Source organism: Doryrhamphus excisus, linkage group LG6, assembly GCF_037039965.1.
Source record: "Doryrhamphus excisus strain RoL-2023G ecotype Guam linkage group LG6, RoL_Dexc_Guam_v1.1, whole genome shotgun sequence".
Taxonomy (NCBI): Eukaryota; Metazoa; Chordata; class Actinopteri; order Syngnathiformes; family Syngnathidae; genus Doryrhamphus; species Doryrhamphus excisus.
In genome coordinates this window covers 23168853-23240468 of record NC_136362.1, presented here as the reverse complement: position 1 = coordinate 23240468, position 71616 = coordinate 23168853, and the positions used below count along the sequence as shown (strand labels likewise).

At 40.9% G+C, this 71616-nt stretch overlaps 4 protein-coding genes and 1 pseudogene across 8 annotated transcripts in view; 2 read left to right on the top strand and 3 right to left on the bottom strand.

Moving 5' to 3' along the window:
• The window catches only part of LOC131138883 (neuroplastin-like), a 15563-nt gene extending 9047 nt beyond the window's left edge, over window positions 1-6516 (bottom strand). The window contains exons 1-5 of one of the 3 annotated variants that reach the window (XM_078791684.1): window positions 6267-6516; window positions 3472-3819; window positions 1188-1362; window positions 982-1076; window positions 150-283 (exon numbers count right to left, since the gene is read on the bottom strand). In XM_078791684.1, the coding sequence (XP_078647810.1) occupies window positions 150-283; window positions 982-1076; window positions 1188-1362; window positions 3472-3819; window positions 6267-6498 (984 nt within the window). In that variant the 5' untranslated portion in view covers window positions 6499-6516. The remainder of the gene's footprint in view (window positions 1-149; window positions 284-981; window positions 1077-1187; window positions 1363-3471; window positions 3820-6266) is intronic. The other 2 variants (XM_058088222.2, XM_058088223.2) reach the window with 2 other exon arrangements.
• Window positions 6517-11786: 5270 nt separating this feature from the next.
• Window positions 11787-14959, bottom strand: LOC131138386 (UDP-glucuronosyltransferase 2A1 pseudogene; annotated as a pseudogene). Its single transcript, XR_013627577.1, has 2 exons — window positions 14904-14959; window positions 11787-13446 (listed from the first exon to the last, which is right to left on the bottom strand). The product of XR_013627577.1 is annotated as a UDP-glucuronosyltransferase 2A1 pseudogene (transcript).
• Window positions 14960-18318: 3359 nt separating this feature from the next.
• On the top strand, window positions 18319-33836 carry LOC131138387 (ubiquitin-conjugating enzyme E2 Q2-like). Of its 2 annotated transcripts, none has more exons than XM_058087252.2 (13): window positions 18319-18696; window positions 25300-25404; window positions 25504-25626; window positions 25711-25767; window positions 25856-26005; window positions 29349-29433; window positions 30317-30377; window positions 30471-30561; window positions 30642-30700; window positions 30781-30829; window positions 30919-31014; window positions 32278-32344; window positions 32439-33836. In XM_058087252.2, the coding sequence occupies exons 1-13, from the start codon at window positions 18538-18540 to the stop codon at window positions 32468-32470; spliced, it is 1134 nt and encodes a 377-aa protein (XP_057943235.2). In that variant the 5' UTR covers window positions 18319-18537; the 3' UTR covers window positions 32471-33836. The 2 variants fall into 2 exon arrangements, with proteins under 2 accessions (XP_057943235.2, XP_057943234.2); XM_058087251.2 differs by having other exon boundaries at window positions 18321-18696; window positions 25853-26005.
• A 5627-nt stretch (window positions 33837-39463) lies between these two features.
• scamp5a (secretory carrier membrane protein 5a) lies at window positions 39464-48228 on the bottom strand. The gene is made up of 7 exons (XM_058087808.2): window positions 48064-48228; window positions 47361-47428; window positions 47157-47276; window positions 45162-45318; window positions 44984-45085; window positions 41071-41188; window positions 39464-41004 (listed from the first exon to the last, which is right to left on the bottom strand). Exons 2-7 carry the CDS (start codon window positions 47365-47367, stop codon window positions 40816-40818), a joined length of 693 nt encoding a protein of 230 aa, XP_057943791.2. The 5' UTR covers window positions 47368-47428; window positions 48064-48228; the 3' UTR covers window positions 39464-40815.
• Window positions 48229-49433: 1205 nt separating this feature from the next.
• On the top strand, window positions 49434-62724 carry parp16 (poly (ADP-ribose) polymerase family, member 16). Its single transcript, XM_058087896.2, has 7 exons — window positions 49434-49808; window positions 51074-51270; window positions 55666-55803; window positions 55887-56093; window positions 59364-59535; window positions 59610-59754; window positions 60491-62724. The coding sequence occupies exons 2-7, from the start codon at window positions 51082-51084 to the stop codon at window positions 60624-60626; spliced, it is 987 nt and encodes a 328-aa protein (XP_057943879.2). The 5' UTR covers window positions 49434-49808; window positions 51074-51081; the 3' UTR covers window positions 60627-62724.
• The last annotated feature ends 8892 nt before the right edge of the window (window positions 62725-71616 follow it).

Genomic DNA, 71616 nt, shown 5'->3' with positions numbered 1-71616 from the left:
CAACGGCAGCGTTGAGGCAGCAATGATCAACCTGCCAACCTTCTGGTTTCTGGACGACCGGTTCTACCTCCTGGGCGACTGCCACCATACCATGCCATAATATCAAAAGATATCTTATGAAAACACACACACACACACACGCATCATACCCTATAAATGCCGTTGTCAAGTTTGCGCCAGGTCCAAGTGGGATGAGGGTAGCCCACCGATTTACAATAAAGCAGAGCACGCTGACCCTCGTTCCTGTTCTCACTCCGTTTGTGGCCTGTAATCTCAGGGGCGGCTAAAAGAAAAAAAAAACAATCACAGATGGTGAAAAAGAGAAATGGTTGAAATAATACTACTAATCATGAGAATTACGTTCACCAAGAGGCTGCGTTTATGAGCCCAGATTGTCAGTTTGTTAATGACTAAGATTTGATTAAACATACCAAATCCATTTCAACTAAACTTCAGCAAAAGTGAAAAAAAATTGTGAAGAAATAAGGTGCACAACGGTGATTACTGAGCTCAGAACTGAATTTGGAAAAGCAGGATGAAGGTTTAAGATCTGCTGCAGACATCAAACATAAAAAACTGGGGCTGTGGCTGAATAGAAGCAGCAAGATAGAGTCTTGCACCGACAAGATATACAGTACATATTGTGTTTTGTAAACATTTTTAATTGTATTCTAAGTGTCTTTGAAATGTGCACATTTCCCTCCATAGCAACTTGTGTGCAACCAGATTCTGTGGTTGAGACATAATCCCTGTGCATCACACAAACAAGACACCATCTGCTGCCACTGAGCTGGCCACTGGTTGGACGGGAGGTGTCAAGGGCGGCGGCTGTCCATGAGCTGCCAAGACGACAAAAAAATGCCCTTTGCATGACAGGCCGACATGTTCTTGAGGCTCACAGTTTTACTGGCAATAAATGCAATGTCGCCTCGAAAAAGGACATACGGAGGGAGGACTGACGCCTCACAAATCAACACCGACCTTTGACTTCAATGGTTGTGTTGGCGGCAGGGGATATCCCAAAGGTGAAGACGCACATGTACACCCCGGCATCATCTCCTCTTGGTTTGCTCAGCCTGCAGACCAGAAGCACACCTTAAGCGTGAAGCCACACTAAACCTCTTTTTAAGCGGATGCAAGTGCACAGACACGCCGTTCCTTTCCAAGGAGCGAGCGACTGGTCTTACTTGTACTCGGTATTCCTATTTAGGCTGCGAGTTTCTGGGATCTCCTCCCCGTTTTTCATCCAGTAGCTCTCCAGGAGGGGATTGTCACTGCTGGTCAGGTTGCATTGAAGAGCAAAAGGGGCGCTGTGGCCTTCCACGGGAAGGGAAGTGTGTTCAGAGGCAGCGATTGATGGCTCTGGAAGAAAGACATTGATTAGCCCAGGCAGATGTCATGCTGACTCGGAATGTGTTATGAAATATGTGACCGAGGCTTCAGATGAGCATACAAGCCGACCGCAAAGTGCAGTCATTTTGTGCCGTAACAACGGGAGACCAGGGATGACAAAAACATATCCGACTGCTGTTTGATCTGAGAGAACATAGTATCATACTGACAGAAACAAATGTGGGTAGAACGTTGGAAAGAAGGAGTAGTCACTACGACCAATAGGCCTGTCACGATAAACTAAAAATTGTAATTATTGCTGTTAGTCTTTTTTTTTTCTTAATGTAATGATAATAAATAATGGAATAAAACTGTTTAATAAACCTTAGTTTCTCAAGCATATTTAACTCGTTCAATCCCAGACATTTTTCCTATTGTTTAGTATTCAGCAGAAGAACATAGATACATTTCAGGGAAATATCAGTTCCTAACATGAAATGGGAGAAAAACAGCTGAGAAACAACAAAAACAATGGAACGTGCATTTTAGTCATTCATAGCTGTTTTTCATTTTTCTTCGTCATAAATCTTTCATGTCACAAAATGGTGACAAAATCAGACACCAGCAAAATGATCCAGTTCCTTTTTATTCATTGTGTAGTTCATTGATTTGATTATCGTGACAGGCCTAACTGCACATCAAGCCTAAAGTGACAAATAGGTAGTTAAATGAAAACAAATCAAATGTACAATCTGTAATGTGGAAGTTAGAGCTGTAATAAAGTGGCTTCAAGCGTAGCTTAGCGATAAAATCCACAATGCTGCTTAAGACTGCTTAATGCTGAAAACCGTGCAAAATCCTGATTTGAGCGTTTGTATCCTGCTTAATCCTGATTATCTTGTTTGTACATGTAGACAACGGAGAATGTCAATACTCACATAATTGTATTGTCTACGCACATACTTGGAAGATTCAAAACGACCCAAATGCTGTTCTGCCATTACGGTCAGTATCAATGCAATGCTTTACTTCAGCTATGATGATCATGGGAAATAAAATATTAGACCACTTCGTTTCTTCAGTTTCTTGGTCATTTTAATGCCTGGTACAACTAAACTACAAAAATGTTTAGGAAATACAATGTTAAAGTTATTCATGTAAGAATATAAGTGATTTTGGAAGAATCAAGAAAACCATGGAAGTTGCTAGATAGCATCTCTTCAAAATTTAACTCTTATGAGCGATTGTTATCATCATTATAGCTGTTCAAAGAAATGTACCTTTAGTTGCATCAGCCATGAAAGTGAAGAAACAAGGGTGGTCTAATCATTTTTCCCATGAGTATGTAGGGCCCTTTGATTTCCACAAAAGGAATTGCAGGATTGGCCAAAAAAACCTAAATTACTGTTAGAGACGGGTCCATGTATACGTGGCTAGTGTGAGGCGAAAGAAGGTTTTGTGGGAAACTATTTCCCCAACAGACCGCAAATACTAATCCCACCCGAACTAAATATGTCAAAACAGCTTGTCTTATTGTGTAAACAAAATGGTGCCATAAAAAATATCTTACATTAATAACACAATTGAATTGCATTGGTGACTACATCTTCCTCAACCACAGCACTGCCATTACAGTATGTTGAAGATTTTGTAGCAATTTTGTCCAAAAATGAGCCAAGCTACATCCATTGTCAATCATTCTTGCGAGTGGCGGGATAGAGTGGAAACCAGGTTTGAGGTGCATTACCGCACCTACCATATTAGAATGCGGCCCAGAGTTACGAACGTGATATGGCAACCTACTTTTCATGTTTTTTGCTCACTTTTGGTCTCCGACAGCATCTATAAAATTTAATGCACATAATTATGTTAAATTAGTTGTGCAAATTACACTAAAATTACTTGTTTTCATTATTATAAAAACAAGTAAACAGGAGGGATGACAAAGGGATAGAAAGGTGGTTTGGGCTCTACGGGGGTACTACACGCCAACACGCACAACACAACTGATCTCCGTTTGGGACCTACGGAGGGATCTAAAGGTACTCTGAAGAGGTTGGAGCAGAGGCTGCATCACAGGATTTACTAGATGTGGTTTCTACCACGAGGGAGGACACTTCTACTACACTGACCACTCACTCTGCAGCACCGTAACTGTAGCCTGCGCTCGGATCCAGGTGATGGCGGGATTAAGGTGCAGGTGGTTACGTCGTGGGTCATTGCTGGCTCTGCACTCATATGTCCCGATATCATCCAGCGTTAGATACGAGACTCCCAGCACGCTAACCGCATTGACACCGTAGACCGTGCTGATGGACACCCTCCGCTTACGGGCGCCGTCCCACAGCTGCCTGAAGGAATCAGCTCGGTTGATCTCAGAGTACCACCACTGGATTTCGGGGGTGGGGCTACCGACGACATCGCAGTACAGCTCAAAGGTGTCTCCGGTGAGCTTCGTTTCAGAGAGGGGGGACTTCACAAAGCCGGCTAGCGGTGGCGGTTTAGAAGGGGTAGCATGCACAGGGATGAGCCCACAAAAAGAAACGGAATGATAATCAAATCAAAACAAAGCAACACAATGAAATGCATTTGCAACAAGGTGAACTCAACATCAGTCACCAAAGGGAGGAGGGAAATCAAAGTCAACCTCAGAACAAGTGGAACCATTCTGACTACAGTATGTGCACTATTCCTGGGAAGCTTTAAATCAATTTGGAAGGGATGACCCTGCAAGCCGGCGCTCATTTGGCCGTGTTGAATGAATGGCATCATGCATCGAAATTGATGTCACGATTCAAATGCAAAAGTCCTGTAAATGACCTTGTCATATTTCCTCAGTCCTCCCTGGTGAAAATATTAGCACCGGAGTAAATTGGGTAAAGTGTGCCATTAATGAAACATCTCAGTAACATGCTGGAAAAGTGATTGGGTCCACGCACACACACACATATATGACGAGCATACATGAGATTGAAAGAAGATTTATAAAAATACTCCGGAGCAAGCATGATGATGGACAGCCAACCAGGCCATAAAGCTCATCCCAGACAGAATTGTTTGTACTAGTGATGGTCACAAGGTCTCAACCGGGACTCATTTGCTTACTGATAGGTTAATGTACATTGAAGTGCTCATTTATTTTAGGTTTGTACATGTGAGCGTCCTACCGGCCTTCTGCTGAGTGTGAAGCTGCTTAGACCAGACACTTGCCCTGCTGCCGCCAGGTCAATAGTAAAAAGGAAAGTTGGTAACATGGCATTAATTGTGTAACTCTTACTCTAACGGCAACTCTTCTCACTTATTTTGAAGTGACATTGCTGGAAATGTAAATTTCTCTTGGATATGAATAAAGTATCGATCCCTCCATCTATCAACGGCCGAAAAAATTTCTTCAAGGCTGAACAAGACAATAAGGACTCTGCTAATAAAATCGTCAAAGATTTTGCCCATAGTAGACCATTGGTCTAATGGTGATCCTACAAATAAACAGATCTCATTTGTGACTTTTTTCCAAAAAGGCCAAAACCTTCAAATAAATAAATAAACATGGTAGCACCTTTTATTTGGTGACGAAGAAAGCAGTGCACATACTAGATGCACGGCCTGCTTTTGGTCTGTGTGGCGGTCGGGCTAGCTCAATAGCATCATCTGCTACTCTGCTGTTACGTCATGTCTCTATGAACATTATGACACTGTCCATTTTCATGTATAAAAATGTCTATTTAGAACAAAAACAAAGACATATTTATGCTAGTTCTGTCAACCACAGCAGCAACATGTTTTTAGCATGAACAAAAAAATGTAATGCATGCAAATTATACAAATTTGATGATAGCACCACCTGATGACGTCACCTCCTTCCACCCCCTCCTCCACAAATAGATTGCGGTCCAGTGCACATGAAAGCCATTCATTCACATGGCAGTGTTTCATGTAGCGTTTTTTCCAATAAATTATTGTCAACAAACATTTAGTGGCAGGACACGTGGATCGCATCTTGTAGCCTTGCTGTAAAAAAACACAAACAACCCCCGCTGCACACATTCATATGACAAACCCCCATCTTACGGGACCGTACACAGCAGAAAAAAGCCACTGTGCCAGGACCAAGCACTGAAAACACGATAGAACATTTTAGCATCCTGCGCAAGAGTGCAGACTGGAGAAGAAAAAAAAGGGGGGGGGGCATGGTTGCTGAATACAAGATGGGCAGTGCATACCAACACAGTGTCATTCCAAGAAACACACTACTCATTTTTAGTATGGCTTTGCAACCTTGCAACCTTGCGCTGAGGCTGTGTTGCACACCCCTGATCTGACTTGTTGGGCAGATTTATGCGCATCTTGGACAAGGAGGGGGTGAAGTGAGAATGGAATGTGCTTGTGCAGTGCATATCTACAAAGAGTTAACAGATTCATTGTAGGAAGAGGACATGAAAGGCATGGATCCCAGTGCAGCATCTCCACGCTAAAAATAGAAGCATGCAGCAAAATGGATTGATGCTATTTACAGAGCTGCACTTCTTCAGGCCAACAACTATACATCTACTTATCTGCTCATGTGTGTGTGCAACTTCAATGTTCAAACATGACCTGCATCTCCATCTCATCCAATAAGGTACTGACAACAACTTGTCCTTGACACTTGTTTCTGTATTCGGTATTCAGTGCCACACTTTAAGAAAAGGGACATCACACAGGCCATTGTGTGGCCTCCACAGCTTATTCATCTTTTATCGATACTCGGAAAGCCTCCATTTTTGGATGAACAGCCACTGATCTTTGTGAAGCCTGAGGGAATTACCTTGGGGCTCGGCAGGTGGAGGCAAATTTGTCATGGACGGCGTGCCTAAATGACTATGGCGGTTCATCACAAGAAGGCGACGTCGCCCAAGAAAACCGCAATAATTAAAAGACGGCAGCTCATTTCCTACCGTTTTGCGTCGAGACGGTGTGCAGCATCAGGGTTCCAAATATCACCACAGGCAGAGACATGACTGCGCCTCGACGGTTCCCAGATATCATCGCGGTGTGTGAGAGTGAGGATGATATTATGATTACGCCGTGGGGAATCACGGATGCTCCACACACTCGAGTGTGGGACGAGTGGGGCTGCAGCTGAGCCTGACTACCGCTTGTCTTCCTCCCGCTGCTTTGCAACTGCATCAAGGAACGCTGACCCCACCCCCACCATTTAGCGACGCTTCTTATCTCAAGTCTCGCGAGAGCTCAAAGGAGCGGCATTCCATGTAACTTCGCTAGCCAGAAGTAGCTAATAGCAGTGATGAGTGATACCGGACTTTGATTACTACCGATTACATTTCTGACATTTTTTTCGATAACAATACAGATTATAATGTAATGGTTTGTTTTTTCACCCCAATAAAACACGACAACTTTTTATTTTTCATAACACTTCAGTCATAACAAATTGCAATACTTGATTTTTACATAGCTCAACCTCCCTTTGCTACTATAAACAATTTTGTTTACTGCAATGGTTAAGTCCATGCAATTCAAAAACCTACGGTTATAAAAATATACAGTGGAACCTTGTTTAGCATCATTTATTTGATCCGGAAGGTCCAACCTTAATGTGTTTTATGAGAGTCAACCGCTGACGGCATCATAAAGGGGCATAGCTGACTTCCGGTTGCCATTTTGTTAGCAAGCTAAGGATGTAAACAACAACATTTGTAAAAATACATGAAAGGAAGTTGGACTCACACAGTGTAGTAATAACACAACAAGGTGTGTGCTTTATTGCACACAAACTGAAGCAAAATGTCACTTTAGGGTTAATCTAAATCCTACTAATGGGTGTATCATTTCTTTTTTTCCTCTTATGTAGCTAAATAAGGCAACCAAAACAACAGAACCATCTGTCAGTATGAATTATAGAATTATACACTACACAGACTGCATTCAGTGCTCTTAGACGCTGTTAAACATTTGTATCAGATCTCATTAGGTGTATATTAGGTTACGCAGGTGTATCTAATAAAGAGCTACCAGAGTCTAGTATGTTCAGTGCCAGTGCTTAAGATGTCTCTTGCCGGAGTAATTATTGTGCTTTAAGGCGACATCTCAGGCTAACTAAGCCCCTGCCAAGTCTCAACAGCACCAGTATCTTAAGTAGAGGTTTAATCCTATTTCCTATAGTTACCAGTGAACTGGACTGTATACATGGAGCACATGAAAAAATAAGGTCAATACGGATTACTCATAATTATTTTTATGGGCAGTAGAGGGAGGTGCAAGAGTCCAAAGTCATATGCGCTTGCATATTAGCAAAGTACATATAAAAACATAGCATGTTGCTGTAAAATATTTACCGTATTTTCTGGACTATAAGTCGCTCCGGAGTATAAGTTGTACAAAGCCAAAAATGCATAATTAGGGAGAAAAAAACATACATAAGTCACATATTTTTTGTGGGTAATTTATTTTATGACCAAAACAGACATTACGCCCTTTTGGAAGGCAAATTATAACAATAAAAGAATAGAGAACAGGCTGAATCGGTGTAAGATATGCTAACATAAAGGTACAGCTACACAAAAAATAAACAGAAACAGAAACCTATACGTAACTACGGGGCCCGGGCGTGCACAGCCCGGAGAGGTTGTATGGGTCCCACCTCCAATGAGCTCACTCATAGGAGGGGCCAAAAGGGTCCGGTGCATAGTGATGTGGGTGGCGACCTTGGCAGTCCAACCCTCGGCTACAGAGGCTAGTTCTCAGAACAAGGAATGTCACCTCGCTGGTAGGGAAGGAACCTGAGTTGGTGCGTGAGGTTGAGAAGTTCCGGCTATAGTCGGACTCACCTCGACGGATAGCAAGCAGTCCTCTCGAGAGGGAATGGACTTTGTGAGAGGCGACGGACAGGGGTGGACTTTCTTGTTGCGCCCCGGCTCATGGCCTGTATGTTGGAGGGTAGTTTCCCTCCGCCTTAGGGTGGGGGGACGGGTCCTGACTGTTGTTTGCTCTTATGCGTCAAACAGCAGTTCACAATACCCACCCTTAGAGTCCCTTGAGGGGGTACTGAAGAGTGCTCCCTCTGGGGATTCCCTTGTTCTACTGGGGGGCTTCAACGCCCATGTTGGCAGCAGCAGTGAGACTTGGAGAGGCGTGACGGGGAGGAACGGCCCCCCCTGATCTGAACCAGAGCGGTGTTATGTTGTCTATATGTCCCGATTTTTAATGCGTCCACACAGTCAATCGCTGTCACGCTGTCAATCAAACAGCCCGGCGCACATGCAGGGAAGTCAATGCAGTTTCAAGAAAAAAGCAAGCCTTTTAGCGACGCATTACATTGAAAAAAAAATTGAGATGAATAAATGAAAATGGAGGAAAGTCAGAAGCCTGAAGAAAAGGAAATGCAGTCACAACAAGGTTACCTGGAGATATGATGAGACTAAATGCAGCCTGTATTGTGAGCTCCCATTGTTAATTCATGTCTACAAGGTTGACCTCTTTACTAGCACTTTGTGTTGTGTTTTTGGAAATGCAGATCATTTGAACTGCAATTCTGTGTTATAGTTGTTATTCTGTTACAGTCGTATATATTATATGTTACTGAACAGTTGGCAAGCTTTGCCATATGCATTTTTGGTGTCCGCCGTCCCACATATGGTGTATTCTTAATGGTGTCCATGTTTGTTGGGTAGATTACTTTTTCTCCTCAATTTTGCATCGGATTTCCACTGAGCGCAGGACACCAAGAGTCAAATGACGGCTTTGAATGTTAAATTCAACTTTCAGACTCATAGATTGGAGCTTCTGGACAAGATCAAATGCATGCAGTATATACAGTGCATCCGGAAAGTATTCTCAGCGCTTCACTTTTTCTACATTTTGTCATGTTACAGCCTCATTTCAAACTGTATTAAATTAATCTCTTACCTCAAAATTCTACACAAAATACTCCATTATGACAATGTGAAAAAAGTTTTTTTTGACATGTTTTGAATTTATTAAAAATAGAAAACAAAAAAATCACATTTACATAAGTATTCACAGCCTTTGCCATGAAGCTCAAAATTGAGCTCAGGTGCATCTTTTTTCCACTGATCATCCTTGAGATCTTTCTACAGCTTAATTGGAGTCCACCTACAGCAAATTCAGTTGATTGGACATGATTTGGAAATATAATAACTGTCTATATAAGGTCCCACAGTTGACTGTGCATGTCAGAGCACAAACACCAAGCATGAAGTCAAAAGAACTGTCTGTAGACCTGCGAGACAGGATTGTCTTGAGGCACAAATCTGGGGAAGGATACAGAAACATTTCTGCTGCTTTGAAGGTCCCAATGAGCACAGTGGCCTCCATTATTCGTAAATGGAAGACGTTTGGAACCACCAGGACTCTTCCTAGAGCTGGCCGGCCTTCTAAACTGAGCGTTCGGGGAAGAAGGGCCTTAGTCAGGAAGGTGACCAAGGCCCCGATGGTCACTCTGTCAGAGCTCCAGCGTTCCTCTGTGGAGAGAGGAGAGCCTTCCAGAAGGACAACCATCTCTGCAGCAATCCACCAATCAGGCCTGTATGGTAGAGTGGCCAGACGAAAGCCACTCCTTAGTAAAAGGAACATGGCAGCCCGTCTGGAATTTGCCAAAAAGCACCTGAATGACTCTCAGACCATGAGAAACAAAATTCACTGGTCTGATGAGACAAAGATTGAACTCTTTGGTGTGAATGCCAGGCGCCATGTTTGGAGGAAACCAGGCACTGCTCATCACCAGGCCAATACCATCCCTACAGTGAAGCATGGTGGTGGCAGCATCATGCTGTAGGGATGTTTTTCAGCAGCAGGAACTCGCAGACTAGTCAGGATAGAAGGAAAAATGAATGCAGCAATATAGAGAAATATCCTGGATGAAAACCTGCTCCAGAGCGCTCTTGACCTCAGTAGACTGGTCATGTACCTTGACCATATAGACAGTAGACATTAGCACACAGCCAAGATCTCAAAAGATTGGCTTCAGAACCACTCCGTGAATGTCCTGGAGTGGCCCAGCGAGAGTCCAGACTTGAATCCGATCGAACATCTCTGGAGAGATCTGAAAATGGCTGTGCACAGACGTCTCCCATCCAACCTGATGGAGCTTGAGACTTATTGCAAAGAAGAATGGGCAAAACTGCCTAAAGATAGGTGTGCTAAACTTGTGGGATCATATTCAAAAAGACTTGACGCTGTAATTGCTGCCAAAGGTGGATCAACAAAGTATTAAGCAAAGGCTGTGAATACTTATGTAAATGTGATTTTTTTGTTTTCTATTTTTAATAAATTCAAAACATGTCAAATAAAACTTTTTCACATTGTCATAAGAGTATTTTGTGTAGAATTTTGAGGTAAGAGATTAATTTAATACAGTTTGGAATGAGGCTGTAACATGACAAAATGTAGAAAAAGTGAAGCACTGTGAATACTTTCCGGATGCACTGTACATTTACTTTAATTGTGTGAATGCTGAAAGCATTAAAGAGGACCTTTATTGTGCTTTTTCAACTTTTGTTGGAATTTTCTATTCTCATGTTAAACAATGCCAAAGTTTCTTGAGTACATTTCAAATGAGTAGATTTTGTCACTATTTGTATCTGAAAGGAGAGGAGCCGACCGGTGCCTCTTTGGTACATGGCCATGGTACAAATGGCAAGTTAAAAATGGCTTGTGTTGTGTTGGTCAGACTGCCTCCACATTATTAGGTTTTCTTCAGCTCGCCTCTATTTCGGTTTGTATCTAAAGTTACTCGGTAAGTTGTAAAGTTGTCTCGTAACGTACGCAGTGCATTTGTCAAGACAACACTGTGCAGGCTCGTATTACTGATGCATCAGGGTAGCTTGACCACTTTTTTCCTTGAAATGTATTGTTATTCCACGAAGTCATCATAAAACAGCCGTGCTACTCACAATATAAGAATTTTGTTCATTTTCAGTTGGTAGTACAAAGACAGCGGTAACAGTAGCCAATCGACTGGCCGCAGCATTAGGTACACCTGCACAGTAGCTGCACCAAACACTCTGGTCGCTATGGTCAAGGTCTTAGAAACCCTTAGGGGTACGCTTAGAAATCCACGTACGGACGGGGAGAACTCCAATGCATAAATGCATGAAATAATGATTTTCTCTTATGATGTCTACTATATTGGGCAATCCCCAGTGTAAATGTGACTGTGTAATGGTGACGAGAGGGCTTGTTAAATGTTAAAAACTGTATTAAGAAAGTTGTAAACAGGTTTTCCATCATTTTAAATATATCTAAATAAAAAAATTAATACCTCTCGCACGAAGACAGCTGGGATAGGCTCCAGCACCCCCGCGACCCTTGTGAGGAAAAAGCGGTAGAAAATGAATGAATGAATGAAGGAATGAATAATACAAATATAAACAAAATAGAAAATAAAAATAAATATTTAGTTAAATATTTTGCAGAAATTGTCTTATCACCTCATCTACAAGACATAAAACTGTGATCACAGCAGCAGTTAATATATTTTATTCTTCTTTAGCCTTATTTTTTTTTGCCTTTTTCCCACCGCACAACACCTTCCATACGAATTTCAAAAGAAAAAAGCATATTAATATTCCAAGCAAAACAGCCAATAGCAAGGCTGCAATGACGTCAATTGAGTGGTAAACAAGCCAGGACATTTGGATGGATTTTGCCTTCAGATGGGCCGCTCCTTTATGTCTTATGACATATTCTATCCAAAAGACGGCTTGGTCCATCGGTTTGATAGGCTGATCCCGGTGCAGCCTCGAGAGCTTCTGCATGGTATCCCGGTAAGATGAATTGTGAAGAACTGTCATCAGAGCTTCTCCAAAGATGCGCCTATCCAGCGTGGCGATATCCACATTCACCGCCCCCCCTTTTGCTTGAATTCTGTTGAGATTGTCAGGTTGATCAAAAAATAATGGAAGTCCAACAATCGGAACGCCGTGATAAATTGCTTCTTGCACACCGTTGGTGCCTCCGTGAGTGACAAAGACTCTTGTTTTTGGATGTCCCAAGAGGTCGTTCTGTGGTAGCCAGTTGACCAGTAAGGTGTTGTTGCCCAGGTTGGCGGGCTTTTCTCCCAAATACCGCCATATCACCTTCTGAGGCAGCTGGGAAAATGCTGCGGCAATTTCTTCCACAAGAACTCGAGGAAGTCTGCCAACTAAAGTTCCTAAAGTCATCATCACGATCCCGTGATCGCCAGAGCTCTGAACGAAGTCCTCCAGGTCGGCGGGGAGCTGTTTTGGTGGCTTGCACTGAAACCCTCCCATGTAGATCACGTTTGGCATTGTGGGTCGGGGAAATTCAAAGACAAAGTCATTTCTCATAAGCCATATGTCAGCATCCAAAAAAAAGGAAGAGTAATCTGTTTCGGCACCAAAGTATCGCTTGACGACTGATTTGTAGTAAGGCTCTGTTATGTACGACATTGTGAAAGAACCCAAGACATAAGCCACAACGTTATGGACTCTCTGAGGAAAGGTCATCTTATCGGTTAGCAGTGTCGCAACAAAAGGAGTGTACGCCAAAGGGGACGGTGCGATAAGGGAATGAGCTTCGCCTTGAATGTGCCACCTGACGTTATAAATAAGCGGAACTTGGAGACGACGTGCCAGCATCGTGCCTCCACCAATGCCGGGATCGGTCACCACCACGTCGTATTTGGCATCGTGAAAGTACTGCATCAATGTTTCATTTTCAAACATCTGAACTATTGTGTCGCAATGCTTGGCGTGGAAAACACGAAACTGATTCATCACCCTCAGCTCCTGCTGAATATTGTCCCAAATGCGGAGAAGAGACTTGGAATTTCTCTGAACTTTAATTTGGAGGTTTTGAGCAACAAAGAGTTCAAAGTGATACTTAAACTCGTCTTGACCAGGAAGGTTGACGGACGTGTAGAAAGGAGACTTTTCCGTGATGTACCAGCTGTCAGGGGTCCTCGCTACGGTGATCTGGTGGCCTCTGGCATGAAGAACCTCTATGATTCCTTTCATGTTTACCCAGTGGCTTCCGTCCAAAGGGAAAACCAGGATCTTGCCCCCAAATACGCACAACACTTGAGTAAACAGCAGAGTGGAGGTGATCAGAGCAGGCTTGGTCATCGTGATGCCACTGAAAAAGTAAGCAACAAAGCAACAAAGTAAGCAACAAAGTACTGTTTGTTCACTTTGCACGTTCTGGAAGTCATGGTTAAAATCATAAAATGATGTGAAATTCATTTTCAAACACTTCGGAATGGTCAGATTTTCAGATTTTTAACTATAGAATCTATAGAAAGCCAAATGAAATGGAAGAATTAAAGACTTAAAGTAACCACATACAGTGAAACCGATAACAAATTTTGCCAGTCGATAACATTATGTTTTCATTTATTATATGGCATAATATAACCTGATTGAATGGTTGCATTTCTTTTGCAATTTAGCTAGCAACACTGTCTGTGAGCACGCACCATTTTGCACGTTGCCAACTGAACACCTCCGTATTAGCATTGACTGTCCAGACGAAGGCTCCGTTACACTTCCAGTGGCACTTTCTTTTTCCCGTTTGGGAAAACTGATGGTTGTGCTCGTGTTCCCCTTCTTCCTCCTCACTACTTTCAAACAATTGCGACATATCGGTTCGTCCGTTCATGTGCTAACCTTGTCATTCGCCCTAGAAACCATCACTTCTGCGTCTTCGTTCATGGTCGCCTATTCTTTCTCACAAGGCTAATTTGTTGCTAACTTGCTGTTAGCCCTCTGTATCCACTCAGTAGTAGCCCCGGGTTCAATCTCTGTTCATTACACCAGGAAACAAATGCACACAGATGCATGCAGAGTGAACACTCTTGTCATCCAGCCTGTGTGGCACAGAGAAACGAGCAGAAGAAACACACATGCATGCATGCAAAGGGAAATTTCTCAGGGTGTCATAATCATCAACAAATTTTTTTTATTGTTCAATGAATGGATTTATCAATTAATAATAATCGATTCAGTTCAGAGGAGTCTGATTCAACTATCAACCTGGCAATTGAATCGTGTGCAAATGTACACACATACACACACACATGTTAGTTTGATGTTATGACCATGACAGGACACGCCCCAACAACCATTTCAAGTTCATTCATTCATTTTCTACCGCTTTTTCCTCACGAGGATCGCGGGGGTGCTGGAGCCTATCCCTGCTGTCTTCGGGCGTTAGGCAGGGTACACTCTGGACTGGTGGCCAGCCAATCACAGGGCACATATAGACAAACAACCATTCACACTCACATTCATACCTATGGACAATTTGGAGTGGCCAATTAAGCTAGCATGTTTTTGGAATGTGGGAGGAAACTGGAGTACCCGGAGAAAACCCACGCATGCACGAGGAGAACATGCAAACTCCACACAGAGATGGCCGAGGGTGGGAATTGAACCCTGGTCTCCTAGCTGTGAGGTCTGCGTGCTAACCACTAGACCGCCATGCCGCCCCCATTTCAAGTTAACACCGTCAAATGTTGAGAAAAATTATAGTTATACAAGTTGTGAGTTTTATATACATATACTGTATTCTTCATTTCAAATATTGACACTTACCAAATTCTGAAGGATCTGTATTTAATCCAATGAACTGTTCCTTAAAGGACCATTTGGTGCACTAGCTGAGGCGCACATGCAGGTTAACCTGAACTGCGTATGTACTGGAAAAAAACAGCTCTGTTGTAAGAGAAGGCATGACCTCTTAAAGATAATGTGGTAGTAAAACATTTATTTTTGGTGGCCTGGAGGACTCATAAGCACTCAATAACCACTCGATAAGACCTGAAATGATGCATCTGGGCCATCTAGTGGCAAGCCCCTACAGCATGACTTAAATTATTTACAGTATCACAGCCAAATTAGCCAAATCAGCTCAGATTTCAAGAATAAATATGAATTTGCTGTGTTGTTCTCATAAATTTACAAGAAAAAAATACAATATAAAAAAAAAAGTTGTAATACTACCTTTGACCAAGTCCCCCCTTTTTGTAGCTGTCAGAGGAGGTGCCTGTTACAACCGAGTATTAAAATAATCGGAGATTTGGAAAATAAAGTAAAAATATTACAACTTCTTTATTGTCATAAATTTACAAAAATAAACTTGTAACATTACCAGCGTAAAGTCATAAATTTACAAGAATAAAATTGTACATTTACAAGAAAAAATGTCATAATGTTAGGAGAATAAAGTTGTAAATGTAGTAAAATGAGTAAAAAAATAGTCATAATATTACCTTTGACCAAGGGCAAAGGTCACGTAATTACCTCCTTTCCATAGCTGTCTCAGTCAGTGGCTGTAACGACAATGTCAAAATAATCAGAAATTTCAAGAAACAAGTTTGAATTTTACAACTTTTCGATAAAATTATCGAGAAAATTCAAGAAAAAAATCGAGAAAAAACTATTGCGAGTCATAAATTTACAAGAATAAAATCGGAGAAAAAAAAAGTCATAATACCATGAAAATAAAGTCGTAAATTTACAAGAAAAAAACACATTACAAGAATTAAGTTGTACATTTAGAAGAAAAAAAATTTTAATTACTACGTTTGACCCAGGCCAAAGGTCAAGTAAGTACCCCCTTTCCATAGGTGGGAACAGAATGCCTGTTATGACAGACTATTTAAATAATCTGAGATTTCAAGAAAAACATTCAAATGATATAACTTATAACTTATAAGTCTTTATTTTCCTTATTTTACAAGGAAAAAAGCCACAAGAATAAAGTCCTAAATCTAAGAGGAAAAAAAAGTAAGCATCACCTACACCCCCCCCTTTTCATAGCTGTCTCAGGCAATGCCTGCTACAATCGAGCGTTAAAATAATCTGAGATTTCGACAATAAAATTAAAGTTTTATGGATTCACGATGAAGTCATTATTGTCATAAATTTATGAGAAAAAAACAAGTAATTTACGAGAATAAACTGTTGGGACATTATTCAAATAATCTGAGATTTTGTCAAAGTTAAAATTTGATGACTTGATGAAGTCTTTATTGTAATTAATGAGAAAAAAATAAAAGTTGCATATTTACAAGAGAAGAAAGTTGCAAATTTACGAGGAAAAGGTCACTAGGAAAAACAAAGTCATAATATTAGCTCTGACCAGGGCCAAAGGTCAACTAAATCCCATCCTTTTCATGGCCGAGTATTCAAATAATCTATTTCAATAATTTTAAGAATAAAATTTGAAAAAGTCATAATACTGTATGACTTTACAATAAAGTCTTTATTGTTGTATATTTATTTTTTAAAAAGTCATTATATTGCGAGAATAAAGTATAAAGTGTATGAGAAAAAAAAAGTTGTACATTTAGGAGAACACAGTCGTAAAATCCCGAGAAAAAATAAGACGTGAATTTCAGATTGGAAATTCAGGAATGTACTAAATAAAAAACTTGATTTATGTGAAAAAAGGTTGTAATATTACTAGAATAAAGTTGTAAAAAGTGGTAACTTTCCTTTTGTTTCAGGCAAGCTTTTACTTATAACCCATTAGTGACCCCTTATAGCTGTCTCAGGCAATGCCTGTAATATGAAGGTACTATTAAAGTTACTACATTCATAAATGTACAATTTTATTCTTGTGATATTACATTTTATTCTTTTCTTTTTCTTTTTTACTTTATTCTCAAAATCTCAGCTTATTTTAATACTATGTTACTACAATGTTATTTGGGTACGGAATCTTATTTGATTGTGTACCTAAATGTTGTGAGCCATTAGTTTTGCTGGACTTGGCTTTGTTATGTGGTGCATATTAAAATAAAAGTGCGCACTTTCTACCAAGAAACAACATCCATGGTGGTTAAGCTAAAGGTTGAAGGTTTGACTTCTCAAACCGCTCTCCAGCGCTGGTGGTATGCGGGCGCCATCTAGTGGTGAAACATCCACATTTGATTTCCATCCACCCATTCAAGCATTTTCATTTGGGTTGCATATGAGCTGGAGCCAATCCTTCTTTGCTGTCTGGTGTTTGCAAGTTAAACTCCCATGGAAATTAGTGATAATAGTTACTTGCCCCCACTCATCTTTGCAGGATTGTTGTCATTCAGTCACATTTGGGGGCTTTTTCAGCATGAAGCACCTTTTGAAGGTCATGCCACAGCATCTCACTAGGATTTAGGTCAGGACACTGACTAGGCAACTCCATAGTCTTCATTTTGTTTCCCCCCGCCCTTAAGGGGGTGGTCAGAGGTGGCCTTGCTGGTGTGTTTGGTATCATTGTCCTGCTGCAGAACCCCAAGATGGTTTTAGCCTGAGGTCACCAACAGATGGCCGGACGGCAAGAATTTATCACAGCAAGTCTTCCAGGACCTGAAGCAGCAAAGCAGCCCCAGATCATCACACTACCACCACCATATTTTACTGTTCATATGACACTTTTTCTGTTGTTACTTTTATGGCAGATGTAATGGGACCCATATCTTCCAAAAAGTAATAATGGCACTGTGGGTTGCTGGAGGCAAAACTTTTTGCTAATTAATGGTTTGCTTTAAACAAATTGAACAATGCAGAACATAATTAAAATAAAATATATAATATATTTAAGCAAAAGTTGATAAATCATGTTAGGGGCCCTTTAACCTGGATTGTGTCAATGACAATCTGGGGTCCTGGAGCCGAATCCAATCAATAATTTCCTGTAATTTCAATTTTGTCACTTTTATGCAAATATCCAAAATTGGAGGAGAGCCAGAAAGAGGGTTTGGAGGGTGGAGAACTAAATATGTTTCAAAAATATACATTTTTACAGTTTTACACGACTCACTGGCCCTGGGGACAACCCCTATTAAACCTACAGTCCATAAAATTATGTATTTAAGATGTTCAACACAGAGCACATTTCAATTCTTAATTAATTTTGGCAACTTTGATGCATACATGCGTATTTTTATTCATCAATATTTCTTCCAAGTACCTGCCTCAACTTGTCTTTGTAATATATGAACTAACAAACGCTCTTTGAACGGGTTCCAGTTGTCGATTTGAGAAGAATGCGTTGACTTTATGATGCACGGCGTTTGCATTATTGAGAACGTTGTCATCTTTTATCTTTCCTTCTCGACGTTACCCCGCAGCTCTTTTGTTGTTCTCACGCTAACATGCGAGATCCGCAGAGCCGCCTCGACTGCATTCCGCCCCGACTTCCCCTCCGCTAGCGGCCTGCTCGCTTTGAGATGAGCACAAGATGTCGGTGTCGGGGCTGAAGGCCGAATTGAAGTTTCTAGAGTCGATCTTTGACCCAAACCACGAAAGATTCCGAATCATAGACTGGAAACCCGACGAACTGAGTTGCCAGTTCAACGTAACAGGAGAGAAGCTGCTGATCATCCACTGCAACATCACGGTGGGTCCGGGCCAGCTCCCTGCGTACCAGCTAGCTAAACACTTCACTTTGCCCCCGCTTGGGTCTTTTCGAAGCAGCCTGCTGGACTCTGGTCTCGCCGCAATTTATGCGCACACATAGACGTGCTCGACGGTGTAAATGTTAAGGCGAGAAAGGTGTAAAGAAAGACGACTTAGAAAGAGAACAGTCGAATAGGAACGACGCTGCAGTGGCTTCTGTTAGCTGCTACTGACTGAAAGTAAGGCTAGCTATTCGTGTTAGCATAAATATTAGCAGCACTTTAGAACGCTTAGTCGATAACTTTGTTTTTCTTAATATCAACATCGTGTAATGTAATGTCTTACTCAACATCATATGTTTCGTGTTTTGTCACTATCGTGGCAAATTCGAACCGTCAACGCATTGTAAATGAAATGTTACCGATAAAGGACAAAAAACGTTTTGTGGAGGATTTCCTGGATTTTTGGTAAATATGACTAATTTAAAATGTTTGACTACATTTCTATCTCAGTAAAGTGTGTCATGTGTTAAGGAATGGCTAGTTTGGGAATGTGTAAATCACTAAACAATATCTTATCGATATCCGATATTGTCCGGTACTTCATTACCGATACTGATATAGACAGCAGCTCTGCCCTCAAACGGATGCCACATAATGAGCGTTTAATGCAGCGTTTATTGTGATGCCGCTGGATGCATTCAACAAATACACACTGTGGGGAAATTAGGCAAATAGCAAAAAACGGCAAATGTCTACATATGACTTCTCCAGGGGTGTCATGTATTGATAGTAAGTATCGATACCCAGTACTTAATGTCATGGTCTGCATGGCTGGTTGGACTTTAGTTTTGGTGTTCTTTAGTTTTCATGTTGTTTCCTGTTTTGCGCTCTTATTTTGGTTTTCTGTTTGGCGCAATGTGTAACATATTGTATCATAGACATATGTAATCATAGAAATAGATGGTGCACCGAGTGGGTTTGTCCACCGCCATATTGGATGTGTCAAGGCTGCGTAAATGCACTTACTTTGATGAAGCACCTTCTTGGCGGCAATGTTGACGTGTGGCTCCGTGCTCAGCACGCAGTTTATCTGCGTCTATGGTAACAATTGCAAATGAAATATTTACAATCATAAGGCAAAACTTTTCCGAGCTCGTTGGTTTGTTGCTCGTGGAGCGTGTCATCACTTATGCACTAATATCATCATGGGCACAAAAAAACTATACCAATATAGATTAGATTTGATAGATTAGATATAGATTTGATATCTTTTTGTTTTTATGCACGCTGGTCGCTCAATATTATTGGACATTTCTAGTACAATGGAACCTAGATTAGCATCTGCTCCGGTGAAGGTCCTCTGATTAGGTACATTACAGCATATTCATACATAATTCCTCATGTATTTATCATATGTCCATTTTTATGTCCTTGTTAGCACCCTTAGTTTGCTAACAAAATGGCAACACAACCAAAGTCAGCTTTGTAGCCTTTCTATTTAGACGCTGCAAAATGGAAACTACATTTTTATTCAGTAGTTTTAATGCATTGATCAATTCTAAAGGGATCTACATAGCAAATGAAATTGATAAATAAACATGGGTGGTCATATTGGCAACATTACAGATACAACAAAGTAGTGTTGGGTATTGTTGACATAGTATTAAGTGCCAAATCTGTAATTTTGAAACGGTGCTAACTTCCTGGGTGCACTGATTTCATGTAGCAACATTGAAAGAAAGGCTACAGCTAGCGTCAAAAACACAACAGCAGTGGCGTCAGCTCCAATGTGTAGCGTTACCTTTGCTAGTGGCCTCAGGCATCATGAGTGAGTGTGTGGTGAAGCTTGTCGCTAGCCAGTGTGGTGTGGTGAGGTGTCACGACACCAGTAATGTAGTTCTGTGGCGTAACAATATTAGTAACAATAATAACAACAATATCGCTGTAGCTTGGTTAATCGGCACACCACATTAAATGGAAATGGAGCCATGTTGGCGCCTTTTTGGAGTTTTTTTTTTCAGAAGGCTTTCTTGGCGAATAGGTGTGTTCCATCATGTGCATTCTTAGCTGCTAACTAGTAGTAGAACATGCACTGTGTACTACGGATGCAATGTAATCTGGTTGAAATGCTATCGAATCAATGAACAGAAGTATGAATGAATCATATAATGATCTTTATTGCCATATGGAGCTGAAGTGTAAATGATTCAAAACTTTTTGACAGTATTAAAAGCGACCTATTATGCTCATTTTTCGTCCCTTTGTATTGAGTTGTGGACTCCTATAGAGCAGCTACACACCATAATCAGCAAAGAAAGCACTGTAGTTCTTCCAGAATCTGCACCTATTCAACTGTCTTTCTATGGAGTTTGTGGTCTGTTTTAATGTATTCCACCCACAGCCCGCCTCCAGGCTCGCCCACTCTGCTGTGATTGGGCACACTGCAGAGTGCATAGAAACACTTCCGGTTTGTGCCGCTAACTGGCGCAACCAACTGTGGGCTAGTCCAGCTGCATAGTGGCCCCAAAATGCATTTTTTTTCTGGTTGGGAATCAGGAACTCCAACCACTTGTGCCTGACGGTGGCGTCTTTAGGAATTGTAAACAAATGTGGCGTTCCCTTTTGAGGCATTGCTAGCAGGTAAACAGCGCTTGGGGGGATGGCAGAGAGTTTATATAAAAGCAGGTCCATCCCTCTGGGACGTCACAAAGTAACGCTTTTACCACGGCTTTTCAAATCAAATGTTTTGAGCCATCCAAACGTCTTTTAGGGCTCTTTTTTGTTGCATTTCCCCCTTTTCCAAAACATCTATAATATACCATTTCCATACCATAATCTTTGTTTGCCTGCTTCAGTCACACCAGTTAGTAGTAGTATAGTAGTATATATAGTCTTAAAAGTAACCACCAGCTACACGATGCACAATGTCTATTTAAGTAATGAAATGCTTGATTATCTAAAAAAAATCAATTGGTCATTCATTATTCAGTGAAATGTTTTAGTTTTTCCTGTAAATGTATCATTGCTCTTCAACCACTGTCCACTATTAAACACTAAAACCGCTGCACATGATACGGAGCTGCCATAACTACAGTGCATCCGGAAAGTATTCACAGCGCTTCACTTTTTCTACATTTTGTCATGTTACAGCCTCATTCCAAACTGAATTAAATTAATCTCTTACCTCAAAATTCTACACAAAATACTCCATTATGACATTGTGAAAAAAGGTTTTTTTGACATGTTTTGAATTTATTAAAAATAGAAAACAAAAAAAATCACATTTACATAAGTATTCACAGCTTTTGCCATGAAGCTCAAAATTGAGCTCAGGTGCATTTTTTTTCCACTGATGATCAGTGGAAAAAAAATGCTTGTTTTTGATATTGTGCTTAAAAGAAATATCACTAATTAAAAAAATATTGATGTATTGCCCAGCCCTATAATTAAACAGGAAAACCTCAAAAAGCAAGAAGTCAAAATATTAGGAGAAAAAAGTGGTTGTAATTTTACAAGAATTTTTGTAAGAAAAAATGTACATATTAAAGATGTAGTTTTTTTGTGTTGGAATATTATGAGACATGAAACAATAAATAAAGTTCAGGAAAAAGTTATGTTACATGCATAAAGTAAAACTATCATAGTTATGAGAAGAAAATGTATCATAAGAATTCAAAGCATAGAATCATTGACGGCCGGGTCTGGCACCAATTGTTTGGAGGAATTATTGTATTGTCATCTCAATCATCTCATTTTCCAGTACGTGGCACTCGGTAGAAAAAAGTTTGGACACCCCTGCTCTAAATCATCCATAATTGGGTGGAGTCAATCAGCCTGTGGCACTTTTGAGGCGTTACGCAGGTCACCTCACACTGGACTTAAGGCAGCTTTTGTCCTGTTCCTCTCCAGTCAAAAAGGATTTGAATAGTTCACTACATGCATAGTGAACTTAGAATATAGGAAGGTTTCAAAATTTGAATATTACGGAAGTTTTAGATAATATATGACCGTATACCCTGTGGTTGACTGGCCATGTGTAGTCAAGGTTAGCAGGAATAGGTTCCAGATCACCCAAGGCCCTGATAGGCAGCAGAGGCCCGCAATCTATCTATGGCAGGGGATGGCAGCTGATGTAATTGTCTAATTAGCATAATTGGCCATGTCACATGAGTGACAGTGACATCACAGTGAGCTGGTGAAAATAGTAAATGATGGTCCCTAGTATAAACCACCAGTGGTTCCTTAGTATAAACCACCAGTGGTTACAGAGGCACTTTTCTCAAAGCACCATGAAACAGCGGAACTACTGCTGGAGGTACGCTGCCTAATATCAAACGTACAAAGTGAAACTAACTTCACCGTGGTGGGAGTCGAGTGGCAACCAGCTTTGGTGCCTATTGGCATACTAACATGATACAGCAACCGAAACCAATAGAAAAATACAGCAAATTGCTTCCGATCCTGACGATCGTATCGGGATATCCTTGTTATCCAGTAAAGTGATACATTGGGAACAACGACTCGTGTTTAAAATCAAACTGAGGAACAAAAGAATCCTTCTCGTCAGCCAACTAGAGAAGAAAGATCTACTCGTCGCAGATGTGACCCACTGTACAACGTATCGCGACATGCTAGTTTAGCCGGTATACAGCTAGCCAGTTACTGTGGGTTTCATTTCAACAGTTACACTACAATGTAATAAAAATGAGATAAGATAGTAATAGTAATACATTGTTTTTCATTAGGTACCCATTGGATTATAAACACAATTGACCCCATGTGGGTCCCAGGGACTCACTACATGGAAAACCTAACAACACAACTGGTGAACAGGCAGCGCCATATCAAACATAGATATACAGTGAAGAAAATAAGTATTTGAACACCCTGCTATTTTGCTATTTCTCCCACTTAGAAATCATGGAGGGGTCTGAAATTTTCATCGTAGGTGCATGTCCACTGTGAGAGAGATAAACTAAAAAGAAAAATCCAGAAATCACAATGCATGATTTTTTAACAATTTATTTGTGTGATACAGCTGCAAATAAGTATTTGAACACCTGTGTATCATCTAGAATTCTGACCCTGAAAGACCTGTTAGTCTGCCCATTAGAAGTCCACCTGCACTCCATGTATCATCCTGAATCAGATGCACCTGTTTGAGGTCGTTAGCTGCATAAAGACACCTGTCCACCCCATACAATCAGTAAGACTTTAACTTGTAACATGGCGAAGACCAAAGAGCTGTCCAAAGACACCAGAGACAAAATTGTACACCTCCACAAGGCTGGAAAGGGCTACGGAGCAATTACCAAGCAGCTTGGTGAAAAAAGGTCCACTGTTGGAGCTATCATTAGAAAATGGAAGAAGCTAAACATGACGGTCAATCTCAATCGGAGTGGAGCCCCATGCAAGATATCACCTCGTGGGGTCTCAATGATTCTAAGAAAGGTGAGGAATCAGCCCAGAACTACACGACAGGACTTGGTCAATGACCTGAAAAGAGCTGGGACCACCGTTTCCAAGGTTACTGTAGGTAATACACTAAGACGTCATGATGTGAAATCATGCATGGCACGAAAGGTTCCCCTGCTTAAACCAGCACATGTCAAGGCCCGTCTTAAGTTTGCATATGACCATTTGGATGATACAGAGGAGTCATGGGAGAAAGTTTTATGGTCAGATGAGACCAAAATAGAACTTTTTGGTCATAATTCCAATAAGCGTGTTTGGAGGAAGAAGAATGAAGAGTACAATCCGAAGAACACCATCCCTACTGTGAAGCATGGGGGTGGTAGCATCATGCTTTGGGGGTGTTTTTCTGCACATGGGACAGGACGAGTGCACTGCATTAAAGAGAGGATGACTGGGGCCGTGTATTGTGAGATTTTGGGGAACAACCTCCTTCCCTCTGTCAGAGCATTGAAGATGGGTCGTGGCTGGGTCTTCCAACACGACAACGACCCGAAGCACACAGCCAGGAAAACCAAGGAGTGGCTCCGTAAGAAGCATATCAAGGTTCTAGCATGGCCCAGCCAGTCTCCAGACCTGAACCCAATCGAAAATCTTTGGAGGGAGCTCAAACTCCGTGTTTCTCAGCGACAGCCCAGAAACCTGACTGATCTAGAGAAGATCTGTGTGGAGGAGTGGGCCAAGATCCCTCCTGCAGTGTGTGCAAACCTGGTGAAAAACTACAGGAAACGTTTGACCTCTGTAATAGCAAACAAAGGCTACTGTACCAAATGTTAACATTCATTTTCTCAGGTGTTCAAATACTTATTAGCAGCTGTATCACACAAATAAATTGTTAAAAAATCATGCATTGTGATTTCTGGATTTTTCTTTTTAGTTTATCTCTCTCACAGTGGACATGCACCTACGATGAAAATTTCAGACCCCTCCATGATTTCTAAGTGGGAGAAATAGCAAAATAGCAGGGTGTTCAAATACTTATTTTCTTCACTGTATATATATTTTTAATGCACAGAGTAGTGCCAGATTATTTGTCACCGTCTGAATGTATTTGTGATTGGCTGACACAAATTAATAAATGTATGAGAAACACAATACTCACTTTGAAAACGTTTGCCCTTTTACTGCAGGAGTCTTACCCGTCAACGCCCCCGATATGGTTCGTAGACTCTGATGATCCAAGTCTTGCAGAAGTGTTGGAGCGCTTAGAGGATGTCCGAAAAGGCAGCACTTTGGTAAGTTTGCTCACATGCATCCAGCACAACACACTAGGTAAAAAAGAAAGGAACTCTACTCATTGTTGAAACTAAATTGTTCACTTTTTTTGCATGCAGCTTCTTCAGCAGTTGAAGCGCCTCATTTGTGACCTCTGTCGCCTTTACAACCTGCCACAGCATCCAGATGTAGAGATGCTGGACCAGCCTCTACCTGCTGGCCCCATAATCCAAGAGCGAAAGGTAGGTGCTCAGTGCAAGAGCACTTGGTTTGCTCATGTTGGAAGAAATGTGGATGTTTACCTTTGACCTTTGACCACACTTCAGCATGGGCCATCAGATGAGGTGACGTCTGAGGAGGAAGAAGAGGAAGAAATGGCAGAGGTAGCAAAGTATTGTCAATTGTTTTTGACATATTATTCACATTTTTTATGACCTGTATCTAAATACCATGGATTGATTGTGGCAGCAGGACATTGACCTGGACCAAGACTTGGACCATTACGATATGAAAGAAGAAGAGCCCGTAGAAGGCAAAAAGTCAGAAGATGACGGGATTGAAAAGGAAAACCTGGCAATCTTGGAGAAGATCCGCAAAAACCAGAGACAGGACCACTTGAATGTAAGTTTTTTGTTTTAAATCGAAATAACAGTGTATTAAAGGTCTAATAGTAAAAAAAGTTGAAATATGTCCCACAAAACAGTATTAGAAGTGTGTTGTTCGAAAACTAGCCTTGATGCGGGAAGATACACAGCTTAAAAGTTTGTCTCTTGACATTATCCACGTTTTTCTGAATGACTTTTCTGAAAACAATGGTATACATGGAAAGGAATATTCCAATCTCTGGTCTACATGCTCTGCTATAATAAAACAGAATAGTCAATGGGGCATGCCCAGTAAAACGTAATTAGAGGTTATCACATTGTTTGTCTGGTATCAGCCCCGTATCATGCCCCCAAGTGTCAGTATCAGTATAGCTGATTCTAGCACGCGGGGGGCATGATACTGGGCCTGATACCAGACAAACCATGTGATGATCTTATTATCACATACTATTTAATCATGAGCTTATTATCACGTACTTTCGTTTTTCCATCATGTAACGTGCCAGAGAGTTGAATTTTGATTTGAGAGATTCACTGTTCCGCGTGACTGTGAATGCACCAGGGGTGGGGGCGTGTCGTGTTGAGGAAGCACTGTTGCGTTGCTGGCGGTGGTTGCAACGGCGTGGTTACGGCCGACAGTAGCCAGTATTGTTGTGTAATAAAAGCTTGTTAGCGATCACAGTCGTGTCCTTTCCATAGCGTTGGCAACAACGTTGCAATAAACATAGACACGTATTTGTCTAACTCAGGCGGGGGAATACTTTCTACCAGTCTTCGTTCGTTCTTGCAGTTGCAGTCGCCTTTGGTTTTCCGACTTGTATTTGCATTTTTAGTTTTTTCGATCATTTCAAGAGTGTCCTCCTCATTAATGGTGATAAAACGTTCCATTTCTAATATTCTGTTTGCTATTTTACCTATTTGTCTCTCGCCGGGAGTGTCAACCGCTGACACAGAGCACAGACGGCAGCAAAACAAACCCTCGTGCACTGTTCTTTGATTGGTTGTTTCACAGGCACGATACCAGAGCAGCGCGCTCTGATTGGACAGCTACGGGGGCTGATACTGACATGGTTAAACTCTATAGTTTATCAGTATCACTGCCCTGGGCATTGACACAGTATCATTTCGGCCTTTTCCCGTATCATTCATGGGCACTTTCTAGGGTACAGGGCCAATTAACACTGTAGTATGTGATAAACATCAATATCACGTGATACCGACTTCTCAGAGTTTTTCTTTTGCTTGTTGGAATAATTCTGTGTTGCCAGTTTTTTGTCCGTTCAGTCTTGAAATTATGTTCAGTTCTTCCAAAGTTTGGATCAAAAATAAAACTTTCCGCAGTCCAGTGCTGATTGCTCACCTCCATTTTAAAAACTAGGTGCGTGTTGCGTCATATCTCAGCATGCGCTGAAAGAAGGTACCCGGGATCAATTTAAACAGGAAAAGATCAAATTCAATCTTGCTAATATTTTATAATTAAATTTGGGACATGTTTTATATATATATATTCTTTTTTAAGAAAAAAACGGACTTATGAATCGATGATAGGAGGGTTTAGATTGTGTTCCACACTCCTGTTCAGAAGGTGGTGGTAATGCACACCGAAAGCTGCTTGCCAACCACCAATAAACAACAGAAGAAGAAGAACGCACTCAATCGGATTGGGGAAAGGAATATTCCACCCCTGTGAAACTGATTATATGTTCATTGGGATTGGCACTTTTCCTTCGGAATGAGGTGTATACAAAGGTAGATTCTTTCCGTTTGAGCAAATAAACCGAATGTAATTGGAATATTTGGGTCCATGTATACGTGGCCAGTGTGTGCGACTCCACTTTTGACACGTACAGTCGTCCCTCCTTTATCGCGATTAGAAGTGAATTTTTGCTAAGTAGAATTCAATATTAACAAATGCAATATCTTTTGTCTTTTATCGCCTTTATTTTGTACTTTTTGACACAAACCTGAATTTAATTTGATGCATGTTTTGGAATAAACAGTTGAATAATTATTTTTAGCTCAAGATGACTAAATGAAGTGAATATAATATTAGAAATAAATATGTGAAGTAAATACAAATGTGTAGTGCTTAAGAGAATAAATAGTGGCCAGGCTGCATCACTATTAGAGGTGTCAACTATTTATTTTACTTATGACGGGTACACTACTTCATATACCAAGCACATATTCATTCAAACAGTGCGTATTTTGTGCTCATTTGTCATCATATAAAGACAAAGTTTGAATTCTACATTTATTATAAAAAAAAACTGCTAAGGCTTTATGTTCATTGAAGAAACACACATATAGTGTTTGGAGGACAAGACATCACTATGATATACAGGGCTCTACATTAAAAACCAAAATGACTTGCCCATAGAGAATCCTTAAGGTGAGAACTACTTGCCCGAACTTGCCCCATGTAAAATGAAAAGACTGCCATAATGATATCATGTAATTTTTTGTGGCATCACATGAGAATCTCAAATAAATAAAATAAATAATACCTTACACATCGTAGTCGTAGTAAGCAGTGATATTTATAAGTTGTGCACCACAATGAAACATTATTGAATAGACACATTTGTGTACTAGTAATGTGTTTTTAATTCAGAAAAAAAAGCTCAATGGTCAAACAATAATTTGTGAAGCAAGGGTGAGAAAAATCCACAGAGAAATGGAAGCGCTAGATTTTGTAGCTTGTGCAAAATCAGCACTTGGTATTGGATCTAATCGGTGGTGTTTCATTGTGACCCCTTCAAATTGTCACAGCAATGTGATTCACTCACCTGTGCCATCCTTTGATTTGCTGCCGCTAATAAAATACTTGTTTAGGAGGCACTGGTTCATCACTTTTTGGTGTTTCCTTCAGAATTAGACGATGTTGGCAGCGACGCCACGATGGATGTTTTCGTAGTCAAACGATCGCTGATTGGTTGATCGCGAACAACGGGTGTGGGTAAAACGCGGACTGTGGATTACGGACCGCGGTCTAAATAAACGATTCTGATTGGTCCATTTCAAGATTTGCAAGGATTGGTTTGCAAATTACCACCGGAATTACGCAGTCCGTGTTTTACCAACACCCAACAAGAACCGCTTTAAAAAAAACTCTTGGCAGGATGGCATGCTAAAGTGCACTTGCCCGACGGGAATATCACTGATTAGATTTACTTGCCCCAATTTTGTTTTAACTTGCCCCGGGCCATTGGTACATCGTTATTGTCGAGCCCTGATATATATCACTATCACACATGACAACAAGAGAGCTAAACTGTTCAGCCAGTGACAGCCAGGCGAAACGCGTAAAAGATGAGACCTGCAAAACTCTGATTTTCTTACTTGTGTATTTTGTTTAGGGGGCAGTCTCTGGGTCTGTGCAGGCCTCGGACCGCCTCATGAAGGAACTCAGGGAGATCTACAGGTCACAGAGTTACAAGACAGGTGACTATCAAAAGTAGCACCACAACAATCATGACGAAAGATCTACATTTCATACGTCTTTGACGAGCATCTGCGATTACACGAGACCATTCTTTCCACTTTCATTTTCATGACAGCAGTGCTTTTGAGCAGGGTGGCCAAGGTGTTTGACTCGCGGGCTTCATTGAGTTAACAAAATTGACCAGTGGGCCAGCCTATATATTTGATACACCCATGTTAGTTTAAGATTATAATGATTATAATTCAAACAGTCCACCTGGAATTGTGTGTCAGACCATTTCCAATCACAGAATAACTTTTTGGTTTGTACTGAATAACGAGAACGAGTTGTGGACTCCTATAGTGTAGCCAGCTACACTCCACCCACACAGAAAGCTTTCTAGATCTTCCAGACTCTTCCTGCCAACGGTCTTTGTAATTTCACTCCACACTCCTCCTGCCCGGAGCTCACGCCGCTGTGACTCCAAAGTGCTCCCAAGGACTTCTGGAAATGTAGGTGCGCATTTACTGAGCGCAGGCACTTGACGGCCCATACAAGGAAGTCGGTGTTGCATTGACGTCAGTAGAACTCCGTGTTAAAGCACAGCATGCAGAGCCATCCAAAACTGCTCTCTGCGCCACACTCTGGTTCTCCTGATGTAGAGATGTGCTCATCGCAATGTCGTGATATTCCATTAGGACAACTCAACAAACAGTCGGTGCTACTTTCAGTTTGTCAACAGCTCCATCCTGTCTTGAGATTGGTCCGTGCATGAATGTTTGCTTTCACAACATTTAAGCTGCACCTTATGCTGGCCTGCCCGCCTTTATAATGATGTCATGTGTGTACTTTTCATGTATAGCTTACTTAACTGTGTGTGTGTGTGTGTGTGTCATCTGACAGGTATTTATTCAGTGGAACTAGTCAACGACAGCCTTTACGACTGGCACGTCAAGTTAAGGACGTAAGTGGTGAAAACTAGTTTGCTTTCAGATTGTCCAGCCTGTGATGAGTTTGTGTCATTTCTGGTCCATTATTGTGTTGTCTTCCTTTGTAGGGTAGACCCGGATAGTCCGCTGCATAGTGATTTACAGGTCTTAAAAGAAAAGGAAGGAGTAGACTACATTTTGCTCAATTTCTCTTATAAAGTGAGTTGTATTATTCATTGTCAAATTCCATTTTTGCACTGAAGGCTCTTAAGACTAAGACTAAATCTTTGTGTTGGCAGGATAATTTCCCTTTTGACCCACCTTTTGTGCGGGTTGTCTCTCCTGTGCTGTCTGGAGGGTGAGTGTGCGCTCATCTCTTCCTGCCCATTTTGAACACACATGGATTTCTACACACTCATTCCCATATTTTTATTCCAGTTATGTTCTAGGAGGAGGAGCCTTGTGTATGGAACTTCTCACAAAACAGGTGAGTTAACAAGGTTAGCTCACTGCACCACTATCATTTCCGGAAGATGTATTCATACTTTGGGGTTATTATTTTTGTGTGTTTTGCAGGGCTGGAGCAGTGCCTATTCCATAGAATCTGTCATTATGCAGATAAATGCAACTCTAGTCAAAGGAAAGGCCAGAGTTCAGTTTGGGGCCAATAAGGTGACGCATGTATTCATCAATAATGTATTCATCAAGTGCTGCCACTTGTGCAAATTTCCCCGCCGAGGGTCGAATAAAGGCCTATCTTATGTTCACATCGACATTCTCACAAGGCTTAAGGTCACGTGAGCAAGTAGTAGTGTTGTTCTCCCAAATCGACAATAAGTCGAAAAAAAAGTCTGCACGATTTTAAGAACTGATAAACTGTTCTTGACCACGCTGTCAAGACTCAAATACTGATATCACATTTTTATGCTGATATCAGATATACGGAATTTGAAACGTTTGATCAGATTACTTTGGTGCTTCCAGAATATATTTTTTGCCTCACTCCCATTTCTTGTGTTTGCATTTTGAAGCTCTACTCAGAACCGACTTCAAGGGTCACTGGCATGATTGCACAGCTTGGCTTAAACTTGGTGTTTAAGCCAACTGATGATGTTAGTCTTTTCAAAGTGAACAGTAAATTTGTGGTGTGGTGGGGAGCCATGAGCGGGCGATTCCCAAGTGACGTCAGCAAAGGCACAGCTCTCCGCTAAGAATGCTATGAAGGAACCCTTTACGATCATTTAAAACAATAATTGAAGAATAAGTAACAGCAAGGTCATTGTTACTTACCATTCTGTGTTTTGAAGCGAGCTCTGAGTCTTCATCATTACCGTCAGACATCTCAGCGTCTGACATGCCGCTGTCGCAGTCGGGTTTCGGAACGATACGGTTCGATTCAATAAGACTTCATTCCCCACTCTGCCAGTTCTCTATCTATTTCAACTCCAGACTGTAAACATCCTCGTCTGGTCCGCCGCCATGTTGATATGTTGGTTAAAATGTTCTCATTGTTTTCTGATTCTTCTTAGTCCCGTTTATTTCTTTGTTTACATAAATAATCCTTATCTGTGTTATGTTTACTGTATATGAAGTACGTGAATCCACCTTCTCCGGGGAAGGAAAAGTTCTGCTAATTTGAAAAAAACGCTGGCTTTTCCTCGCCGGCCGCGTCGGCTCACACACGCCTGCCTCCTTTCAAGATGCATGCCGACTGCAAGCGCTTCCAGTCCAGCATTTCTACGTATTTTACTCGCTGATTAGCTAGCTAATGTTGCTCTTACACTTGCTAACGCTCACCGTGACTTCAGCAAATGTGCAAATAAATATTTTTCATCCTAAAAGTGAGGCTCCGACTCGCCGGCCTTATGCTAGCGTTCAAATGTTTGATGAATGAAATGAAATATCAACATGTAATTGAACGTTTTTGTCCCACAGAACCAGTACAATCTCGCCAGGGCGCAACAGTCTTACAAATCCCTTGTGCAGATCCATGAAAAGAATGGTACGTAAGGCTCGTCACTGATGTGGACCATTGCACACCCGCCCAGGTATAGCAGTGTACTAATATTCTTATGTATACACCCCTCCCCTTGTAGGCTGGTACACACCCCCTAAGGAGGATGGCTAAGGACCTCCAACCACTATGCACTGGGAACATGGGTCAAAGTGTCTCATTTTCTTTGGAGTATTTCCCCCATCTGACTTGCTGGGAGTGTACCACGTTTCTTGCAGACCCGTCTGCTTGGTTCATCTGACAAGTATTCCTTCATATGATGTGAGGGCGTTACCCGCCCTGTTCATTTGCTCCCAAAGTGGAGGAAAAAGCTGCTTGGACAAAGTGGACTTCAAACGGGAATTGTCAAAGTCATACCCAAGCGCTCGGCGTGGAACGTCACTCACATGTTTTTCATGTTTTTTTTTTTTAATTAACAGGTACACATATTTTTTTGAACTATCTAACAAATGTTTTTTATTATTATATGAGCATCCTGGACAATAATTGAGCCGGTTGTCATAGATTGGATGGTTATCTTGGATAATGGAATTGACCCGACACTCTTGTCTTTTAAAAAAAGCGTGTGGAGTCTTTGGGTCCGGAGAACCAAACCGAGCTGGGTTGTCCTCTGAGAACTGGTCAAAAATTAGACGGTGAGATTTGATCAAGTTGAGGATGAGGTTTAAGCCCAATCCCTGTCAAAATGTCACCCCTGCAATGATGGCTTTCTATTGGCTACTAACTAGCAGCGTTGATGCGGTTTATGCTAGTAGCGCAAACCTCACTTGTGGCTGAAAAGATCCTGTAAAGAGTAGAATTGCGCTGAATTGACTTGGCAGGGTCATTTTAACCAAGGTTTAGTGCTTTAGTGCTGCAGGTTGTTAGTCCAGACGTACCTTGATTGTAGTGGTTTGCAACTTCCAACAGTCCTGCTAGATGACAAAATGACCTGTTTTCTGTGTTGCTTTTGGTCTGACAAATGGAAGGATTGCTTCTCGTGTGAGAATGCTGCCTTTGTCTTACGTTGGCCACCATCACTGCTGTCTTTCCCACGTGTGACGGCAGATGTGCTGAATACAAATGGTGTGAAAATGCAAACATTGGAAACACTCAGGAGGAAACCTCCCTGATATGCCCTTGCCTTCTGAGCACATAGACCCAAACTGGCATAGACCTAAAAGCAAGGCGAAAGGATCATTGGATGCCAACTGGAGGGCGTCTTCCTCGGAAGCACTGGAATGTGGCAGAGGTGTACACAACCCGGAAAACCACAATCCAGTCCACCGCAGATGCCAAAACTCTACCTTGAGTGGTGAAAACGGGAGCTGGAAAGACGTTGCGCACTTGTTGAAACTGGACTCTGGTTGTTGGAAACCATTGGACAGATTTGCTTGCTTTGGTTTTACGTTTTTTTTTTCTTTTTCATTTGACGACATTTGACCGTGTACAGCAATTTGTAAACTTGCATCAAGTTTATGAATAAAGAATTTTAAGACGATTGCTGTCAAACGGATGCTTTTTTTGTACTGTAACGTAGCCTTATGTAACACAGTAAATGGTTGGTTTTTTTTTCTCAGAAAATACGACATTTGCACATCGTTCACAATATGATCTCAGGGAAGAAGTACATTTGAAACACTTCTATGCTAGGACTACGTTATGCTAGCCATAGCATTTCAGTATGTGGAATCAAACTATGGAATGGATTGAGTAAGGAAATCAAACAATGCACAACGATGAGCCAATTCAAGAAACAATACAAGCAGTTGATGTTTGCTAAATACAAGGATGAAGAGTCTTGAACCAGTCATGATGTGCTATATATATCACTATATTGATACTTACTCTGGTACACATTATGGCATTGGATGCTCATATCACAGAGTACTTCAATATGTGAGAAAAAAATAAATACAAAATTTTAATGAAAAAAAACATTTTTAATTTAAAAATAAAAAAAACTTAAACTATATTAGGAAAGCAGGAAGTGAACAAATGTTACAGTTACTGATTGTGAAACTGCTGTATATCGTTATATTGACAGTTACTATGGTACCCATTATGTCACTGGATGCTCATATCAACTCCTACTTCAATATGTGAGAAAAAATAAATAAAAATTGTAAAGAAAAAAAAAACATTTTTTATTTCAAAATAAATTAAACTATATTAGGAAAGCAGGAAGTGAACAAATGTAACAGTGATTGTAAAAGTACCAGATGGAGGGGTAGGATTTAATAAGATTTGCTTTCCTACTCCTTTTGGACATGTGGAACTGGGAACTGATTATGGGATGCACTCAATTGGAATCTGATGCATGTTCAAATGAAATAAAACCATTACCATTACAATATGTAGGGTTGGGGAATTCCGCTTCCGATTGAAGGGTTAAAAAAAAGGACACATTTTTGCAAGATCTCACAAAACGTATAAAACTGTGCTCATCATTAATATTACCATTTCCATCATTATAGTTAACAATTTTTGGATTTTTTTTATTATTTAATTTTCCAGACGTCATTGCTTCTTGTAGAGTGCTGTATCATTCCATCTGTTATTTTCTGCAATCCGCAGTATTTGTGCTTTTATTATCAATTTATTAGCCCACTTTTTGTATCATTTACATATCATTTTCTGGATTGCATGTGTCTAATCTTGTGCATTAAAAAACAAGAAGTTGAGACTGTGTCTGGACAGGTGACCAACCCAAACATCAGTTTCTTCTTGTTAAGCCCTACCTTGAGGTTTTTAGACGTGCTTTTAGTTTGTGTGTGTCTAGTGTTGTGCAGTAAAAAGCAAGGTTTTAGGTCTGTGCTCAAACCGATGACCAGCTCCAGCCCCAGTCTTCACTTGCTGTGCCTAATCTGGGTTGTTGGTTTGTATTGTATTGTATTGTAATGGTTGTTGTATTTTGAACTTCAAGGCAGCTCCAAGATTTTCTACACATGCATTGATTCCAAGCTAATACGTCACAAGTGAAGATGGTTACCTTCAGGGACCATTTGAACCCGTTTATGTCAACTTGTGTTCATGTTATCAGGCCCAAACCACCAGAGAGTGTCAACTTTTCAGTCTTCACTAAACATGAGCCAGGTTTTTGTGTTATAATTCATATTTTCTGAGAAAAGGCCAAAAAAACAGAAATTCTGCAAGGGAGTGTAAACTTTTGGGTCCAACTGTATAATTACGGTGGAATGGGGCGGGGACATAATTTTTAGCTATTGCTGGTCCGTACGGAAACAGCGATGCTGGAAGCAGGTTTCAATGAATGCCGTTTCCGAATGTCACCCAGAGCACCGACCGTTCCCATGTGGATGAGAGGCTGAAAGGATAAAACCACGTTAACTTTCTGACCTGGAAACGTTGTCGTGTGGACGGCCCCTAAATGGAGCATCAAAACGGTCCAAATGAACTGCATTACGGCACTCAGAAAGATGCATTCAAAGATATTGTCATGATGTGTTCTATTCAACAGTAATGTTCCTGTAATGTTGGGTGAGACACACAAGCACCAGACTTGGTCAGCGGAACACCAGGTACATATTACCTGTACATGTTTGAATGATCTCACATGGGCTACTACCAGAGCTGTAACCACATCAAAGGTGGCTTTCCATAGTACCTGTATCCTTTCCAGCTTCTGACTCAATTCAGGGCCGGATTCTAGTCGGGTTGAGCAGCACGAGACCCGGGGGTTAGCATAGTCCGAGATTGCTGACTTTGCTTGGTTGACTCTACTGTCTTTTCACTGTTTACAAGGTAAGCAGGTTTTCTAACTACCAAAATATTCCATTTCTACAAAAATAAGGTATCCTAGCCACAGTCAGGTCTGGAACCAATTAACAGTGATAAACGAGGGATTTACTGTTTATGTCCCTCTTGTGTTGGACATATGGGTTCTTTTCCGTACACTGTAATTTACAATTCTAAAACTTGCATAACAGAAGACGTTCCGATCCTTTGTATTAATCCACTGTTGCCGGAATCTTTTTAAGAACGCACAATTTAATGAAGAAAATATGGGAAATCTGCACGTCAGACAAATATTGCAGCTAAAAGAAATAGTCAGGAAAATGCAACAATAACGGTTTAATATCTATTATGGCAGGACCAAATCATACAAAAGTAACTGACATAAAAATGCATTTTTCGTGTACAGTGTACTCGTCCTTCATGGAGACAAATTCCTCAAATTCCTTGATGAATGATTTCCTCATTCCAAGTCATTCTAGCTATCCTTCAAAGAGGCCCTATTATGCTTTTCCACTTTGGCTCTGAACGCTTGGTTTTCTAACACCGGTTCACTGTGACGTCACAGACTTCCTTATATGGGCATGCCTGGGTACAAGCTGTAGGCCTGTCTTTCTCCCTGCTCTGTTGTGATAGGTCACACTGGGAGTCAAATGAATAAATTAAAACAGACCGTTTTGCACATCCAAGAAAATACAGCTGGAATAGGTGCAGATTCTGGAAGATTTAAAAAGCTTTCTGTGCGGGTTATTGTCTGTAGCTGCTCTATAGGAGTCCACAACTTAATACAAAGGGCCGAAAATGAGCATAATAGGTCCCCTTTAACCACATGATTATACATATTAAACATTATGGAAATGACATTAGAAGAAATGGCTTTGATACAGCGCTAGGAATTGCAGCACGCCAACGATGCAGTGCACGCCAGCGATGCAGTGCACTATTAAATGTGAGCTGATTTCACTTTCACTTTCAGGCCACCTTGTTGTTGCTGCAATATGTGCATCCCCGCTAATTGTACAGGTTGGCAGATTTTGGCTCTACTGATTTCACTGACAGTTTGGTTTTACACCGAGCACCTGTATCGTTATGCAACGTGGCCCCCGAGCGGACACGGAGAAAATCTAATTTGATGGGTAAAAAAAAAGAGCTTGCAAAACTTGAAAAAGTTTATCCCCAAATTTTTTGCATAATCCCACAAAATCCATCCTTTTCTTTCTTTACACCTCAATTATTTTCCCCCATGTCCCCTCGGGGGCTCCGTATTATGCAATGAAAACCACTTCATGAAATTGGAATAAAAAAACAACAACAAAGGGGGAAAAGTTACAAAATGATTCAAACGTGCTCATCCAAACATCATGAAAAACACAAATCGATGTAAAAGAAAGCAACTAAAAGGGTTAAAAATGTGCATATCGAATACCACGGCGTCACAATCAGACACAACGACACATTTTTGGAAATAACAAGCACTTTTTCTACACTTCTTCCAAGTCTAATACTGCGTCACCGCTAGAATCGTGTGCGGAATTGGAAGCTGAAGACTTTTGGATGTGCGACCTCCACAGAACACGACGACACGCACGACGACGCTCACTTTCACCTCATTGATTTTCTTGATATAAATATGATATCATATTACACCTACATCTCGTGGGATAACACCAACATCCACAGAAATACAATGGAATCCAGAGCATTAGAAAGTCGGAAGTCTTTGAATGAAGACGGAGCGGGGAAAAGAAACACCGACAACATCACTCGCTTGCATTTCCAGTTTACTTCCAGGTTCACGACACCGGTTTGGAATGCTTATTCATTGGACCTGCACGCCTTGACATGTCAGAGCAGGAAAATGGCATTGGAAAGTCATTATTATTATTATTATTTATTACTAAGTCATTGTGAAAAGCCTGTCAAAAACGCAAACTAACAGGAGGTCATCAAATCAAACGCACCCTCCTGACCCACGCGACAACAAAAAATGCGAAACACACAATCTGCACCACATCGATGACGCCCGTCCATGTGTGGTATTCCACCCCGGTCGCCGTGTGTCAGTAATGTGACGGTGAGACACACAAGCACCAGACTTCAGACTTGATCACCGGAACAACAGCTCTTTATTGCAGCTTTGAATGATCTCACAACAAGCGCAATAACACGCCCTAAACCCACGCCACGTCACTTCCTGTCCGCCTCTCCCTCAGCTCCCCGAGCATCGGGACGCATTTACAGCAACACACATTAGCACAATGCTAACATGTGTCTGAAATCTATTATTTACTCTTATTATGTATCTACTAGACTGGGTAATAAGTGTCAATTATCGGTCTGGGACCAATTAATCGTGATTAACTACGTGATTAATTACTGTACATGCAGCATAGTCATTTAACCTGCAATACATGCTGGGTAGCTTCCTGTCGGTGTGGCCAAAATGGTGAGTTGTCGATGCCGTCACATTGTGTGTTCCACATCCGCATTTTTGGTTGCACCGTGAGTGGGGTAGGCGTTTGGGTAAATGGGCTCCTGTTGGGGTGCGACGTGAGTTAAGGGTGTGAATATGAAGGCGACTGAAAAAAAAAAAGTACCCTGACACTAAAATGCAGTCTGTGCTTGTCACACATGCAATGTGGGCCTCAAAGATCAGCTATAGCGGGAAGATCACCCTGAAAGTTGATCCGGTGGCAATTGGAAGCAAAGCGGAGCATCCGATCAACAATTTGAGTAGATTGTGTCGTTTGGAAAGTTGACCAGTTTGACAGCAAATTGGCACTTGGTCGGGTCATGTGACAATTCCTGTTTGTGCCGCTAACTAACACTAGCTTCTCAACTTCATGTTAAACGTTTGATGTTTGCGTTTGAATGTAAATCTTGGTTGAAAACACCTGACTGTGTCTTTATTTAGGAAGCCTGGATTTATCCACACGTCACGCCGCCGTTGCTTGTTGGCAGTATTGGAGAAGATAAAAAAAAAAAGTACAAAAAAAATACGAGAAACGCTTAAAACGGGAGTGTGGATTTCCTCGGTCTGTCACAATAATCGAAAAATTGATGAATTAAACAATAAAAAAACAGGTTGATAATTATTACACCCTGGATAAAATCACATGTTTGCGTATGTTTGCGTGTCCGCTCGGGGGGGCAACGCGCTACTACCCTACTGCAGTTAGCTTCGTGAGCCAGCGTACACTAATATGATTGACGGCACAAAAACGTTTTTAAGCGTGGGAATATTTCGGTTTTAAACAGCATGAACACCGACGACCAACATAGACAGTTTTTTTTCTGAACCGGGAAAAAAAAATGCTGACTGAGTCGTTTGGTCGGCAAATATCAACAAAAAAATATCAAAATATAAATAAATTGTGCGCGCTCAGAGACGGTGTCGCTGGCTACATTGCAAAAACATACATACAAAAAATATCTGCGTCGAGTTCACGTCTCACACAAAATAACGAATAAAATTGGTCTCCAAAGTTGTTGCCTGTAATATTCAATAGCCGAGATGATTTATAGCAATATTTACAACGTGACAACTTTATCATGATGGGAGGCTACTTTGCTAAGGATCTGGTCCTACCTATCAAAAGAATACTGTCTTGTATTTGGTTAGTATTGTATTACTCCAATTACAGTTGTGGCCGAGCCTTGAAGGAAAACTACAATATTCCACCATCCTTCTGTCTTTCTCTTTTGTGTTATAAAGATATAAAAACAGATAAAAAAGAGCAAGCTCATTTCTGCACATAATGGGAAGGTTTTCTATCTAAGCTGTGAGCATGTCATAAAAGGGTACATAAAAAATATATTCGGTATTTTGCTCATTTCAAGCATTAGCGGAACTTCCTTCCTGCGTGTATTTAACATAACAAATAAAGGAACGCGACAACTCGCCTTTACTTTTCCAAACTCAAAAACACAGCAGCAGTTCCAATATGTAACGTTACCTTTTTGGTAGTGGTCTGAGGCTTTGTGATATTGTGATGTTGCGTAGCCGTTAGCTAGTAGCTAGCCGGCTAGTAGCTAGCCGCAAAGTGTCTTTGCGATTGCGCCAAGTAGTTTAATTGGCGTAACGAGGCCTGGCCCGGGCCAACATGCTAACCGCTCCAATGTTAATAATAATAACAATGTAGCTAACGTGCACGTTACGTTAGCGTTTCTAGCCAATTGGGTGTGTCCGTTACGTGCAGTGGTGAGCTACCTTCTAGAACACATAAAAGAGAAAGACACGTGTCTCACATAAGGATTGTGGAAGATTGGCAAAATTAGAAAAATGTGTACTTTTCCTTTCCAGGATGAATAAAAGCTAGTTAGCTGTATTAGCTTAACATGAGGAAAGGTTCCAAACCGGTTTCTCCGAAGCTTATGAATTCCAACAGCGTATCATTTCTATGGCTTCTCAAAAGATGAAGATGAAAACTTTTCAACTCATTTCCTGTTTTGCGTAAAAAATATGTGCGCAGTAAAGTTGCCATTCTTGCTGGGAATGTCAGACTCGGTGTTGTTTTAGTGGTTGCCAATGTCGATCCCGGGAGGTTGGGAATGATACAATCTTGGAAAGCAACTTGGTAAAATGACAAATTGAGGTGATGTGATTGACAGATGTACAGTACATTTGCACCTAACACTTCTCGTAGTTCTCGTAGCTAATGAAGGGCACCTAATTATGAATTGTGTTTTTTATGAATCCCTTTTTGGATCTTTCTCCCGTTCTTGTCCTACATTGGATCGTCGTAGTTGTAGGTGGGAGCTGCTGAGTACTGGTTCTGCTGCATGGCTCCCTGAGCAGCGCCCATAGCTGCTTGCTGAGCCGCCTGCTGCACGTGGGGGTTCTTCCACGCCCCGGTGGCCCACTCCTCCTGGGCCTTCCCCAAACTGCCCCCGCTGCCACGGTAGAAGTTATGCACCTGGAAGAGAAGCCCACGCGTTTAAACCCCAAATAAACGCGGAGCTATGATAAATGTGTGAGTAACCTTGGACAAGGCGATGAAGGAGAGCACCGCCACGGCGGTAAACATGATGGTGGGGATCAACATGACCACAGCCGAGCCGATGTTGGTGCTGAAGAACGTTATGGTTGCCAGCCAACCGCTGAGAGACACAACAGGGTTATCGTTAGTTTGTGGAGACATCCGCACTTCCATCCATACATCCATTTTCCTCCGCTTATCCGGGTCCGGGTCGCGGGGGGAGCAGTCTCAGTAGGGAAGCCCAGACTTCCCGGTCCCCAGGCACCTCCTCCAGCTCCACCGGGAGGACACCAAGGCGTTCCCAGGCCAGCTGTGAGACATAATCCCTCCAGCGTGTCCCGGAACACCTCACCAGGGAGGCGTCCGGGAGGGATCCGGACTAGATGCCCGAGCCACCTCAACTGACTCCTCTCCATGTGAAGGAGAAGCCAGCCCCCACTCTGAGCCCCCAGCGGATGGTGTGGACATCGGCGCTTTAAGGGGGTTAAGTTGAACGTTGCTAACCAGCGTTTCCAGGACGGCGTACTAAAAGCTCCTTTTCCTCAACTCGTGCATCAAGGCTCGATTTTAGCCGACACATTCCAATATACAGTCATGGAAAATGGAATAGAATTCTTTGGGAGTACGATGCAGTAGCTGTGAGGTAAGAACTTCCTGCAAGTGATTTTGGTTATGATCAACTTTGAGCTAGTTTTGTTATGGTTATTATATCTGCCCACAGAACTCTACTCTAGTTGGACCAGACGTGAACTTATTAACAAAGAGGAACATTGGGGCCACTTGGGGGGGAAAAAATCTGAGATTATGAGAATGAAGTCAGAGATTTCTGACAAAAAAAGTCAAAAATAAAATCATAAATGTATTTGAAAAAAAGTCATAATATTGCAAGAATAGGTCATAATATTACAAGAATAATGTCATACATTTATGAGAAAAAAGTTGCAATGTCATGCAACCAGGAAATTGTGAGTTGGAAAAAAGTTTATGAATAAAGAATCAAGAATAAAGTTAGAAATATACATGTAAAAAGTGAAGATAAAGTCATACATTGAAAAAAATGAGATCATATTATTATTATTAATAATAAATTATTATTAAAGTTGTACATTTACGAGAAAAAAGTAAGAATAAATTCATATTTATGAGAAAAAAGTTGTAATAATATGAGAATTAGGTCATAAATTTATGAGTCAAAAGTGAGAAGAAAGTCGTATATTTCAAAGAAAAAAGTGAAAATGAAGTCATAAATGTACAAGAAAAAAGTTGGAAAATTACGAGAAGGTCAAACATTTATGAGAAAAAAGTCGTAGTATTACGTGAAAAAAATTGAGAATAATGTATGAAAAAAAGTTGGAGTAGTATGACAATAAAGTCATGACGTTGCAAGTAAAAAGTGAAAATAAAGTTGTACATTTACAAGAAAAAGTCATAATATTACAAAAACAAAGACGTAAATGTCTGAGCAAGTGTATTAGTACGAGAACAGAGTCGGTAAAAAGTAAAAAGTGAGAATAGAATTGTATATTTACAAGATAAAAGTGAAAATAGTCATAAATTTAAGAGAAAAAAGTTGTCAAATTACAAGAAGGTCGTACCTTTATGAGTACGTAAATTCCCAAGAAAAAAAGTTGTATTATTATAAGAATAAAGATGTAATTTAAGAGAAAAAGGTAATAGTACAAGAATAAAGTCGTACATTTCCAAGTAAAAAGTGGTCATAAATTTAAGTTGTAAAATTAAGAGAAGGTTGTACCTTTACGAGAAAAAAGTGAAAATATCGTAAATTTATGAGAAAAAAGTTGTAGTATTATGAGAAAAAAATTGAGAATAACATATGTGATAATACTGTTTACACAATAAAGTTATGAGTAAAAAGTGAAAATAAAGTTGTACATTTATGAGAAATAAGTAAATTACAAGAAACAGTCATAATACTACAAAAACAAAAACATCAATTTCTGAGAAACACGTACTACTATGAGAATAGGGTCAGAATTTTCCATGTAAAAGGTGAGAAAATGTTATATATTTAAAAGACAAAAGTGAAAATGAAGTCATAAATTTAATAGAAAGTCATAATATTTTGAAAATATAGACGTCAATGACAAAAATTTCATAATACGAGTTTAAAATCTACAATTAAAAAGTGAGAATAAAGTCCTACATTTACAAGAAAAAGTGAAGATAAAGTCATACATTTATGAAAATAAAGTCATAGTATTATGAGAAGAAAGTGAAAATAATGAGGAAAAAAGTTGGAACAGTACGCGAATAAAATCATGAAGTTGCAATTAAAAATGGAGAATAAACTCATACATTTACGAGAAAAAAGTGAGAATAAAGTCGTAAATTTACAAGAAAAAAGTCGTAAATTCACAAGACAACGTTGAGATTTTTACAAATAGGCTCAAGACCCGCCTATTTAATTTGGCTTTTGGCTCTTTTTTTTTTATTAACGTTTGAACTTTTATTTAATGGTTATTTTATACTTTTGGATTTTAACCAAATGTTTTTATATTTTTACACATGCTTATTTTAGTTTTTATTAATGTTCTTATATATTTTGCTTTTTATGTCATTATTTCTATATATACTTTCTATATTCTTATTTTATATGTTTTTATATTTTTTATCCCATATATCCAGTGTTTCGTCAGTGGGGGCTCTCTGCGCTGGGGGCTGGGGTGTCTCTTCTCGTGGGGCTTACTGACTGGGGTGGCTGGTGCCCCACTGCAACGAGTTGCGGCATCATGGCCTGGGCCGTAACCTGTTGTCTTTCTTTTTTAACACGTAAAGCACTTTGTGCTACATTCTATGTATGAAAAGTGCTCTACAAATAAAGTTTGATTGACTGATTGACTGAAAACGAGACCTAAAAGTGAGCATAGAGTTGTATATTTACAAGACAAAAGTGAAAATAAAGTCATAAATTTAAGAGAAAAAGTGGTCAAATTGAATTTACGAGTAAAAAGTGAGAATAAAGTCGTACATTTACAAGAAAAAAATAGAAAAGAGTGAGAATAACGGTACATTCATTCATTTTCTACCGCTTTTTCCTCACGAGGGTCGTGGGGGTGCTGGAGCCTATCCCAGCTGTCTTCGGGCGAGAGGCGGGGTACACCCTGGACTGGTCGCCAGCCAATCACAGGGCACATATAGACAAACAACATGCAAACTCCACACAGAGATGGCCGAGGGTGGGAATTGAACCCTGGTCTCCTAGCTGTGAGGTCTGCGCGCTAACCACTAGACCGCCGTGCCACCAATAACGGTACATTTACGAGAAAAAAGTTGTAATAGTAGGAGAATAAAGTCATAAAGTTACAAGTAAAAAGTGAGAATAAAGTCGTACATTTACAAGAAAAATGTGTAATATTTATTTAGGATAAAAAAGTGTTAATATTCCGTTATGTTATGGTGTCAGAGAGAAACTGGAAGGAAGAAGCTTTTATTGATGTAATGTGGCAGCAAAACAGAACAGTAGATTAGCTTGTTAGCTTGGCTAATGTAGATTAGCTTGTTAGCTTGGCTAATGGTCTCGCTTCCTTCCTGCCTTCCTTCCCTCGCCCTCTCCGCATTCCATAGTTGACTCAGGAAATGCCTGTTGCTATGGAATATTGGAGATTTGAAGAATAATATTTTCAATTTAAAGTTGCAAATGTATCATAAAAGAACGATGAAAAGGGGCAACTCCTGTGATGATAATAATCCACCCTCTTTCCCCATAAATGTACGACTTTTATTCTCGTAATCTGAGATTTTTCCCCCCAGTGTGGCCCTAATATTCCGTCGTGGGACCTCTGAGACTTATTTAAAATTGTTGAAAAATAGTATAACATGGGACCATGACCGAATCAACACCTTCTCGTCGTGTCAATCAAAACCGAACATGATGATCGGAACCGGAAGTGCTTACCATACTCCCCATCCCGGAATGCCAACTGTCTGGATAATACTGATCACAACCTGGGCCATGAAGACAAAGAAGAACGCCATGAAGTTGAAGGAGCTGTCGGTCCTGAGGCGAGGGAACGATTGAGCGTCAGAAAAGAGAACATTTGGAAAAGAAATACGACGTTTTCGTTGCCGCTTACTTGAAGGCCTTGTAGATGGGCCTGAACCAGCACACGTACGAGCAAGGCGTGAAGAGGATGAGCCAGAGGAAGGCCATCCCAAAGTTGGTGGCTCCGCCTCCACCACACATCCATGCCAGGCAGCCAATCAGGTTGACAGCCAGAGTGGCGCTATTCACTGTGGTATCAAAAATCGTATTTCAAATATAGTAAACAGATGATTTTCTACGCTCAAACTACACAAATATTCCATTTATAACAAAGCCAGATTGGGAACCAATGGGGATAGCCATTGATTCTTACCAAAATTAGCAGTATCACCCAACCTGAGGAAAAACTACAACCGGTCCCTGCTTTTCACACGGGGGGGCTATTCCCTGGGACCACCTGCTAATTGCAAAAAAAAGTCATCCGGACCCCCGTAAAAATGTCTATTTTGATACACTTAACCAACACAAACCAAATGCCTCCCTCACTCACCAGGAATAACACGTGCAACACACAATGTATGTAGGTATAACAGCCGCAAGACATGCTGGGAAACTCGTTATTTTTGGTTGCACCGTGAGTGAGGTAAGCATTTGAGGTGATAGGCTCCTGTTGGTGTGCAATGGGTGACTTAAGGGTACATTTACGTACTTAAGGGTGTACTTTACGGTTTAGCTGACTGCATATACACAGAGGCGTGAAAAAATGTTGACCCCCTTCCTGATTTTGTATTTATTTTGATGTTTGTTTCAGATCATCATATCAATTTTAATAAGTTGATGACAACACGACTGGACACAAAATGCAGTTTTTATCATTAAGGGAGAGAAAAATGTAAAGGGATACCCCCATTAAAATATAAATTAACTGAGATTAATTGAGATCGATCAGTGTGGAAAGGGTTAGAAACTTTTGGGACTCCAGCAAACCACAGTGAGAGCCATTACCCACAAATGGTGAGAACGTGGAACATTGGTGAACCTTCCCAGGAGTGGCCGGCCAACCAAAATGACCCCAAGAGCACCGTGTGACTCATGCAAGAGGTCACAAAAGACCCCGCAACAACATCCAAAGAAGTGCAGGCCTCACTTGCCTCAGTTAAGGTCAGTGTTCATGACTCCACCGTAAGAAAGACACAAAAACGGCCTGCATGGCAGGGATCCAAGACCAAACCCTCTGCTGTACAAGAAGAACATTAAGACTTGTCTCAATTTTGTCAGAAAACATCTTGATGATCCCCAAGAAGTAGCCGTTGTGGGGTCTTTTGCGACCTCTAGGATGAGTCATCGTCATTTTGGTTGGCCGGCCACTCCGGGGAAGGTTCACCACTCTTCTACATTTTCGCCATTTGTTGATAATGGCTCTCACTGTGGTTTGCTGGAGTCCCAGAGCTTAAGAAATGGCTTTATGAACCTTTCCACACTGATAAGTCTTAATTAATCTCAGTTAAGTTAATTAATTAATCTCAATAATTAATTAATCTCTTAATTAATCTCAGTTATGTTTAAGTGAGGGTGGGGGGGCAATCACTTTAGATTTTTCTCTCCCTTAATAATAAAAATATTTCTTTAGAAACTGCCTTTTGTGTTCAGTTGTGTTGTCATGAAGTAATTTTTAAATGTGTTTGATGACCTGAAACATGAAAATAAGACATCCTGGGGGGGGGTACTCTGTCACACCACTGCATGGAACATCTCCTCAAGCAAGTTGAAGTTTGACTACTTCCTGTGAGCCCCATCCATCCAATATAAGGCTTTCTACCCAGACATTATCAAACGATGGCAATGAGAAGCATAAAATGGTGTAATTTTGCACAAATAAGACGTTTTAATGCAAATTTGCAGGCTTGACTATGTTGACTTGGGAATGTCCACTGTAGTGGACGAGTGGCTCAGCGTCTCCAACATTTCCTGCCGCTCAGTTCCACAGTGAGAGCTGTCACTCTGGTATATTCCGGACAATGTTTTGGGCAAAACAAAAGTGCGCATGCTTCAGACAAAACAACACAAACGGCGAGGTGACACTTACAGATCCATAAGTAGTAGAGCCGCTTGCACATGGTGCGACGCTGGTCTGGGATCTCGTTGAAATCCTGGTAAAAGCACGGCTTGAGGGGGATGAATCGAGGCAGCGGAGGGAAGTTGTTTTCTAGGATACAAACACAGACATATGAAGGAATCCTGCTGTGGTTTGATATAGTACTATCTCCATGCAATTAGTACACAATCTTACCTGCCATGATGAGAAAATGTATTTTCCTCTAATATTTTATATTCCTGGAATATCAGCTGGCGTGAAAACTGCAAAACAAGAGAGAAGATTGCAGATTAAATGCCAACCCTGGGGCAATCCAGGACACACTTCCCCACCCCAGTATGCATTCATTCAAGCATCCATGATAGTAAAGCTTCATTACTTGTTAGATTTCAAGATGAATGCTTGGCTCACATTGAAGCTTTGCAACCGAGACAGATGGGAGCAGTGTGGCCTTGCGCATTGAAACCGGAGCAACGGTGATCCGGGCCAACAGGATTGATAAACTGCACAATACCGTATGTTTACATACTATTTTACCCCGCCGTCTTTGCAAAAACGCTACCAGTAACCACGATTTTCATCATGTGACGGTTCTAGAGGACATGTTGGCGCACAGCATGGTGAAGGGCATCATTCTGCTTTGCGACTGAAGCCATCTATGCAGGGCCGAACCGCCAGTCATGGTCATTGTTGCGCGTAGTGATGCTGAATTCTCCATTCTAATGGAGTGTTTCTGTCGTCTAAAGTAGCGGCGATGCAGCGGGCCGCCGTGCATCTCGATGCCGGGCGATGGAGAAGCGCGTCCTTCAGCCCGTGCGTCATGTCACGGGTGTATCGGCGCTTCTTCTTCCGCTCCGGAGTCCGGGATGAATGAAAATACGAGATCAAAGACCCTTACCTTGCGTTTAGTGGGTTCCTAGTTTCCAGTGGATCGTTTAAAAAGCATTTTATAAATTAATCTTCATCTAAATGCATGCTTGGAACGGACCAATCTGCCGGAGAAAAATGCACCGTTGGTGTGCGAATGATGGGTCTGGGAGGAAGAGATGGTCACGTGATGTGTGTGTGTGTGGGGGGGGGGGGGGGGGGTGTTACCCACATATCTCATGATGGCTTTTACCCGCCTGGGCAGGACTTTCCAACACAAACACTGGATTTGCTGCTGGACGGAATCAACCAATCACAAAGAAGCAGCGGTTGGTTTTAGTGATGATAGTGCAATGCAATCTGATTGGGTGCTTGTCGGTGACGTCACGGCAATGTTCAAGCTCTGTCTGTTCGTGAGGTGCGATACCACTGATTTCGTTTCCTAGCCGATACTTAGTCAAGTTAGGTTGGTATCGGCGATACCTGTACTTCGTTTCAAATGATAGCGCAATAAATACGAAACATCAGAGTGATGTATTTATTCATTTTTAATTCCTGAAGTATCGAGGTGATTTATGATACAGACCAGCTAAGATACAACAACTGGAAAACAGGACAAAATCATATCAAATATGTGTATAGGACAAAATCATATCAGATATGTGTATTTTAACATAAACATTATCTTTTAATGAAACCAATTAATAATTGGTGCTACAATAACAATTGAAACATTATTCACCATTCACACAGAGTTCTGTTTCCGGTCGATCACCAATTCAATGACTGCGAGGCAGCGGGTCGCTGCGCTTAAGCACCAGGCGGAAGAAAAAGTAGTTCCCACCACCATTCTATCAGGGTTAGACATTCTATCTATCATCTAGACAGAATGTCAAACATGTAGTTGCTTTCCACTGTGCTCGCAAATGAGTAAAGTATCTATCAAAAGTATCTAGATTTTTATTTGAGAACTGATTTTAGAGCAAGAAGACCTGGTATCGAAAGTATAGACGTTTTGTATCGATCTGCGCAGGTCTGTGGTGGAGGTGCTCGCTGGCGAGCTAGCTTGTTTTTTAATACGTTATAATAGTGGCATTACCTAAATTAACAAGTTCACTGACAGAAGTAGTCATTGAGTCGATGTTCGGTGTTATTCATAAGCAGCAAATAAACCAACATATTATCATATTCACCTATTATCGCTTCCAAGGACGTGTAATGATTAACACACGTAAAGCCTAAAATTGACGCTGATTCTTATGGTTTGTTCTCTGGGCTGCAGTAGAGGCTGTTTGTATCATGCACCAAAATCTAATAGATGAATCGAATGCTTTTTTTAATTATTCGCCGATACGAATGGGCAAAGAGCTGTTTACACGTTCACAATCTGGACAGTTAGCGATACACTGGTGTTACTGTACATTCGGGTTGCATTCGCTGCCCATTTGTTGGGTACGATTGCAAAACATTTGTCGTAATGAATGTAAATTTTATTGAAGAGTTATCACAAGTACATTCACAATACACCTGTTTTTATAACTACAGACCGTAGCAACCATACGAATTGTATCGATCCAGACGTTTCCAACTTAAAATGTAATGCTCTTTTTTCCCAGACAGGGTTTTATTGAATTTACTTGATTTACTGTGGCGACCCCTGAAGGGAAAAGCCGAAAGAGAAAGAAGACTGTTTTTTCCAGATAGGCATTGAAGGCAGCAGTGGGGTTGGCTGACGTTAGCTTTTCGCTGTTATGCTATGAGTTGAGCCAACTTAAGGTAAGGCAGACCGCAGAACTTTTGGGTGTCAACGAAAGCAAGTGTTTTCTTGAGGTATTACATGACTGTATTCCAGTGGCGTGTTCTCAATGGCAGCTCGTAGAAAGTCGTTTGTGCAGCTTTTATTTCCGCAGCCCGTCACTTGTTGTGTTAGTTAGCATTAGCTTCGGCATTATAAGGTAACCCATTACGTTTATGGAATGGAAACATGGCACCGACCGCATCGGTAGAAACTGTGAGCAAACCCAAGCATAATGCGCCTAAATTGCGTTGTGTGTTCGTCGCAGTAGTAACAGTAGCGGTAGCTGTTGGTAAAAAAAAACGTAGCCAATTTGCTTAATATTGGCGTTAATAATACAGCTTCCTTTCAGTGACTGAATACATTGAACTGGATACTTGGAAGTTAACAAGTTATTTAAGGAACATCATGCTCCTACATTAGCATAATTCAACATTGTCTGAAAAGGAGTAGGAAGAAGCAGAGCTGATTTAACCATCTTCACACCATATCTTTTATATGTTGACACTGTGTTTTGTTTGCGTACATTTCTTTAGATATCGTTCATTTGTTATTCACTTCCTGTGTGAAAAGGAAGTTGTTGACAAAGGTATTCAGAGTAATGGCACAATGTAGTTTGTGCAGCGTTAAGGAAAATTAGAAATAAAACTGTTACAATAAGGATACAAATGAGAGAAAAAAATGCTCTGTGTTTTGTGTTCCTGTTCAAATAAGTTGAATAAGATGACATTAAATAGGGGTAAATAATGCATCAGAGTAAATGTATCAACAGTGGGGTTGTCTTGTATTGTGCAGTAAAGATGATGTCCTATTTCACTTGTCAGTTTTGAAGTTGGGCTCCAGGTGCCTCACATGTTCCACTGCTTCCTTCAATTTGTGCATTCTTTGTAGTGTACTCCGCCTCTTGCCCAAAACCAGCTGGGATAGGCTCCAGCCCAACCCTAGTTCAACACCTCGCTGGACGAGGTGTTGCAACGGGGACCATATATTAGCAAGATTGCTTTTCCTTTCATGAGTACCTGCATGCGGGTACTATGGAGATACAGCGCAAAAACAGTCTATATTAATATCAACAATATGGTTGGTTTTGATATCGTGCTTAAAGTAAATGGACAGCTTGAATACATGTAACTCTTGGATGAATATAGTCGTGCTTAACACGCACTAAAAGGAGTGTTTCTTATTTTGTTATTCCGTTCACACCTAAACTAATTGCATCTTTTGTGCCGTGTACATGTATTTGTAGTGCTGGGAATGCAGCCGCCGCTTCCACCTGAGGTGGTCAGAGAGTTAGTGTGCTCCTGTCTGCATAGAGATCCAGTGGCAGCAGATCTTCGTTGCAGCCTGTTTGTTGCTGCCGCACAAAACTACAGAAGGGACTCTTTGCTTCGACCCTTCCCTCCTCAGTACATCCACGAGGACGCTAAAGACTTTGATGCACTGGTAAGCTACACATCATTTGATGCCGTACATTTAAAACCACCCTTCATACACAGCCTGTCAAGCAATAGATGTTAACTACTGACCATTTTCATTTTGTAAAAAGGCTAAAAAAAAACTTAGCCTTGCAGCATTGTGCCTGAGCGCACAACAGTAGTTAGTAAGACTCAAAATCTGCCTATGCTACCTCAACATTAAGACACAAATATAACTCCATAGATGTGCACCTCCAAAAATAATATTCAAGCTGCAGCGACATGGCTCGTTTGGGTTGACTACTGTAACACATTGACCAGTCACTCAAGCCCCCACCACCATCGCTGTTGTGTTGCTCAAAGTGTAGTCCAGCGTCCGCTCATGGCTCATTTGTCATTGCACCACTAAAGAAACAAAATAGACGAAAAAAATTGCACAAATTGAGCACAATAACAAAAAGCTGCAACTTCTCCACCAACAACCAATAAATACAAAACTATGGATTTTAAGACAAAGCATTAAGTTTACCTTAAAAAAAATACAAAATCTACAAGTCTACAAAATACATATACAAAGCTCTGTACTTAAAGGAAAACTGCAGTTTTTTGGACTTTTGCCCGTCCACATATTTCTCTTTTTTTTTCTATACGTTCTGATGAGAGTAAACAAAGTTAGTATGAGTTAGCTATCATTGCATGTAATGGGAACCTACCTATTTTGACTATGAAGTCCTCTAAAAAAAAAAAACACATTTATAATAATCCTGTGGTCATGCATTCATGTTAAATTTTAATTCTAGACGCATTGATTTCACAACGGCCGTATGGCTAACGCTACTTCCGTCAACAGCAGCAGCATAGATACAGCGATGACACTTAAAATGACACTTGAGATGTCTTCCAGCACAAGATGTGTGCGCCACACCTCAGGTAAAAAATGCTGACAGCAAACAAGTATCTTGTTGACTGTTAGTAGCGAAATTGAGCGCTAGGTATCCACTCTTTCATCTGTGAGTGACGCTGAGACTAGCGACTAGCAATGCGTCGTGTTACACAACCCTTACACGACCCTTATAGAGCAGCAGTACACAATAACCCGCACAGAAAGCTTCCTAGATCTTCCAGAATCTGCACCAATTCCAGGTGTATTTCCATGGATTTCCAAAACTATCTGTTTTAATTTATTCCGCCTCCAGGCACACCCACTCTGCTGTGATTGGTCACACTCCCAAGCTCTCTGGAGTACTTCCGGACTAACTCAATCAACTAACCCAAAGCCAAACCCAGTTTTTGATTTTGTTGGTATTGGAGTTGATAATAAATGAATAAACCCTTTGGAGAGCTACCTTAAAAGTGGTTAGGACCTATGGTAGCTCATGAGCTACTGTTTGGAAACCCCTGACCTCGCCTGCCCGAGGACAAGCACTCATTGTCGTTCACACTTTATGTGATGCACCACTGGTGCCGTGGAGTTCAGAAGCCAGACGTGCGGGCACCGCATTTACTAAGGGGAGACAATCTTCGCACAACGTCGATAGTGGGATTGTGTCATTACACATTTTTAGCGTTGTGGAGGAATTTTGGCCCACTCGTCTTTGCAGAATTGTTGTCATTCAGCCACATTGGAGGCTTTTCCAGCATGAAGCACATTTTTATGGTCATGGCACAGCAATTAAATAGGATTCAGGTTAGGACTTTGACAAGGCCACTCCAAAGTCTTCATTTAGTTTTTCTTCAGCCATTCAGGGCTGTAGAATGTTGTTTTCAGCTTGAGGTCACCAACAGTTGGCCAGGTTTTCTTCTTAAGATTTTTTTGTGAGACGACAGACTTCATGCCCCATACTACATTACTACAATTCAGTGATTTTCAACCACTGTGCCGCGGCACACTAGTGTACCTTGAGAAACCGTCAGGTGTGCCGTGAGGAATTATCCAATATCATTTTTTATAATTAACATTTATTAATCATCATTTGCAAATATTATGTCAATAGCCATTATGTCAATAGTATACATGGACCCAAATATTCCAATTCACTTTGGTTTATTTGCTCAAACGGAAAGAATTGAACAGGGATGGAATATTCCTTTAACCAATCCGATTGCGGTATCTTGTACCTGCTCAAACGGGAAGTTGTCAGGGTGCCTTCTTCTTCCTGGTGTTTTTCTTCTTCTGTTGTTTATTGCCGGTTGGCAAGCAGCTTTGGTGTGCATTAGCGCCATCTGTGGAACAGAATCTAAACCCTTCTATACGCCATACCCAAGTGCAGTTTTATTAAAAAAGAAAATATATATCTATATAAAACATGTCCTGAGTTTAATTATAAAATATTAGCAAGATTGAATGTGATCTTTTCCTGTTTAAATTGATCCCGGGTGCGTTCTTTCAGAGCATACTCAGATATGACGTAACACGCAGATCCAGACGTTCTTCACTTTTAAAAATGGAGGCCAGCAATCGGCACTGGACTAAGCAAAGTTTGTTTTTGATCCAAACTAAATTTCAAGACTGGACAGACGAAAAACTGGCAATACAGAGTTATTCCAACAAGTGAAAGAATACCTTGGGGAAGCCGGTATCACGTGATGTTGGTGTTTACGTTTTACTGGGCATGCCCCATTGACTATTCTGGTTGATTATAGCGGCGCATGTAGACAAGAGATTGGAATATTCCTTTCCATGGATACCATTGTTTCCCAAAAGGTCATTCGGAAAGAGAAAAAGTGGTGATGTAAAAACGTGGCTACTGTGGAGTGTCTGTGGTGTAAAGACTAGCAGAGCAATGTAATATTGGTCCGTGTGGCAACACCTACCTTGTTCCTCCCATAGACTTATTGATGCACGTGTGAGGTCGTGGTGACATTTTGTAACATTTTTGGTTAGTGGTGTGCCACAAGATATTTCCAATGTAAAAAACGTGCCGTGGCTCAAAAAAGGTTGAAAAAACACTGGCCTAATAGTCCCGTTATGAGATGTAATGCCATCAGGAGAGTTGGTCAGCCGTGGGTTTTGGGATGATCATCAGCCAAAGCGAGGCCCTCCATTGGAGCGCCTCCAAGAAGTGGACCACCTCAGATGTGTCCAGTTGGGTCAGGGCAAATTCCAAACAGCGGCAACCTCTACTGGCCCTCCTCTCCAACAAGAGTGGGGGGGACAGAGTGAAGGAGTGGCAGTCAAACAGGCCAGGAGTACTATTAACTAAACGCTCAAGTGTAAAAATAAGTATTGGGTCAGGACTTGAACATTGCTACTGTGGTAGCAGCTCTAATATCAGAAGGTAGGGCATTCCACAATGTTGGAGCCCAAATAGAAAAGGCTCTAGAGCAGAGGTAGGGAACCTATGGCTTGGGAGCCAGGTAGGGCTCTTTTGATGACTGTATCTGGCTCTCAAGCATTTCTTACCACAATAAAAATGTATTTTTGCCAACATTTTAAAGTAAACATCACAGAAATGACTGTTAAAAATAATATTCAAAATCAACAACTTTCTTATGCATTTTAATTCGTCCATCTATATTCTACTGCAATACGGCCAACCATATCTATCTTTCCTGATGATATTTTCCAGGTCAAACACCAAAACTTGATTATTACTGGGTAATGCTGTAGTCTACCTCGGTCATTGAGATGTCAAAAAAACATGTAAATGTAAACTTTCCTCCTTTAGTCAAATAGCTAAAGCTGCAGAACCAAGCCTTCTGACGAAGATGGCCAAAAGAATGAAATACGTCTACGGAGTATGGTGCAAAACTATGCAGCAGCAGAAGTTGTATTAATGGCAACAAGTATTTGATTTATTATTAGACACTGCGCTGCTCACGAAAGTGTGCTGGCCACACCCCATTGGCGTGGGGTAGGTGCCTGGTCTACGTAATTAGAGCCCATTATCTAAAACTGTTGGTCTTACATAAAAATGCACACATTTTATTACATTCAATGTTTAAAAAAATGTATATGGATCTCACAGATACACATTTTAAAATATCTGGCCTTCATGGCTCTCTTCGCCAAAAAGGTTCCCGACCCCTGCTCTAGAGCCCGTATACTTCTTTCTGGCTCTCAGGATTGTCAAAAGACCGGCGTAGGTTGTGAGCGTCCGCGTCACCTCTACGCTTTACGACCCCATTGCACCTGCAGCCGTCAGCCAACTCCACACTGTGCGTCCCGGCATGGAAGCGGCCATCAAACTTCTTGAACTCGGAGATGTCTGTGATGATGTCCTCCTGCATCCACCATCAGACCTTTCCTGTTGTCATCAGGCATCCGCATTAGAACATGACCATCACGGGAAATGTTGTTTTTAGCCACATGATAGATGGGTTCAAAGTTTGAGGGAAAAAATAGTGGTAATAAGCTTCAAAATAGGGTCAGGAGCTAGACATGTTGATGATATAAAGGCATGAAAATGATTTTTGTTTCTAGCTGGCCGATGTGAATTCTTTCCCTGGTGTGAGAGCGTTGGTTAGACTGCGACCAGGAGAGGGACAGCACCATGTAGCCCTCACACACTGGATTCTCTCTTCTAAGAGCTTTGCTGTCAAGACGCTACAAAAGGATGAAGTACAACATTAATGCTAATATGCTCATACCGCATTATTTTCAACCGCCCATCCAATCATCTCTATTTCTCCTGTCTCCACCAGTATGCCAAACTTTGTGCCCTGACAGAAAATGACGGCGTTTCTGCACCAGTGCCAGACTTCCTGTTTGAGTTGGAGTACTGCGACCAGTTGAATGCGAGGTTTGAACGGACCAGAGCGGGCAGAGATGTCTTCTACGCTTTCCATGGAAGTCGCCTGGAGAACTTTCACTCCATCATTCACAATGGGCTGCACTGTCACCTCAACAAGGTCAGTCAGGCCGTGGGCTTCATCTGAAGCTCTTAACACGTCTACGACTAAGCATAATTCATCTTTTCATGCTGACTGGTCAAGGTGCTTGAAATTATTAACGTTACAAAAGGTGCAGCTTTTTGTCTCCCTTTGCTATTAGGAAGCATAATTGTGGTTTGTAAGGCTGGGACCAAAACTCAATTCCTGATATAATACGATAACCTGTCATGATAACAAATTTTGCTGTACAATAATTGTGTGACAAATTATCACAGATATTTCATCATTTTGGCAACATTTTTATACCATTTTCCATTAAAGGGGACTATTACTACTCATTTTTGTCCCTTTGTTTAGTATTGGGGACTCCTTTAGAGCAGCTACACGCGATAACCCGTGCAGAAAGCTTTCTAGATCTTCCAGATTCTGCACCTCTATGTGCAGTGTTTCCATGGATTTCTTGCTTCCGACCCAAATGGTCTGTTTATTTTATTCCACCCATAGCGTCCCTAGGACTTTTGCATATGTCCACCCATATAAGTTAGCCCAGATGGCTCTGACGTTGCAAAACTCGGTGTTAAAAAAAACTCTCTGAAACTCGAGTGTTCAGAGCAGAGGTAGGGAACCTATGGCTCGGGAGCCAGGTAGGGCTCTTTTGATGACTGTATCTGGCTCTCAAGCATTTCTTACCACAATAAAAATGTAATTTTGCTAACATTTTAAAGTAAACATCACAGAAATGACTGTTAAAAATATTAAAAATTAACAACTTTTTATGCATTTTAATTCGTCCATCTATTTTCTACTGCAATACGGCCAACCATATCCATCTTTTTTGATATTTTCCAGGTCAAACACCAAAACTCGATTATTACTGGCTAATGCTGTAGTCTACCTCGGTCATTGAGATGTCAACATGTAAATATAAACTTTTCTCCTTTAGTCAAATAGTCACCTACCTAAAGCTGCAGAACCAAGCCTTCTGGCAAAGATGGCCGAAAGTGTGCTGGCCACACCCCATTGGCGTGCGGTAGTGTGCCTGGTCTACACAATTAGAGCCCATTATATCTAAAACTGTTGGTCTTACATAAAAATGCACACATTTTATTGCAGTCAATGTTTAAAAAAATGTATATGGCTCTCACAGATACACATTTTAAAATATCTGGCCTTCATGGCTCTCTTCGCCAAAAAGGTTCCCGACCCCTGGTTCAGAGGCATGCCAAACTTCTTACGGGGCTCACTTCCAAGTGCTCAAACCTCATTATCTGAAACTTTGGCATGGCATGAGAATACAACATTCTAACATTATCCTTTAATGTAGAATTCTAATATTTATAGGTCAGACAAGTGGAAAAAAGAATAAAATGAATGAAAGGTCCACTTTAAAAATTCATGTGGGAGGTGTAATGAACATTCGAACCACTAGATGGTACTCAAGTATCATGTACGAAGTGAGCTTCAGTCACATCAACTTGACACAGACGTCATGAGCCCATTTTTTCATTATTTATATGGCAAATAATGCGAGCACATTGTGTCAAATGCAAAAAAACTATAATTACTCCAGATTTTAACATTATAATCAGAATGTCGAGAGGTTTTAAGTACAATACATTGATAAACAACCTAAATTAAACATGTAAGATTTGAGCTTTTTGATATCCTTCAACAGGTCTTCTTTCACTCTGTTTATATCGTTCAGGAAGTGCTGTTTGTGACATGGCAGTTAGTACCGTCTGTCAAATATTTCTGACATGTTAAAAAAAGACAACTTGGGGAAAGGTGTATGTTTTTGTGTGCTGTGCTCCAAGAATCTAGTGTATGCTATAAGGGTGGAGCCAAACCCGACTACGGTACTCGGAACGGCATGAATAATGGCTTTTTAAATTTTTTTACAAATAATTATTTTGAACAAATACACTTTAAATGTTTATATTCAGGAACAATTAAAACGTTTTTTCTGAGCAGTGCATGCCCGGATCAGCCAATGAGTGACTGGTGTTCAGCAGTAGGGGGGTGGAGACAGAGCAGTCTGCCCACTCCTCACAAGTCGCTGTGTCGGAGGAGGAGGATGAACTTAGTTGCATCCGTATTTTGTAAACATCTCACCTTTCACCTCAACTGGGTTTCAAATGCTAACGTTAAGGTGGTTGACAGTGTAACGTTCACATTGGCTTCAAACTGTTAAGTAAGTGAGGTTTGGGAACTTGTGTAGAATTGGATGCACGTTCATGTTCTCAATTAATATAATTGAGAGTAGTTAGTAGTTTTTGGTTCAGCCATCTATGAGGTAATGGTTATGGTTTTTTCCTTCCAGGTTCATTGGGAGATTTATGGAAAAAAAAACATTGGCCAATTTATTCCTAGTTAGTTAATATTATTTGTATTCTTATTTAATTATATTATTAGTTATAATAATTTGACTCGAATATAAATACAAAAACAGTAATAAACGGTAAAAAAAAACTTGGAATGATGTGTTCTTTATCCGCCATGCATACTGCTCCATGTTATGTCCAAACAACTCCATTTTAGTTTCATCAGTCCACAGCACCTTATTCCAAAATGAAGCTGGCTGAATAGTTGAGTGGTCTGCACCAAGATCAGGTTGGAGGTCTTTGGAGCTGGTCTCTGTGTTGGCTTTGACTCTTCTCACCCACCTTGGCCTCTGCTTATCTGAGATTTTTCTTGGCCTGCCACTCCGGGCCTTAACTAGGACTGTGCCTGTGGTCTTCCATTTCCTCACTATGTTCCTCACAGTGGAACCTGACAGCTGAAATCTCGCTTTTGACCTAGCTTTTGTATCCTTCCCCTAAACCATGATGTTGAACAATCTTTGCTCTTTTAAGTCTACCATCATATTCGGAGATGATGCAAAGAGGAGAATAACTTCCAATTGGCCACCTTAAATACCCTTTCTCATGATTGGCTTCAAGAGTCTATGTAGGTCAAGGGTCAGTGAGCTTAGCATGCAAATTTTGTGTTCCTATAATTAGTGTGAACGGTATTCAAATCAATAAAACAACAAAGGTGCGCAAATTTAGGCACCTGCCTACTTCTGTTGAAATAATTCTTGCACACTTTCTGTCAAAACGTCATTTCACTTCTCATCCCTCACTGTGTTGGTCTGCTGTATGATATATTCAACTGGAATTGCTGAGCCCAACAACCAGTCCATCCCAGTATAAATTGATCTTTAAAGACATGAAATAGTGCTGGCATTTGAGGTGTAAGGTTTATAAAGTCTGCTGGCTTGACCTTTGGTTCTTTTCATGCCACACCCAGAACTCAGTGTTTGGAGAGGGGACCTACCTCACCAGTGACCTCAGCATGGCCGTCCTTTACAGTCCCCACAGCAGCGGTTGGCAGGAAAGCCTCCTGGGTCCGCTTCTCAGCTGTGTTGCCTTGTGTGAAGTCATCGACCACCCAGATGTCAAGTGTCAGGTGAAGAAAAAAGGTGCGTAGCGCTGCTTTGCGGGCATCTTCACGCAGCTGTGGGTTTCAACATCTTCTGCTCACGTCTCCTTCCAGACTCTAAAATCATTGACCGCCGGCGTTCACGGGCCAAAAATAGCGAGGGAGGTGAGGTGCCACAGAAATACTTTGTGGTCACAAACAATCAGCTCTTACGTGTCAAGTACCTGTTGGTTTACTCCCAGAGGAGACACCTGTCCAGGTAAGAGCTACAGGACACAAACAACCCCTACATGATAGGGCTGTCATGACACCAGATGATTGGGGCCACGAGGATGAGACATTAACATTATAACATGAACAAACCTTTTCATTTAACGGAGTCAAACTATGGAGGTGTGGATCGACTCACCGTCCGCAAAGCTCTTAATTGACTGGTCCATCTATGTTCCCACACTCCCCGATGATCAGGAACTTTAGGTCATGACCGAAAAAGGAGGTCACGGATACAAGCGGCTGAAATGAGTTTCCTCCGTAGGGTGGCTGGACTCACCCTATGAGAGAGAGTGAGGAGCTCGGTCATCCGGGAGGGGCTCAGAGTAGAGCTGCTGCTCCTTCAAGTCGAGAGGAGCCAGCTGAGATATCTTGGCCATCTGGTCTGGATGCCTCCCTAGTGAGGTGTTCCATGCACGGCCAGCCAAGAGAAGGCCCTGGGGCAGACCTAGGACATGCTGGAGGCATTACGTCTCACAGCTGCCCTTGGAACGCTTTGGGGTCCTCCTGGTGGAACTGGAGGTGGCCGGGAACCGGGAAGTCTGGACTTCCCTGCTGAGACTTCTGCCCCCATGACCCGAATCTGGATAAGCAGAAAATGGATTAACATTTGGGTGCACGCTCATAACACGGAGCAGCGTATATTGGGGACCACCTGTAGTGACGGTAGATATGGATTGACACGATGATTGTGGTCTGATGCTGTATTTTTATCCCCCACCCAGACATTCCCACAGCACCTCCTGGTTCCTGAGACACCACTTTGCCATCATGATGAGTCTCTACCTTATGCTGCTCATATTCATTGGCGCCTTCAACTCAAACACCTTCATATCTTTTTGGAACAGACGATTCAGCTGACAAGACAAAACTCAGTCTTTTTCCTTTATACTCAATTCCCTTTACAAACCGAGCATATACTGCATATATATCTTATCAGTGATTCATAATTCTATTCATCAATCAGGCAGTTTTATAACCTTTTTTAGAAATACGAGGCATTCAAGAAACACATTCCAACATGATGATGTGTACGATTCTACACTGGTACTAGGTATCAGTACTACGGTACTACTGTAATGTTTGGCGAGACAGGCAAGCACCAGACTTAGTGGGCGGCAGCTGTGACGGCAGTGAAGTATATCATTTAAAAAATGCTATAAAGATCCTTTATGGTCATTAAGAAGCTGATTTAAAACAATAGTTGAAGGATAATCAACTACAGAGTATGTTAACCTTCCTATTCTGTGTTTGAAGGCGATCTGAAGGTTTAAGTCCGCAAGTTCTCTCTTTCATCTCCAAATGTTTCCCCCTTCCTTTCTTATTGTATGGCTGGGCGATACTGTACGTCCGTATGAAATCATTTACTGCCAGACATTTTCAGAGAGAAGAGCTCCATACTGACAGACTTTTTGGAAATTTTGCTGAACTTTCAACTTTCAAGACCGACAAAATATTGAGTTTTAGGACTATGTAAACATTGGAACTATGGAAAGAAACATTCGACTCTCTTCTTTCACCAGAAAAAATAGTTTGTTTGTAGCCCTTTTCTAAATCAGCGATAGAACAAAGGGCGGTTTCAGCGAAAAGACCTGATTTTGACCAAAAACCATAAAAGCTCCTGTGGAAAAATGATGTGGATAAACGTAACTTTTGTGCTGTAAATTTTGCTATCTTGACTCAGACGTCAATGACGAAGGAGCAGAATGAAGGAAATGGAAAAGGAAAAAGCAGTGGCTCAGTCATTTGGAGGTACTTTTTCACCACCTTACCTTTAAAACTTTTTTTTATGCTGAGGTCAGGCTGATAATTTTCGGTACCGATTACTACGAATGTCATTTTTGCAAATTTACCAAAATTGGCTTTCAAAAAGCGACCAGTGTAGAACATAATTAATACAAACAACATAAAACATACTTAAGCCAAGTTGATGAATCACGTCAGGGACGCTGAGCCCAGAGGAGCCAGGTGGTTCTTCACCCCCCCCAAAATTACAGTGATAGCAGTTTTGTGGTTGACTATGGCCTGTTATTTAGTTTTTAAAAAAAAGCACATTTAAGCAAATTGTATGTATTCTAAACACTAAATTAAGCATTTGCTAGAATAAAAATGGCTAAATGAATGAAAATACAAACGTAAGGTATTCAGGATATGTATTTTTGAGTGTTGATGAGACAAAAGCCACCGCCGGAAGTAGGCTGTCATTGCTAACGTGTCAGTCGATGAGTTACATCTTATTTATGTCTACAATGTCTCAATTTTTATTTTTATGTCTACTATATTGTGTGACTATGGGGGGTTTATTCCATGTCTATAGGGCTCTAGTAATGCAAAAAAATGTATTTGCTGTGCTTAAACTATGCAAATATTTCATTTATTCAGAAAGCATCATGCTTTGCTGAAATTCACTTATCACGATCGGGTCTGGAACCAATTAACCACGATAAGCCAGGGTATGTCTTGGGTATTACGAGTGTAAAGGTGATTATAGGGGGTTATTTTATATCTAGAGGACTCTAATAATGTTAAAACCCGTATTTAGAGTGTCTAAAAGAGGTTTTTTATGCTCTATGTCAATTTATAAATAAGGAATCCTACTTTACGGAAATTCACTTATCATAGTCATGTCTTGACCCAATTAACCGCCATAAATGAGGGATTACTAGAGCGGGAACAGGCTGGGAATGGGAGCACCCCCATTACAGCCCCTAACTCGCCTCCCAAGCGTATGTCATCAATGTTACAAATGATACTAATTATTGTTTTAATATTTACAGCGGTTTTATGCTCAAATGACTGCATGAAGTCTTAATATTGAGCACCCCCCCTTTCCTTTTATTATTCTTAGCTTTTATTACAGTGTACACGGGTTAGCTTCTATTTACACTTGACATTTGAGAATGTAAAGATGTTACCTTAAAATGGCTTATTCATGCAATAAATTGTTTTACGATGCTGACAGGTTGACTCTGGAACAGATTATTTGTGTTTCTATTCTGCCGGGGGGTTCCAAATCCCAACAATTGGCAGTGAGACCGATGAAAAACAGAACCAACTGAAAGCCCATTTGAGCCAGCACTTGGTGATGAAGGCAAGGAAAAAAACCTTGGACAGAACCCAGGCTCTGTGGGGTGGCCATCTGTCTCGACTATTTGGGTGACCATATAAAAATAAATACAAAAATAGATATTTTTTATGTGCCTTTCGGTCCCCACCTTGTAGGGCCACTGTAGCTCCACCTCCCTCTTGGTTTCAAGGGGTGTTTAGCCCTTAGCATTTATCCCTTACCCCTCAGTTTAAGAATTGGGACACCACTTGATTCTCGTGAACGTGCAAAACCAAGGGATAGAATCGGGATTCAAAAGGCGTCATAAAACTGCCCCTTTGTAAAATCACATACAGACTTCCTTATATGGGCGTGTCTGTAAGCAGATAAGCACTCTGCCCTCCCCTAAGCGCTGCTCGTCTTGCTAGCAAAGCCACATTTTTTTACAATTCCTAACGCTACCATCCGGCACAAGTAGGAGTTCCTGATTCCCTACCAGCAAAAGAAATACATTTGAATCTGTCAACGGCATTTCCCACTGGACTGGTTCGTGAACATGGGCCACCATGCAGCTGGACTAGCCCACAAACTTGCTGAAGCCTGACGCCTTTCCAACGTTACTTGGTGGTGTGGAAGAGTCAGAAGAGCCAGCAGTAAGTCATTTAAGTAGTTTATCAGTGTCCTAACTGTCTTTATTTTTGGGAAGTCTTGGAGCAAAAACGCTTGTCTGTGTAGCTTTATAGCATAGAGGAAGCACGGTTGCCAATAGCCTTTTCCCACCACAATTAGTGGCTCTACCAGAGAATTATTTTTTTTACACACTGGTAGTCCTGCAAAACACATTACACGTTATCGACGCTAAAATGCTAAAGCTACTTCCCATTGAGAGACGTCTTGATGTAACCTCTTGAGAAACTTCAGACTGTACAGTCTCTATTTGGGATTGGATTTGGGATCCAACACATATGGCTGTATGTTCAAAGCGGACATTTTAAAAGGACTCCTATAAAGTTAGTGGCACAAACCTGAAGTCTTTATATGCATTGGCAGTGGGTGAAATCGCCGTTTATTATCAGCAACAGTTAGCGGCACAAACCGGAAGTGTTTCTACGCACTCAGCAGTGTGACCAACCACAGCAAAGTGGGCGTGCCTGGAGGCCGGCCGTGGGTGGAATACATTAATACAAACCGTTTTCATGGGAACCACAAAAGCCAAAGAAATACAGCTGAATAGGTGCAGATTCTGGAAGAACTGGAAGGCTTTGTGTGCTGGTTTTAGTATGTAGCTGCTCTATAGAAGTCCACAACTCAATACAAAGGGATGAAAAATGAGCATAATAGGAATTGGAGAAGTTTGGGAATATGAGCTTTTAAATTATTTGGGAGATTTTTAAAATAATAATTCAGGCTGTCAAAGTTAAGTTTCCTGTAACGGCGGCAATTTTTTGGACACGCGATTAACAGAGGCTCCTCCTTTTGACCCTCGGCCCCCACCGTAGTTTGGTTGAAGCACGGTAACTCTGTAACCACAAGCTGGAACAAATATTGATGGGAAATGGAGAAAGAAAAGAGTATTTAGATTGGTAAAGTTAGCTTCAAAGCCCTGGTAGATGGCTCTTGTAGCAAGACCAAAGTTATTTGGATCTTACATACATATATATCTTACATATTGGATTACATACATTTCTAAGTAATAGTTACAGCATTGTAGTAAAATAATACTTACTGTAATATAATGATTACTGTCTATGTACTTTAATGTGTTTTAAAAGAGAAATCAAATTATTATTGAGTTTGCAATTTGGATGAAATGTTTTATGACTATTGCCCTATGTTTTAGGTATTTTCATTTGTACATTTCATGAAGGGAAGGTGTATTGAGGTGATTCTTTAATAATAATCCTTTCTGAATCTTCCTAAATGGGCTTTTTACTCACAAACATTTAGAATTTAAAACCAGTATCATAAATAAACAGATCTTATTTTGAACTGACACTGTAATTAAAAAAAACATGTAGGTGTTAGTGTGAGAGGTCTCATTTGCTCACATTTTAGTATTTGCTGAACGTTTGTGAGCGAGTTTAAGAGCTAAAATGCTAATAATACAGAAAATAGTAATACAAAAATATGCTTGCTGACTGTATTGTTTTAAATAACGCCCTTTGCTCCAAAATCGATTCCCCTACTCATTTTTGAGAAACGTATTTCTATCTGCGATTAAATGCAATTAATTGTGAGTTAACTATGGACCAAAATGCGATTAATCGCAATAAAGTATTTTAAGCGATTGACAGCCCTAATAATAATATAATGAAGAAACAAAGTTCGGCAACATGCCCCAAGATGATTATAAAGCAGATATTCCCAAACTCTTTGCTGTCGTATGAAGCGGATAGTCATTCACAAATGAGGCGATCTTTGTGGTCCTACGCTTCACAGATGTGAAGCTATTGGACGTAAATGTTGAACAAGTGTACTTATTAACGATATACACATACAGTGAAGAAAATAAGTATTTGAACACCCTGCTATTTTGCTATTTCTCCCACTTAGAAATCATGGAGGGGTCTGAAATTTTCATCGTAGGTGCATGTCCACTGTGAGAGAGATAAACTAAAAAGAAAAATCCAGAAATCACAATGCATGATTTTTTAACAATTTATTTGTGTGATACAGCTGCAAATAAGTATTTGAACACCTGTGTATCATCTAGAATTCTGACCCTGAAAGACCTGTTAGTCTGCCCATTAGAAGTCCACCTGCACTCCATGTATCATCCTGAATCAGATGCACCTGTTTGAGGTCGTTAGCTGCATAAAGACACCTGTCCACCCCATACAATCAGTAAGACTTTAACTTGTAACATGGCGAAGACCAAAGAGCTGTCCAAAGACACCAGAGACAAAATTGTACACCTCCACAAGGCTGGAAAGGGCTACGGAGCAATTACCAAGCAGCTTGGTGAAAAAAGGTCCACTGTTGGAGCTATCATTAGAAAATGGAAGAAGCTAAACATGACGGTCAATCTCAATCGGAGTGGAGCCCCATGCAAGATATCACCTCGTGGGGTCTCAATGATTCTAAGAAAGGTGAGGAATCAGCCCAGAACTACACGACAGGACTTGGTCAATGACCTGAAAAGAGCTGGGACCACCGTTTCCAAGGTTACTGTAGGTAATACACTAAGACGTCATGATGTGAAATCATGCATGGCACGAAAGGTTCCCCTGCTTAAACCAGCACATGTCAAGGCCCGTCTTAAGTTTGCATATGACCATTTGGATGATACAGAGGAGTTATGGGAGAAAGTTTTATGGTCAGATGAGACCAAAATAGAACTTTTTGGTCATAATTCCAATAAGCGTGTTTGGAGGAAGAAGAATGAAGAGTACAATCCGAAGAACACCATCCCTACTGTGAAGCATGGGGGTGGTAGCATCATGCTTTGGGGGTGTTTTTCTGCACATGGGACAGGACGAGTGCACTGCATTAAAGAGAGGATGACTGGGGCCGTGTATTGTGAGATTTTGGGGAACAACCTCCTTCCCTCTGTCAGAGCATTGAAGATGGGTCGTGGCTGGGTCTTCCAACACGACAACGACCCGAAGCACACAGCCAGGAAAACCAAGGAGTGGCTCCGTAAGAAGCATATCAAGGTTCTAGCATGGCCCAGCCAGTCTCCAGACCTGAACCCAATCGAAAATCTTTGGAGGGAGCTCAAACTCCGTGTTTCTCAGCGACAGCCCAGAAACCTGACTGATCTAGAGAAGATCTGTGTGGAGGAGTGGGCCAAGATCCCTCCTGCAGTGTGTGCAAACCTGGTGAAAAACTACAGGAAACGTTTGACCTCTGTAATAGCAAACAAAGGCTACTGTACCAAATATTAACATTCATTTTCTCAGGTGTTCAAATACTTATTTGCAGCTGTATCACACAAATAAATTGTTAAAAAATCATGCATTGTGATTTCTGGATTTTTCTTTTTAGTTTATCTCTCTCACAGTGGACATGCACCTACGATGAAAATTTCAGACCCCTCCATGATTTCTAAGTGGGAGAAATAGCAAAATAGCAGGGTGTTCAAATACTTATTTTCTTCACTGTATTTCCAAACTCTAAATGAAATAATAAATTATAAAAATCAAAAGACAGCAGGACAGCCCTGATGTCAATAAAACAATATATACATTTCATATTCTCTTATGAGAAAAAGAGTGAGTGAAAATGTTGACAGTCATATCTTGGAGCGTCAATTTGTGAATAAACATTTCAAAAGGTATTTGCAGTGTTTGTTAATGATGTCGTTGCAATACAACGAAGACCAGTAGATGGCGCCATAGTAAAAGTGTTTACCCCACTACTTTGTTGTGGCTATGAAAATCAGTATACTGTATTTTCATGTATGGTATACATTTTTTCAATCAAATAGTATTTAAGCAAGAGTTAAGAACAGGATGAACGACATTTTTTAATCACACATACCTGGCTTCATTTTGGGGGAATTTGAAAAATGCTCATGCATTTTTTTCTGGATTGTGCCTTCCATCATGGCGGCCAAACCTAATACGGAAGTGGATGCTGAGTCGGCGCCCCTATTGTCGGTGTTGTGCTTCAACGAGTTCATTTTTCTAAGAACGCTCAACTGAACGCAACGTATTTGTAAATAAAGCACCTGAACTCGTTAAGATTGTGGGGGAATCAGTGCCGCTGTTGAGGTCCAGTTATTACCCGACGAAAGATATTAGCACATTAGCATTGTCACTGTCCACATTTTACCAGCAGACGGCGCTACGTGTAAAGTACTCGACTTGCTTCACACTGTATTACCCACGAAGCAATGCGCACGCTTGCGTAACAAAACAGCCATTTTGTTTGTATTTATCATGCAGTTACTTGATTTATTGATGATTGTGATGATGTATTTAAGATTTATTTTGTGCTTGCCTGCCTGCATTCTATTGTATTATACATGTTGGCAACAGGAAAAACGTCAACAGAGACGTTGTTGTCATGGGTTCTTCATGTGACCGTCACCCAATCACGTGTCAACATTGGCAGCTTGCTGGGTTTATTGATTGCGTGTTTGCGATTATTTTGACTCCATTGTTCATCAGACGACGATCCGATGACAGCTTTTGTTGACGGGCTGCCTTGCGGCAAAATGCTTCAGAGCACCTTTTCAAATCCAAGAGCTTCTCTGCTCCACCCCTGGCAAGCCATCACACATATTGACACCAAAATTATAGCTGGAGATGCACAAACACACATATTATATTATAGAGGATAGAAGGGTCAGAGGTACGCGGGGAGTCATAAGGTCTTTGATTGGATGTTTACAAAGGAGTGGCTGCGCCATTTGTCACCTGCTACATATCGACCTAAGACAAATGTGAGAATCCAGCATGAGGAAAAAGAAACGGACACAAAGACAAACCAAACCACGAGTCTACAATTAAACCATGAAGTCATGCGTGTATTTACTATGCAATGTCAGGCGTGTGGTGCTGATGTATGCGTGGATTATTCGTTGCGTGCTTTCTATATACATTATGTGGCTTCTTCTGCACCAGAAAATCTTCTATTTATAATATAACATACTCTTGATAGCCATTGTTTTATTTTTTGACACAGCATGCCTTGCGGGAATTTGAAAATGACAATTTTAAGTCGTTGTTTATCACCCACTTAGTCGACTGATGTGATGCTTTCGTATGTGTTAAGCGTGGAAGTTTTGTGTTTTCATTTTGTTGCACCGTGAGCGAGTACGTCATTCATGTGGCCTGCCTGTCAAGAGGTGTTGTCAACTCCTAAGATGTGGCATAGAAAAACTGTTTATGACATCCTACGAACGTTATTAGCCGTCTTGTAGATGTAAAACCTTAAGCTTTATACCTTAAACTGTATTAGGAAAGCAGGAAGTGAACAAATGTAACAGTGATTGTAAACGTACCAGATGGAGGGGTAGGATTTAACTCCATTTGGACATGTGGAACTGTGAACTGATTATGGGATGCAAACCATTACCATTACCATTACCATTAAAACATCATTCCTGTAATAAACTTGTATTCCCAATACAGTAGACATAATAATAAGACACAATAACTCACTGTTAGCCTTTTTGTTGTAGTATATCAAATGTAATGCATGATGGACATCATCCATCCTCACTATGATGTCTGTCATTTGATTGATAGACAGGATGGGTGGTCTAAATCTGCCATGTCTGTTCATCTGCCATACACAGACATACAGTACATACGCTGCCATTCTGCTAGATTAGCTTAAACCACATTGCACCTCCGGGGCCGCAACAATGGCAGTCGACAGAGCTAACTAGTAGCCGCCAATTTATTGACTCTAAACTTAAGAATGTGTTTGACACTCAGTGGGGGAAGATGGACAAAGTAAGAAGCCAAAAAGTACCACATCCACATGGAATGGGAGGATGAAGTACAGCTGTACTACAATTGCGTAATATGTCGATGCGCACCTACGTCCACATTTTTCAACTCGGAAATGTTCCGCTCATTTGGGACATGATATGCTCTCCAATGCCTGAATTCCACATTTTCCCAAACAGCATTCCCATTGAAAATAAACGGACAAGTACACTGAATTCCACACTTCTCAGCCGATGTAAACCATTCCAATCAAACCATTCAGCTCATTCTATATTTTCCATATCACATATAACACGTTAAGATTACAAATCTTTAATATTTCCATGCTTTATTATGGACTGTTATTTTAAACTGGACAAGTTGTAAAATCCAGCTTCAGGGGTCTCAAACACACGGCCCATGGGCCAAATGTGGCCCGCAGGACACTAGTTTGAGGCCCCCGCCTTGATATGAAAGTTTAATGTTAGTGCGGCCCGCGCAAGTTTGATATGGATGCTTTATGGTATCATGTACCCAGAAAAAATTATTACGTTTGATTCATGTTCATGCTAAAGGTTAAATAACTGTTAATAGTTATCCTCCCTATCTGTGTGGAAGTGGTAAGTTTTTGGCTATTTAAGTTTAAAGGAAATAACTCGAAGGCTACCGTTTAGGTCGCTAGCTCTCTAGTTTGTGAGTTAGCATGTGTCTCAAGACCCTGCAGTTGCGCAATATGTTGTAAATAAAAAGAGTATAAATGTGACTATAGTCGTGTTTTGTCATGTCTACAGGGCTCTAATAATGCTTTGTTCATTTTAATCTGAAAAAAATCATTTGTCTACCCACCAACTATATGTGGTTTCTTAAGTTGTTATTATTTGCCGTTTTATTGTTATTATTATATTTATTTATTACTGATTGATTGATTGATTTTCTTTATTCTTGATTTGGTTATTTATTTTTCATCTTATTTTGTGTAGAAAAAAAATTAAGATATTTGAGAACAGTGGAATGTTTTATCAGAGCTTTTATTGTAGAAAATCGAAACCAAAGCAAAGTTTATTCATGTTTCTGTTTTTAATAAATGCGTTTTTTTGTTTTTTTTTGAAAACCTGATGCGGCCCAGTCTTGCCCAGACCCTAGCTCCAGTGGCCCCCAAGTAAATTGAGTTTGAGACCCCTGATCTAAAGCGTCTAAGTCAAGGAAGTCATCCTTTTGTTACATCAAAGCTGGACTACCGTAACTCGCTTCAGATGGGTCTCTAAAAGTCCTCCCTTCATCGCCTCAGAGGGACCAAACGCAGGACCACATAACCCCTGTGCTTGGAGCTCCATTGGATCCATTGGGAAATGATCCTGTTGGTTTTTAAATGCTTGCATGAACTGGCCCCAAAGTACCTGGAGTACCTGTCCCCTCTCGTCTTACCACTAGAGGGGACAGTGGGCTTGCTTCTGCATGACAGTGAAATGAGCGAATCAACGATGATTTGATGACTTTGAGTGCTAATGTGCATCATTGTGGTAGTTCCATGCTAAATGGCTAACGCTAGCAGAACACTGGACTTCTGCCACGGTCATCACATTGACAGCCCGTCAATAGCAGCTGGAACTCCAATTTAGCTGGCTTTTCAATGCCAAAATCATCAGAGAGATGTAAAAGTGTGAAAAGCACTGGTTAGTTGGGCCACTCTTATGCCAAGGTAGCACTGGATATGACAATAAAAACAATACCTGCACTGCTCCAGTCTCTGGTAGGCCATGGGATCCAGGATAAGTCAAACACAGCGACAGTAGACACAAATAACTTTGGTCTTGCTACAAGAGCCATCTACCAGGGCTTTGAAGCTAACTTTACCAATCTAAATACTCTTTTCTTTCTCCATTTCCCAGCAATATTTGTTCCAGCTTTGAGTTACCGTGCTTCAACCAAACTACGGTGGGGGCCGAGGGTCAAACAGGAGGAGCTAACGTTAATCGCGCATCAAAAAATTTGCAGCCGTTAACCCTTAGATGCACGAGTGACTGGACCCTACATTCTTCCATAAGTGGGTCAAAAATGACCCATACTAGAATCAATGCGTTTTTATGCCAATGTTGCCATTTTGGTTAGGAATAATCACTTGTATGATATTTAGTATTATATTATTTATTATGTAATATATTATAATAATATAATTTATTCCTGACAGCCAAAGTTGATAAGAAGCAAAGGTTCTTATTGGATTCAACAGATAATGCATGCGGGTCATTTTTAGTAACGTAAAAACAAAAATGTCTTAAAATGTATAAAAGGTACGTTAAAAATGTGAATGGCATGATATCAAAAACATATTTTTTGAGGAATACCTGGAATATGAAATGATAAAATTTTTTCATTACGAAAATATTTCAAGAAAACAACCTGACTGGGTTATTTTTGACCC

Coding starts and splice junctions, on each gene's coding strand:
- LOC131138387 (XM_058087251.2), top strand. CDS start 18,538: ATGTCGGTGTCGGGGCTGAAGGCCGAATTGAAGTTTCTAGAGTCGATC. Junction 30,830..30,918: donor TGGAACTTCTCACAAAACAG/GTGAGTTAACAA, acceptor TGTGTTTTGCAG/GGCTGGAGCAGTGCCTATTC. Junction 31,015..32,277: donor TTCAGTTTGGGGCCAATAAG/GTGACGCATGTA, acceptor TTTGTCCCACAG/AACCAGTACAATCTCGCCAG.
- scamp5a (XM_058087808.2), bottom strand. Junction 45,319..47,156: donor GCTCTACTACTTATGGATCT/GTAAGTGTCACC, acceptor TTGATACCACAG/TGAATAGCGCCACTCTGGCT. Junction 45,086..45,161: donor CCCATCTACAAGGCCTTCAA/GTAAGCGGCAAC, acceptor CCCTCGCCTCAG/GACCGACAGCTCCTTCAACT.
- parp16 (XM_058087896.2), top strand. CDS start 51,082: ATGCAGCCGCCGCTTCCACCTGAGGTGGTCAGAGAGTTAGTGTGCTCC. Junction 56,094..59,363: donor TGCACTGTCACCTCAACAAG/GTCAGTCAGGCC, acceptor TGCCACACCCAG/AACTCAGTGTTTGGAGAGGG. Junction 59,536..59,609: donor GTGTCAGGTGAAGAAAAAAG/GTGCGTAGCGCT, acceptor GTCTCCTTCCAG/ACTCTAAAATCATTGACCGC.